This window comes from Bidens hawaiensis, unplaced genomic scaffold (genome assembly GCF_021521415.1).
Source record: "Bidens hawaiensis isolate Kalapana, Puna unplaced genomic scaffold, B.hawaiensis_p1.1 tig00005851_1, whole genome shotgun sequence".
NCBI classification, from domain to species: domain Eukaryota; kingdom Viridiplantae; phylum Streptophyta; class Magnoliopsida; order Asterales; family Asteraceae; genus Bidens; species Bidens hawaiensis.
Genome location: NW_027491385.1, coordinates 798,166 through 848,867, shown reverse-complemented (window position 1 = coordinate 848,867; position 50,702 = coordinate 798,166). Strand labels below are relative to the sequence as shown.

The 50,702-nt window shown below is 35.1% G+C and overlaps 5 protein-coding genes and 1 pseudogene across 6 annotated transcripts; 3 read left to right on the top strand and 3 right to left on the bottom strand.

Moving 5' to 3' along the window:
* The first annotated feature begins 12,786 nt into the window (after window positions 1–12,786).
* On the top strand, window positions 12,787–14,872 carry LOC143630854 (fatty-acid-binding protein 2-like; annotated as a pseudogene). Its single transcript, XR_013153251.1, has 8 exons — window positions 12,787–13,526; window positions 13,623–13,725; window positions 13,814–13,882; window positions 14,000–14,036; window positions 14,179–14,253; window positions 14,324–14,375; window positions 14,637–14,681; window positions 14,766–14,872. The product of XR_013153251.1 is annotated as a fatty-acid-binding protein 2-like (transcript).
* Window positions 14,873–17,266: 2,394 nt separating this feature from the next.
* Window positions 17,267–19,374, top strand: LOC143630853 (uncharacterized). Its single transcript, XM_077099753.1, has one exon. It carries the CDS (start codon window positions 17,609–17,611, stop codon window positions 19,235–19,237), a length of 1,629 nt encoding a protein of 542 aa, XP_076955868.1. The 5' UTR covers window positions 17,267–17,608; the 3' UTR covers window positions 19,238–19,374.
* A 1,730-nt stretch (window positions 19,375–21,104) lies between these two features.
* Window positions 21,105–22,131, top strand: LOC143630852 (uncharacterized). Its single transcript, XM_077099751.1, has 6 exons — window positions 21,105–21,178; window positions 21,307–21,343; window positions 21,424–21,497; window positions 21,581–21,674; window positions 21,742–21,824; window positions 21,904–22,131. Exons 1-6 carry the CDS (start codon window positions 21,107–21,109, stop codon window positions 22,078–22,080), a joined length of 537 nt encoding a protein of 178 aa, XP_076955866.1. The 5' UTR covers window positions 21,105–21,106; the 3' UTR covers window positions 22,081–22,131.
* A 5,832-nt stretch (window positions 22,132–27,963) lies between these two features.
* On the bottom strand, window positions 27,964–28,978 carry LOC143630851 (uncharacterized). Its single transcript, XM_077099750.1, has 2 exons — window positions 28,674–28,978; window positions 27,964–28,155 (listed from the first exon to the last, which is right to left on the bottom strand). The coding sequence occupies exons 1-2, from the start codon at window positions 28,928–28,930 to the stop codon at window positions 28,107–28,109; spliced, it is 306 nt and encodes a 101-aa protein (XP_076955865.1). The 5' UTR covers window positions 28,931–28,978; the 3' UTR covers window positions 27,964–28,106.
* Window positions 28,979–36,972: 7,994 nt separating this feature from the next.
* LOC143630912 (L-ascorbate oxidase homolog) lies at window positions 36,973–40,353 on the bottom strand. Its single transcript, XM_077099798.1, has 3 exons — window positions 40,316–40,353; window positions 37,796–38,066; window positions 36,973–37,710 (listed from the first exon to the last, which is right to left on the bottom strand). The coding sequence occupies exons 1-3, from the start codon at window positions 40,351–40,353 to the stop codon at window positions 36,973–36,975; spliced, it is 1,047 nt and encodes a 348-aa protein (XP_076955913.1).
* Window positions 40,354–42,243: 1,890 nt separating this feature from the next.
* On the bottom strand, window positions 42,244–44,168 carry LOC143630850 (uncharacterized). Its single transcript, XM_077099749.1, has 3 exons — window positions 44,082–44,168; window positions 42,734–42,947; window positions 42,244–42,638 (listed from the first exon to the last, which is right to left on the bottom strand). Exons 1-3 carry the CDS (start codon window positions 44,166–44,168, stop codon window positions 42,277–42,279), a joined length of 663 nt encoding a protein of 220 aa, XP_076955864.1. The 3' UTR covers window positions 42,244–42,276.
* Between the last annotated feature and the right edge of the window lie 6,534 nt (window positions 44,169–50,702).

The window sequence follows — 50,702 nt, the reverse complement described above, 5'->3', positions numbered from 1 at the left end:
TACTTAAGTTTAAATCGTTGGAAGCTTGAAGTGAGCCGTGCTTAAACAAGCTCGAGCTTATATTGGGCCCATTTAGTAAACAAGCTCAAGCCCAACCCTTAAATATCGAACTTAACTAGGCTCGTGAGTCTATTATCTATATAATTGTTATTTGATATAGTATATAAATATTTATATAGCAATAGTTATATATAAAATTACAATAAAATTGGTTAAATAGCATACATTATTTTATATATAAAGTTATATATCTAAATACATACAATAAAAGCTACAAATATAATTAAATAAATAAACAAATAAAATATAAGTTGAGTTTCTGTTTATTAGTGATAAAATATTATATAGAATATATATATGTATATATTTAATCAAATATATTACTTATAGTTTAGTGTAATTATCTTTACCGTAATTGGGATGTATGATTTAACCAGGTTCTTTTGTAATTATCCTTGTTGTGACCGTAGATTTAATTGATCAATAACGTATAACACATTATGGGGTTTTTGTTATTCAATTACGTTAAACCCACATGGAGTTTAAGTTGAAAAAAAATGTTTATGAGTCGAGTTTTAGCTTAAACAATCCACATCCAAGTTGAGCTCATTTGCATCCCTAATTATTAACCCATAAAAGATGACTCATCGATAATCATCCGGTCAAATTATATACTTATCAAACAAATACAAAATGACATGGTTTTTGACAACTTGGGCCAACATCATCAACAACTCTAGTTGCAACATGGGACCATCCAATTTTGTCGGAAGACTGATGTTTGCAAGCAACGTTGTTAACAATCCAAAGGGAAAAGCAACATAAATTTAATTATTGAATTTTGTTGTTTTCATTCGATATTCAATTAATTAGAATCATAGAGCTTTAATATAATTGAGATATGACTTAAAAACTAAACGTTCATGCTTGAATGTCTTAGTTAAACACGTGAAAACCAACAAAACCCGTAAAAATGTTTATGGATAAATATATAGGAATAAATACAAGGTCTACAAAAGCGGGCTTATAATAAATATAATAAAACATAAATACAATAAGCTAAATGCATGTAGTCTAATAAAAACATCTTATTGTTTATCATGTAAAATTATACATTTAAATCAAGAGAATGCTAATTTTACACTTTATTAGTTTTTTTATGACTAACACACGGTCCACAGCTCTAAAATCTACTGGCTTATTTTTTAAACTTTTTGCAAATAATTATATAGATAAGATAAAAATTGGATGGTCTAAGCCGCACACTTTTTTGAGTTTTTTAATTAACTATTTGGTTTGTTCACATGTTGGGTTTCCTTGATGGTTGGTGTTGAATTTTTAAAGATGGTTCCTTATGTGCACATGCAGTCTCGAAACCCCAGTACAACTTGTTTTTTTTTGTTGCTACTATCGCAAAATCCTTCATCTGAATTTTTGTTAGTCTTAATAACGTTTTAAGAGGCATCATACATTTTTTAAAGCAAATTATATGTACATATATTAGCTAGGCTAGCATTTGATTTGATGAACGAATTCATTTTACTGTTCTACTTTTGATATTGTACGAAATTAACCGAGATCGACCGAATTCACATTGTTTTTTTTTTAACGATGTTATTTTTGTTTTATAACTATGTTAGTCTTTATATTTGGGCCAACGTTGACGAATTTATATTTTGCGTTTTCCTTTCATTAATGTAACGAACCTAACCGACACTAATCGAATTTGTGTCACTTTAATAATAAGTTGCACATTTCGATACTGTTTTTGCCGTTTACAAATCTTTTATTTGGATTTATTCAAGTTGTCGTAGCTATGCGCGTTACCATTATGTCGTTTAGTAATTTATTTTTTGTTTTTAGTACCGGTACGTATAATGAACGAATTCGTGTCGCTTTGATAATAAGTTATACAAGTTATAAGTGTGTTGTCGATATTGTTTTGGTTATTTACGAATTTGATTTTTTGTTCGAGAGTCGGTGCCGTAACAAACCGACTTGATACCGACTGAATTCACGTTACTGCAACGCCACAACGCGACGGGTTCTACCTAGTTTTTATTAAAGTTAGTATGAGAAGCACCACGCTTGTATTTTAAAAAAATATACTATGACTCTAGGATATGTTAAAAAATAAGATGGAAAAAAAGTTTGCCAGAAAAATGTATAATGAACCTTTACATTTGGATCTTGTTTGTCTAGTTTGACCGGTTGTTGCTGTCTAATGCGTGTTTGGAGATGCAACTCGAATATAATTCGCGAGAAGGGGTCTCGCTTCTAGTGATCAAGTATGTGCAGATATATCTCAATGTCAATGATATGTGCATGCTAGAAAAAGAGTATGTAGAGGGAGAAAGAGACGTTATAGAGAAGAATCCCTCATTGAGTGAAAAGGGGGGGGGGGGGGGTGTCGGTTACATCATGCTAGTGGATTAAACCTTTTAAAGCCTAGCTGGGCTGTGTTCATATACTTTATACAATTTTATTATTTGCCCAATCTATTTCTCTACTTGTCATTTATCACATCAGTCATTTTTTATCTTTTTAAAAGCATTATACACTGATAAATCATTTTTACAACATGAATGTATTATATTTAAAAACTAATCGTTTAAATATCTAAATTTAGTTGTATAATTTGCATTTTTAATAAGAAAGTAATATTTTCAATTTTCAATCTTAGAAAAAAACTATTCTAATATATATACTACTAAAATAACTTTTAATACATCATCGTTACATCATCAACATGTACAACTCTACGTTTCTAAAAATGTTGTTTTTTGAGAATTTGACAGCAACCATCGAAAACAATATTTGGTAAAATCGATTATACTAACAAAAACCAAAAATGAATACATGGTTCATCCCCTCTATGTATCTAGCCAATATTATAATAAACATTCATGACCTCTTGACTATCTTTATAATGCCAAAACAATATTTTTGTAACCTTTTCGGTTTATGATTTTGGAACAACTATAAAGAATATTCTTTTTAAGAAAGCATATTATTGATTATCGGAGGTCAAATACGGATCATTATTATCGGACATGCTAGATACAGAAATGTACCGAATCATAATATCGGACTCACACCACATGCTGTGATGGGAGTTTGTCCATAGAATACCCTCCTCCACTACACATGCTTTCACGCCGGACTTCTTTGTAGGGGTAGACCCACATTATAGATATTAGGGTCACGAGAACCCATTGAATTTTAAAATAAAAGATACAATTTCATATATATACTTTTACTAACTTCAAATTACTAGTAGTTATCGATAAATAAAATGATCCAATTATAATAGAGAGACATGTAAGCAGGCAACAAGCTACGCTAATACCCTATTTTAAATAGCAAATCCGGTCCTACTGAAAACAAAGTATCATATATATACTAATGTAAACTAAAAATTATCATATATACAAATTATCATATAACTTCAAAATATCATATATATTAATGTAAATCATATATACAAATTATCATATAACTTCAAAATATCATATATACTAATGTAAACTAAAAATATCATATATGTCATTACAAATGATACATCATGTCAGGCCAGCGCTCAATGTCATCGGTCCAAGTGTATAATTTTTGTATCAACATTACACGTTATATGTAGAACTAGTTTTTCTACCCGGAAGTGTTGAAACCCGAGCGTTACAATGATGAGTCGGGGCGAATTTGGGCAATATCGGTTACGTTCGTTAGAGTACGGACATCGTTGGTAAAGTTTGAGCGTTAAACCCCAAAAATTTAATTCGGCAAATTAAGATATAGAAATACAAAATATTTAAAGGATGTCTCTTTGGTCGGCAAACCTAGGCGGTGGAAAATACAAGTGTTGTCAGTCTCGATCATTATGGCAGTAATTCGACACAAATTCGGTCGGTTTTGATTACGCTTGTTACGACACTGGAGCTAATGAAAAAGATATAAATATGAAGGTGGGCCAATGGCCAATATTGGGGGGGGGGGGGGGGGGGGTTCGGGCGGTAAACCTGCGCGTTGGTAAAACCCGAGCGTTGTTAGTCACATGCTTTGAAGAGGCGAGTCTACTCAAATTTGGTCGGTTTCTGCAGCTTTATTATGGTACCAGAACTAAAATAAAAAAAGTTTGATATTTGGTCGGTTTCCCTTACGGTCGTTATGTTAACTGAACTAAATAAACAAAAAAAGAACAAAATTCACAAACTAATACGGTGCCACCAAGTAACCCAATAGGACCCTTGCGCCACCAAAGTTAATTAATTTATATATAGTAGTATTGTAGTAATGTCCTTTGCTGAAATAATTTCTGAAAGAAAAAAAAACGTGACCGAACTATTAAAAAATAAAAACGTGATAAAATCTTTAGAGAAAAGAATGGGATTGAGTGTGCGGCAGCCTTTGACCATCTCTATGCAAGATTTGTCAAATAACTTTTTTTTTTAAATTATAAATGTATAACGAGATTTACTAAAATACGATGTTTGATTTTGAAATTTACATATCAATACTTTTTTCAGTTTTTGTATTTATAAAAAGGTTAACTTCATTGATGTTTTCAAAAAGTTGACTACACGAGCAAAACCGTTGGTGATGGTTCAATATGGGTATTCGTTGAACCAACTTATTCACGTTTGACATTTTTGAAACTGAATTCGAATTCAAACCGATCCAAATTCAATTAGTTTGAAACTGATTAGAATTCAATCCCAATTTAGCCAATTCGAATTCAACATATTATGAAAAACATAAGAAAATAAATATATTAAATATAATAAATAAAAAAACATTAACTTTTTATAAAAAGATAAACCAATATATAATTTGAATTCGAATGATCAGATCAGTATAGTTCTTAACTCATAGATTAGAATTCGACATTTAGTTCGAATAAATAAAGATAAATTCAAATACTCAAACCCTAATTCCAAATCCTTATTCGAAATAGAGTCAAGTTGAGTGTCATAATTATCGAATTTAATTCACATTGGATATCAAATATGTTACTCATGTTATCTTCATAGTTCGTTTATACAACAATTTGGTAGACATCTATAGAAAGCATAAACACACGAAATCAGCAAAAATGTGTGGTCCCACAAAAGCGTGTCGGTATGCACGTTCCTTGGTTCCTTCACCACCTTTATAAGTTCACATATTTTGTAGACAGAATTACAAATTTTGTCCTTTAAAATAAAACGAATTATGGTTCGTGTCATTTTCTTAGTTTCCTTGCAGGCGGTGTACTTTAAAATTTTTTTTCCTACAAGTTTTATCCTTTACGCTAACTGGGTTAGAAAAAGTCAGTTAAATCCCATCACGTGAGGCGCATGTGAGGGTAGTTTTGTCCTTTCATATATCTCTGCAACTAACCACATCTTCTTCAATCACCATCATCAATCTCACCAACCAATTACCCATCACAGAATCCACCCTAAACACCCCCGCCGGACTCACCACCACCACCACCGGAATCACAACCTCGCCATCATCAATCTCACCAACCAATCTACCGCCCACAGCCTCGCCGGAGCCACCGTAGCTGCTGCCGTAATGGTGGTCGAAAAACCGACTGTGACGGCGATGGTGATTCTAGGGAAGTAGAAGCTGTCGTAATGGTGGCCGGAAACCCTCATATCGGCGACTGTGACGGCGATGGTGAGTCTAGGGATCGATGGTGATTCCGGCGATGGCGATGGTGGCCGGAAAACCGACTGCCGTAATGGTGGCCGTAGCTGCTGCCGTAATGGTGGCCGGAAACCCGTCCAGTCTGCGATTTCGATTTTTCAGATCTGCGAAGTGGTGGTGGAGAGATTGCAGTTAGAGTTTAGGGTTTGTGAGAGGTGAGTGGTGACGTGGGTGGCGATGGAACCGGTGGCGGAGAGGCAGGCAGTACGGACGACGGTCTCTGGGTCGTGGGTTAGATGGCGATTGTTTGTCGGTGGGCGATTTTTGTGTGTTGTTGCTGGGTTCCATTTATGAACCCTAGGCGGCATCGCAAGACAGTGGACAACTAATCACACATTCACTGCACAATTGATTTGGGGATAATAATCCAAAACATATGTTTGTGTGTGTATGATCTCCAATTGCATATTAGAAATTAAGTTGAAAAATGTTGGGATTGCAGCTGTGTAGAGTTGTTGTGGCCTATGGTTGTTAACAAGTGGCTCAATATTCCAACTAATAGTTTGATTATAATGTTGATTTTGCTGATAGCTTCCATGATCCCAGTTGAGATTCACCGGTTAATTCAAGTGGGTGTTTGGTTGGTGGTGACATTGTGGTGGTTTATTGTGGTGGTGGTTTGTTTGTGGATTCCGGTAGCATTGCCGGCGGAGTAAGATGGAGTAAGAAGAAGACTGATAAAGGGTTTAGTTGCAGAGATATATGAAAGGACAAAACTACCCTCACATGCGCCTCACGTGATGGGATTTAACTGACTTTTTCTAACCCAGTTAGCGTAAAGGACAAAACTTGTAGGAAAAAAAAGTTTAAAGTACACCGCCTGCAAGGAAACTAAGAAAAGGACACGAACCGTAATTCGTCTTATTTTAAAGGAAAAAATTTGTTATTCTGTCTATTTTGTATTTAAGGCCCTATAATAAATATCAAATTCAAAAGTGATCCCATAACTTTAGTATAATTTGTATTAGGCGGAGTAACCTTGTGATACTTGTATCAATTTGTATTAGGTGTGTCATCTCTCTTCTCATAACAATATTTGGACATATAAATTGTGTATTTTTCGGGTTATATTTAGTGACGGATCCAGAAAATTAGTCAGTGGGTGTCAAAAAAGGTCAACCTAGAATATGCCAAGTCAAAATGGGTCAAACTAAAATGGGTCAAACCAAAATGGGTCGAGTAAAAGAATTACATTAAATAAACATGTATAGAAATGTAAGCAACAAATTTCATCATAACATAATAAACAAAATATATATTACAGTTGACGAAAACCTTTTCATAGTTATCATAGCTTAAAGCTATTACTATACCATTAAAAAAAACAACAAAGTTAAATAGTGTAAAATTACAAAAAGGAAATGGCATTCTGAATATCTTAATAACCAATTAATGAAGTGGTTAGAAGATTAAATAATCTTGGCTTAATTGTTATTTTGTGAAAGCAAAATTAAAATTGCGTTTTGATAAGTTGGGCGCCGAAATTTGGGTTGGGGGCACTAAAAAAAGATGAATGAGACATCTGGGTCTTTGAACCTAATATATTAAAAGTTTATTGAAGAAAATACAAATTTAAGGGGGTGCCTACGCTCCCCCTGAACCAACACTAAATCCGCCCCTGGTTATATTTGACTTTGACCCGTTAGCGTGTCAATGCATTATGGTATTACTAGACTTGAAATGTAAGCAAAGATTTCTTGAAGAGCAAGGTTTTCAGGGTTGTGTTGGCGTCTATAACGATAATGTGATGTATCTGTTAATGAACTAATGTGTTATATATATTAAGATGCTATTATCAAGAATTTAGGTTGTCCGTTGTCAAGATTCGTAAGGATTGAATTAAAGATTTTGCCTTTAATTCAAGAATTCAGAAATATGATATAGTGTGATGATTCAACACTTATAAGTGAAAGCACACCAACAATTAAATCAAAGCTAAAACATGAAAAACAATGTGGTGTTAATAGTTTATTGTTACTCTACACAAAGACATCGAATGCAGACAATGATTTATTTATTTTAATAACAAGTAGACTGTATTAAACTATTATTAACATTTCGATGCTTTTTTTTTAAGATTCGTTTTCTTTAATTTCTATAAATGGTAATATGCAAGGCAGCGATTACATCGAAACAGAAGGCAAACGGGCAACAAGCTGCGCCGCTATCCCTTTTTGATACATACCCATATTTCATAAAGATTACACTCAAAAGTTTAGTATAATCCACTCTTAACTAACCATCTTATAAATATGCTTGCTTTATTTTTATTTTATTTTTTAAATAGTTCTATTATATATCGTATTTAAAACAATAAATGAAAACATTTATATTCTTTTCACAAGTATATAATTGTTTACTTATTGAGGATTTCATATTGAACTTTTGTGTTCGTAATCAATGGGGACGAAACGACTCATCAGGCTCTCATTTTAATAAATCAAAGTTAAATAATTAATAAATAAAAACACATACTTATCCATTAAAAAAATACTTAACCCTTTGAATTTATAAAAATACGAGGTTGAATAGGGAAGGTAATATAGTTTAATGTGATTGCATATAAAATAAATAAAGAATGATTATATTAATATACATTAAAGGACTGTTTTTTTAATTAAATAACAATCACAAGACACTTGAACAGCCACATCCCTTTAAACCCACCGCAAGTCCACCACCCGCTGACAATACTTGGAAGAGTCGGTGTGCTAGACCAAGTCGTATGAGCTCGGGTAGAGGTGGACAAATAAACCGGTTAACTGAACCAACCCGAAAATCGAGCTGAAATGTAGAAACCGGTTTGGAATCGATTGAAACTATAGGCTCGGAACCAGTTTGTAATTTTCTCCAAAAAACTAGTTAATCGAACCAAAACTGGGCAAAAACCTTCAAAACCCGAACCGAAACCGATCAAAACCCGAATAGAAATCGATTGTGACCTGATCAAGAAACCGGTTTCAACCTGAATTAAAACAAACCATAAACCAGTTTTGATTTTTATTGACCAAACCAAAATGGTTTCAACCCACCTCTAAGCTCGGGTGGCCCGCCCACCTTTAACCAAAGAGAAACTTATTGTAATTCTGTGTTGTATAAAGGATGATTTCTGAAAAACAATACAAACCTTGAAGGTAGGTTTCATAATAATAATAATAATAATAATAATAATAATAATAATAATATAGTTTTAGTTTGTTAAGAAAGAAAGAGAGAAAGACTCCTTTGCACGGGATCAGAATCTTCCTTCAATTCCAGAAACAAAACCCCAATTTATTTTCGGGAAAAAATATATAAACGAGATCAATTGATTAGGGTTTAGCCAATTTCTTTCTTTTTTAACCAAAAGTTTATTGATTTTTCATTGAATTAAATCCAATTTCTTCATATTCTTTAATAAAAATGAAACCCTAGGAAAGCCGTCCTCCTTGGACTCGAAACCGCGATCCATCATCTCCATCTCTTGCATTGTTATTTCAGGTTCGTTTCCCTTATTTTTGTGCTTAATTTGATATGATTTTTATATTACATTGCAGAGTTTGTTCATATTAATATTATTGTTCAATTTTCACTGGAAACTAATGATTAGCTTAAAAACTTATTCCAGGCACTCCATTTAATGTTCATCCGGGTCTGGGAGTTCGTTTATTTAATAACACCCGTTTTGTTCGTTCATCTATGTTCGCTTATTATATTTGTATAAATATAATCATAAAAGGGGCATAAACTATATGTATGTATACACACATGTTTATTTGCTCAATTATGTTCACTAGCATTTGTTTAAGTTCATTTATGTTTGTTTGCGTCCCTGAACTGTGTTGGGTTCGTAGGCCTTGTTGGCCCGGTTTATTATATGAAGTCAAAAGAGGAGACGGGTGTGGGCGGTCGGGCCCAAGCCCGGCCCGGTTTAGATTTCTTGCATAATAATTTACTAACCCTAGTTCAGACTCTATATAAACAACATTATGTACTTGTAATATTGGTCACTCAATAAAGATATACCTAGTTGCCACCCGTGGACGTAGGTCAGTTTAGACCGAACCACGTTAAATCCTCGTGTTCGTTTATTGCTTTCGTGTCGTGTTCAGTTTCGTGTGTGCGTTTAATCCTAACAAGTGGTATCTAGAGCTTAGGTTCAGATCACGCGAAGAACACGTTGAACCAGCCGAGTCGCCGCCAAACCATCCAGCCGCCGCCACCCTACTGCGCTAGGGTTCCGCCGCCGCCTACGGTTTTCCGATCGCCGTTAGGGTTTCCGCCGTCGTTTCGCCGCTACTAAACCCAGCCCGCGCGATCTGCGTTTTTTTGTTGGTTCCGTTTGAAAGCTGTAAGCATCGTATTGTTCGATTCCAGGTTGTCTCTTTTGTTTCCGCTAGTGGCGTTTGAACAGAGAAGAAAAGAAGGGTTTGTATTATTATTTTTCTCTTGAGATTCATGCCAGACTAGGAAAAGACAAGGAAAAACAATATTATTTTGTTGACAAGGGAGTTCAATGGCCACCAACTTTATCCAGATTGTTTAATTTTTTGAGAGGGTCTAGCTTGTTTATTTTGTTGGGCCCGAGATCCATTTAAGCAAGGGTCGAGATTCTATTTTGCAAAGTACGAGTCAAGAATAGTTGAATCAAGATCCTATTTTTCGTTGAAGAACAGTTTTAAGTCAGAAGAAGCGTTAAAGAAACGGAGAACCAGTGCCAACCGCGTTTGTCAGGTTTTATCGTTTCAGTTTCTGATTTTCAGTTCGATATTCCGCTGCTTATAAATAGGTTGATTTTTTAACAGAGTTCAGTAGAACAATCGTTAAGTTCAGGCTCGTGTTGCTGTGTCTGTCTCTGCTTTATCCAGTTTTTCGTTTTAGTCATTGCCATGGCAGAAGACGGAAAGGTTTCGATACAGAAGTTTGACGGACAGAAGTTCAGTTGGTGGAAGATGCAGATTGAGGCACTACTTTGTCAGAAAGACTTGGATGTAGTGCTTGAGGATGAAAAACCAGAAAAGATGTCAGAAGTAGATTGGAATAAGTTCGACAAGAAAGCTAGGGCTTGTATTACTTTGTCGTTGTCGGAAGATGTGGCGTTTAACATCATGAAAGAAACCACAGCACGTGGTGTGATGGAGGCGCTATCCAACATGTATGAGAAGCCTTCGGCAGCGAATAAGGTCTATCTTATCCGAGAGCTAGTGACAACAAGAATGAAAGAGGGTGGGTCAGTTACAACTCATATCAATAATCTTAATTCGATCTTGTCCCGCTTAGTGTCAGTTGACATTAAGTTTGATGATGAAGTTCAAGGCCTCTTGTTATTATCCTCTTTGCCCGACAGTTGGTCGCAAACAGTGACTGCAGTTTGTAGTTCGTCTACAAATATTACTTTCGACGGGATTCGAGATCTGATTCTGGGAGAAGATTCAAGACGCAGAAGTTCAGGTGAATCATCAGACAATATGCTAGTCACAGAAGGTAGAGGTAGGGGAAAACAGCGAGGCAGTGGGAGCAGGAAGAGGAGTCAGTCTAAGACTCGTAAGGATATTGAATGTTGGGGTTGTAAAGAGAAAGGACACTTCAGGAATCAGTGTCCGAATGGTAAGAAAGAGGTGAACGTTACAGAAGACGACACAGATGACGGGGTCAGTAGTGATGAGGCTTTGGTTTGTAGTGTTGAGAGTAGCGTTGATGCTTGGGTGATGGATTCTGGTGCATCGTTTCATGCCACTCACTGTAGTGAAACGATGAAGAATCTTAAATTTGGGGATTTTGGAAAGGTTCGACTAGCGAATGATGATATTTTAGAGGTTACGGGTATGGGAGACGTTGATTTGATAACTTCAGCCGGTACTTCTTGGACTTTGAAAGACGTGAGGGTTATTCCAAGTTTGAAGAAACGTTTGATATCAGTTGGACAGTTGGATGACCAGGGGCACGATGTTAAGTTCGGGAATGGGCAGTGGAAAGTAGTCAAAGGGAATCTCGTGGTTGCTCGTGGCAAGAAAATGGGTTCGTTGTATATGGTCGGCATGTCATCAAAAGGAGTGGATCCAGTTTTGGTGAAAGACAAAATCCGGTTCACAGAATCTCGTGGGCAGAAGAAGGTTCGTTTTGCAAGTAACAAACCCAGAGCCAAAGTGAAGATTCAGGATGAACGAGCTAGGAAGGTTAAATCAGTTGGGGGACATCGTGACAGTGGGAGCACAGGTCGTGTTTCAGTTACAGTTCCAGGTCGACAATGGATTAAGAAAACCAGTATTCCAGCTGTAAAAGTCTCTCCAATGAATTACTTGCTGAATATGGAGAGTGTTTGTTCTCAGGTTATCTCAGGATCCGGTAGTTCGTTACAGTGGGAGCCGGTAGGGACAGAGAATGGGTCAGGGGCAGTTTCATCCGTGACTGACGTGTTGGAGCTCCGGGGAGCTTCAACGGGCCTTCAGGTTAATTGATGAGAAGGCGGTGGCAACTAGAAGAAGTTTAATGTTCAGATTACAGAAGTACAATCAGGAGTGCAGACGAGAGTACTCAAGGCCTCCGAGTGGGAGATTGTTGGGTTCGTAGGCCTTGTTGGCCCGGTTTATTATATGAAGTCAAAAGAGGAGACGGGTGTGGGCGGTCGGGCCCAAGCCCGGCCCGGTTTAGATTTCTTGCATAATAATTTACTAACCCTAGTTCAGTCTCTATATAAACAACATTATGTACTTGTAATATTGGTCACTCAATAAAGATATACCTAGTTGCCACCCGTGGACGTAGGTCAGTTTAGACCGAACCACATTAAATCCTCGTTTTCGTTTATTGCTTTCGTGTCGTGTTCAGTTTCGTGTGTGCGTTTAATCCTAACATGTTCGTTTAGGATTTCAACAGACGAACATGAACAAACACAAACACAAACACAAACACGCCTGTTTTCTTAATAACAGACATGAAACACAAAAAGTTAAATGAACGTGAACATAACTTGAATATGCCCCTGTTCGTGTTCGTTCAGTTTGGTTACAGGACTATAATATTTCATCTACATTTTACACAAATATTTACAATCTGATTGATTTAATTGCAGGTATATTGTTAACTTGTAGGTGTTTCATCATTAGAAACTATCATATTTCTGAGTTCTTGAATTAAAGGCGAAAACTTTAATTCCATTCTTATGGATCTCGACAATGGGCAGCCAAAATTCTTTCCAGTAGCATCTCAATATCTATACCATATAAATTCATTAATAGACACATCACATTATCATTCTCGACACCATCACAACCCTGGAAGCCTTGCACTACAAGAAACCTTTATTTTCATCTCAAAGTTTACCGATAATGTTCTCTTTTGGCGCGGTAACGGGTCAAAGTTAAGCATGATCCCAAAAAGACGCGATTTTTCTGTCCATTTTAATAATGTTGCTGGTAATAATAATCATAATCATGGTCTTCCAAGATTTTTCATCAATTATAGAAGAAAAGCACTTGAGATTCCAGAACTTTTCAATAAGTTCTCGCGATTTGCGATAAACCAGTTATTGGGAAAGGCGAAAGATCTTCAATTTATTTCTGCAATATCGTTAGCTGGTAATTTGGTTCCGCCACTTGCAATTGAAAATGTGAATGAAGTTGTTGGGAGATCCGCGAATTGCGGTCTGTGTGAGATTCAGCAACGAAGATGTGGTGATTTTGAAGGGAATATTAATGCAGTCGAGCCAAGAACCGGCATTGAGTTCCCGACTATATTGGATAATATTTTTGGAGCGAGTAATTCAAGTTTAAATACAGAGGTTCTTGTTGGAACTGGATCGAAATCGATGAAGATTATCAAAATAAAGTCATTGAAGCTCTATGCTTTTGGATTTTGTAAGTGAACTTAAAAGCTAAGCTGAAGTTTAAAAGTTTAAAATTCATGATATTAGTTTGTATTGTTTTCTAACTGATGTTACTTGAATTGTTTAGATGTGCATCGTTATGATGTTTGTAACAAGTTGGGTTCAAAGTATGCTTCTCTACCGGAGAATGAAGTGACAAAGCATCATAGCTTTTATAAAGATCTTTTAAGGTATGCCATAATAGCATCTCCGTAAAGTCGCATGACTTTTCTATTTCTTTTAAAAAATAAAAATTCAGTGTTTGATGTGGTGCTGCAGGGAGGATATAAGCATGACGGTTAGGCTTGTGGTCAGCTGCAATGGGATTAAAATCAGTACAGTTAGAGAGTGAGTCCACTTTCTATCACATATATAAAATGAAAAAGGGTTATTTAATTATGAGAACACGTATATGTAATGTTTCACCATATTAATTTTTTTGATTTTTTACTCTATGTCTTGCATTGCTTTTGAGAAATCACTTCGTAACTGATTAATTAAGGTGAAATTGCGTTAAGAGATTTTCAGTTTGATAATATGAAAGTTAATCTGTTATATTCATCTGTTTTTTTTTATTTTTTTACTTTTATTTATTTTTTATGCATGTTTAAATTTTTTTGTCTTTACATGTGTGCGTGTTGCAGATGAATCCGGACACTGATTATGACTGCGTAAAAAGTTTTGGTTCCCTTTTCTCATATGATATTCAAATACGAGCGGTAATAATTCGTTATATATGTTTGTGTGTTTGTTTTACATATTCCTATAATTAACGCTAGCAATCTTCAGGGAACAACGATAAAATTTCAAAGGACATCTGATGGACATTTTGTTACTGAAAGTGAGTCTCACTGTAATCAATGTTTTACATTTATTCGTCTATGTTAATTAGAGGTGCAACATCGACTGGTCGGGCGCGTTTGATTACTAGTCAAAAGTCGATTTATTTCAAAATGTGTTTTTTTTATGGGTTGAGTTTGACCCGAAGCACTTTTTTGTCCAAAATCTTTGAACTCTATTATAGATTATCATACATGAATACAAAAATAAATATGATTAATATCAGTTTTTTTGGTTAACCCTTTTCTTTATTTATATGCAGTTGAAGGCAATCGTATCGGTGCGGTTCATAGCAGGGACTTGTGCAGTAAGTCTCTTATTTATTTCCGACTCACTCATTTTATCATTGTCAGCTGGATAATGAATTTGACTGTTGCTTGTATCAATTCAGGGGCTTTCTTTGACATGTACATCGGCGATGGGCCCATTTCGGAGGAGACAAAAACAGAGATAGGAGAAAATGTGACCAATATAATGAGAAGATGCTAATTAATGCATCCTGCTTGCATTTTGTATTGAACAAACCTGTAACTTTGTCTATTTACCCCATTTGTTGAATGATTTTTTCAAATAGATCGTTATTTCGTAGCGACATTATACTTATATGCAATAGTTGACATTAACATCAAAGTGTTTCGATCATGAACCAAAGTATTATCCTTACCCTGATGTAACCTGAATACGACTTGTATAACCTGTTTATATACAAATTGTATTAAGTTATAAATGAGCTATGCGGGTCGTAAGCAGATTATATATTAATTAGTTTATTTAGTTTTAAGCAGGTTGACTGGTCAGTCCGTTTAGTTTAGTTTTAGGGCGAGTGTACAGCCCAAATTAGACTTGTTTATTCAATGGGTTAAACACATTTACTTGAGTACGACTTGTTTATTAAATGAGTTAGACTGACCAACTCAAAACCTAGTTATTTTCGTGTTGGATAGTTGTGCTAAAAGAATTTGTACCCTAATAAAACAAGTTAAGACTTTAGAATCATGTTTATTTACACCAATATGGTTAAATAAGCAATCTGTTTGAATAAAAGAAGTAAATATTATATACCCAAAACGATAATATGATAAAAAGTTAAAAACGTATTTTAATGTCATGTACGATAATTAATATACTGATATTTTTAATGAAATTAATTATAGCAATTTTGTATAATATAAGCGTATGCAAGTGTGCTACCAGTCTATAATGATTGTTTGAATTTAAATTAATTCAGATTATTAACAATAATCATCATAAATCATAATACCCTATACTGTAGTTTTATTTTGTGAAAGCACATACTAGGTGATTTTATTATAAAATTTCCAAAGTACCAATAGCAACCAACCTTAGCCCACTGCCTTCGGCCCATCATTCATGATCCATGGATCACATTCACAAACATCATACATTGAGTTTTTTTTATCTGTTTAGCTCAAATTAGTAAAATTTCCGTCATTTTGTATGTTTAAAGAGCCCATTAACAACTTGTAATAATGTTTTAGCTTAACTGATATTACAGGACCGAACACTGCGAAGTCTCAACCCTCAATTGAGATGTTTTCCAATTCAAAATCCTTTATTGACCAACCAAACACAATTTTGTATAGAATATTTTTCAATTTCAATTCAATTTTCTTGAATTCCAGGAATCAAACGCGACTTTACACTTTTCTAACAAACTCTTTTTAATATATTAATTATTATTCAATCATCAAATACAAATTTTTAGCTCAAACTATTAGGACTTTCGTTATTTCTATGTTTAAAGAGCCGTTTAACAACTTGTAATAATTGCCTATAAGCTTTTAGCTCAACTTGTAATAATTGCCTATAAGCTTTTAGCTCAACAACTTGAAGGCTACAAGGAAGGTCTCAAATTCGAATATGAACTCAGCCGGGTTTTATTACAGTGGGCCTTCGGGTGACAAGTTTTCCCCGAAACTAGAGATGGCGAGCTCTGTCTGCGACTGCGGACCTATGGATCACCTCTTACCATTGAGTTACCGTCGCTTGATAGGAATTGTACTTCAAGGCGGCCCGCACGAGCTTAGCCAACGACACGTGCCTGGTCGGCAAACATGCGACAGACATACGCGTCACTTCTAGCCCAGATTCTTTGACTTAGAGATGTTTAGTCATAATCCAGCGCACGGTAGCTTCGCGCCACCAGCTTTTCAACAAATCACGATAACCCCTCATTTTAGGCTAAATTACAAGTTTTGCCATCTCATTTCTCATTAAAAAAAAAAAAAATCCTGCCAAAAGCACTCTCATTTTCTTTCTAGGGTTTCGGCGATATCGTATTCCAATTCAGGTCAGTTACTTGTTTGAGACGCTGTTCGTTCGTGTCTGATTTGCTTGTTTATGCGTTCAATTTCTAATCTATATAATAATATTTTGTGCGTTTAACTCGAATATTATGACTAGTTCTTCTGCCATTCAATTTCACTACAAATCTATTGGTATTGACAACACTACAAGCAATGCTGCACATAATTAGTTAATTCTGCGATGCAAATTGAACGTCTGTAAGATTTAAACTGAAATTAAAAGCCAAACAGCAAAAGTCTAAATTTAACACTTGCTGAATAGTAAATAAATTAGTAATATTATGATAATTATCATAAATGAGAAGTTTGTATCTATTGGTTTTCACAATTGTTTACTTGCAACAGCCATGTTTTAAAAAACGCTAGGTGCACCGAGGTGATATTGTCCACGTAGCCAATGCTTGTTGCTTTTTTTTTTTTCGTGCGTTGAGCTTTTCTGGAACTGTTTTATATTACGTTTTTTAGGACCTTTTATATGTTGCTAGGGCTTGTTATTCGGTGTGGAATTAATGCAGTATACAGCTAGTTATATAAGATATTCTTTAATATGATGATTGGTGATTTACATTTTGTTTAAAATTTTAATATGAATTGGGTGTTATAATTGTTGATGATATTAGGTTTTCGATTATATTTGGGAGCAGTATTAGTTTTTATATCTATTATATTAACTTCTTTTATGGTCCTGCACTAGGCAGCATGCGAGTCCTTTGTGCCTTTGACTGTCTTATATGATCATTATCTGTTCTATGCTAGTTTAATTATGTTGATTATTGAATATCTGGATGTAATCAGGATGCTGAGTTTTGATGAAGTTATAATGTATAGTTTTATAGTGGACTTTAATCCGCTGTTCCTACTGTTTTTGCAGTCAAACAGGTGTCCTAGCCCCTTTGATACATGAAAAATGGGCAAGATAGAGACAGAAGGTGATTCCGTGCCTTTGGAGACGGGAAAGAATTCCAAGAAGAGCAAGAAAAATAAAACCAGTAATGTGCAAGATATTGACAATGGAGACAGTTGCCTAAACACAGCTAGTGTTATTTTAAAAGATAATAAGTTAAAATCTGTCTTAAAATCAGATGAAGCTGAGAAGGGTAACACAGATGGTAATTTAGCAAAAAAGATTAAGAAAAAGAGGAAGCACAAGATCACGGAAAACGAATCTAAGTTAAAAGTCAAATCTCAGGAAGTCAAGTTTTCAAGTAATGTAGAAACTTTTGTAGACAGTCGCCTAAACGAAGCTGATGAATTGGCAAACGATAATAAGTTAAAGTCAGTATTAAATGAAGATGATGTTGAGAATGGTCAGGGAGATGATGGTAGTTTAGCAAAGGTCAATGAAATTGAATCTAAATTAAAAGTCGAATTGAAGAAAGTCAGCTTACCGAGTCAAGCAGAAACTTTTGAAGGCAGTTGCATAAACGTAGCTGGTGATTCTTCAAAGGATAGTAAGTTAAAATCAGTCTTAATTGAAGATAGAGATGCAAGCGAGAAGGTAAAAGAAAATGATGATAATTTAGCAAAGAAGACCAAGAAGAAAAGAAAGCATGTGGCCACTGAAAACGAACCAAATTCAAAAGTCAAAGCCAAAAAAGTCAGCTTTTCGAGTCACGTAGAAATTTTCCCATCACCCGACACTGAAAAGAAGAAGCTGAAAACCGAAGAAGACAAATTAGTGCGAGGCAAAAGGTTCACTCCAGAAGAAGACGCAATAGTAAAAGATGCTGTTTTAAGTTTTATAAAATCACGTAACTTAGGAGAAGAAGGTTTAAGCATGGTTTTGAACTCTATGTCTTACCCCGAGTTAAGAAACTGTTGGAAAACTATCGGGACGTGTATACCATACCGCCCATATCTCGCCGTCTATTACCGGGCCCACTCTTTATTTGAACGAGGCGAAAAACGCAAGTGGACCAAGGAAGAAACCGAGCTTTTACTTGAATCTTATGAGAAACGCGGTAAGAGCTGGAAAATTGTGGCGGAAGAACTTGGTAAAAACCGAGTGCATGTGAAGGATAAATGGCGAAGAATAAAACTTAAAAACAAAAAGGCAGGAAAATGGAGTCAAGAAGAGTACCAAACTTTATATGATTTGGTCAACTTAGATTTACAAACGAAAGCGGTTTCACAAGAGAAAAAGTCAAAGCATGGGATGTTGAGAGATAATATTTCTTGGGGTGAGATCAGTGACAAACTTTCAACCCGAACCGATGACAGTTGTTGTGTGAAGTGGTACAAACAGTTGACATCTTCACTTGTGCAAGAAGGTAAATGGTCTAATGCTGATGATTATAGGCTAATTAAAGCTCTCTATGATTTGGATGCTGCTTGCATTGAAGACGTAGATTGGGACTGTGTTCTTGAGCATAGGCCCGGTGATATTTGTAGAAAGCGTTGGGATCAAATGGTTAAGCACATTGGTCATCACGGGAGTAAGCCGTTTATCGATCAAGTGGAGATTTTGTCACAACGGTATTGCCCGGATTTAGCAGAAACAAGGGAGATTTGGGACAGTGTACCTTTGACAGAATGATGCTGTCTGATGGTATGATTTTAGTTTCCATTATTTTGGATTTTTGTTTTGTTGGTTTCCTGGGATTTTGAGACATATGTATCATGTTTCTTTTTGCATCCTTTGGTTTCATTTTTTACAAACTAGTAAATGGAAGGTGTTGAAGGTCAAAATGGTTTTGGTTAAAGTTGCATTATAATGCCTTTAGTATATGAGATTTGTTAGAACTTAAGATCAAATATTTTGTAAGTTTGGAGATTTTTAATTTTGTCATAATGCCTTTCGGATTCTCCTAGCCATATCCTTCTACAATAATTCTTGCTAACATCGCCCATGTTGTGGCAATTCGAAAGAGATGGGTTTGACCCGACACACACCTACCATAAACGCCACTCACAAATAGCATCATCAACTATCTAAGCATGAGGTGACGTTAACGGTTAGAGTTGGCCAATTATTATGATTATGAAATTGTCTACATGCTAATGTGGTAACCGATGCGCTCACTAGGAAGATCATACATGGTGCAGATTGAAACCTTATAGATGCTATAAACGATGTCTTTACTTATTTAGGGAGATAATACGATAACTAATGAATGAGTAGTGATTTTAGATGAATTAATTAACGATCTTTCATTACTATCTTTGTGTATATGTCATATGTGACATCTTCTCAGTCCAATGTCTTTACTTGCTAGTCAAAACGAATCAACTTTTTCACTAGAAATGCCTTTCTATAAACAAAATAATATTTATTAAATACCATTAGATAAAAATAACATATCTACCAAATTTTTATTTGAAAAGATGTCACTAATTTTTCTTTTTTTCTTTTTTAATAAAATACGAATATTAAAAACAAAGTTCATTAGAACAGGCGCCTAACTAATATAATAACATGTTTAATATCTAACTTTAATAAATAACAAATCTGACACGCGTAGTTAACATCTACAATAAACAACCATAAAAACGCGCCTCGTTAGTTACGATATCATAAAAACATAATTTTTTAAAAACAATCAAACCCTATCTAACAAGGAATCTTAAAAAAAAAAAAAAACAAAAAACAAAACTAGCCCCATCACATGCTAGTTGTAAGAAGCATGGGTTTTTCAATAGAGATCCAAGTTCAATCCTCGTTTATAACACTTTGAAGGGGACATGGGTGACTCAATGAATGAAGACTGAGATCTTTGGGAGTTTCAGTTCGATCTTAAGGGCGTCCGGGTTTTACCACCAGTAGGTCTTTGGGCATGTGAGTTTTCCCGGAATTGGAGATAACTTGGAGGCGCTTAACGGCTCCGTACGGCTGGGTTGGGCCAGCTGTCAGTGGTCTTTTGCTATTGAGTCACTCCGTACGAAATACCTAGGCATTCTATATTTGTTGGCAAATCAGTTAATTTTGTGCAAACAAAATATATGTTTACTCATCTACAAACAAAGCACAGGGACTAATCTTGTAATTTACTCATACTAAAATTACATATATAAAGAAAATGATTATAAGACCACCAGTCACCACCGCAGTTAACTCTCCGGCGAGCTTTATATTCCACAGTTTCCGGTGACGCCTGAACCACCACCGTCGCAGATCTCACTTCTCGATTCCACTTGTTACGTCGATTGAAGCTTTGGTAAGCTAGCCCTAATTTCCGAATTTGAACCCTAGGGTTATGTGCATATTAAGTATTTGATGTTACAATATTATTATTATTATTATTATTATTATTATTATTATTATTGAGCTATGCCACTGCAACCAATTTGTAGGCGAAAAAAATATGTTTTTCTTTTTTAATCATTTTGCTTATTAATGTTATAGAAAATGTTTATCAGTTGCTTTAAGACATTATTATGTATTTAACATGTCACAGATTGATTACATATGTTTACTAATAATAAAAGACAAGAAGAACGTACCGGGAAATATGGCACTCCAAGGGTACAATATCTTCAGGTGTGATTCATAAATCTGTAAATTTCATTTCATTTTTTCATCAAAGTAGTGATTACATCGAAACAAAAGCAACAAGCTGCGCTGCTACCCCTTTTATTATTGTATTCGTAACGTTTATATGTTTGTAGGAACTCGTGAGCCAGTTTCAAAACGCGTCCACTGAAGGTACGTTCTAGACTTGTCAAGTTGTCGAGTGATTGTCTTTTTGTCGCAACATTTTGTTTCATGATTCTTTGTAAATGCAGAGTCGAAGGAGAAAATTGCTGCTAATTTAGCAAACTTTGCATATGATCCCTACAATTATACGTTTCTGCGCCAGGTTAATTATCTTTCTTTTATTTGTTTCGTACTTTGTAAATTCAATATTTACTTTATTTAACAACCGTATTCAACCATTTACAGCTTAATGTTTTGGACCTTTTCCTCGACTGCATAACCGAGCCCAATGAGAAACTTATAGAGTTTGGTGCCGGAGGGATCTGCAAGTCGTGTGTTGGTATGTTAAAAACTTAAAACTAAATTACAATAATATCTAATATTTCTAACCTTTTTTTATGCTACAGATCCTGCAAATGCTGCGGTAATAATTAAATGTGACGGGATACCTCTTCTCATACAGTGTTTATCAAGTCCTGTTAAAAATACGGTAACACTTGCAAATAATATCAGTTATATCTTTTATCATCCACAAATATTATTATTTTTAAGGTTTTTGGTGCTTGTAGGTGAATTATGCTCTCGGGGCTTTATATTATCTGTGTAATGCGTCTACTAAGGAAGCGATTTTAAGACCAGAAGTGGTGGATATAATTAAAAGGTATGCAGCTGCAGGTGCAGTTAGTGTTAGCTTCAGGAATCTTGCTCAAGCTTTTATAGATAAGCATGCTACAGGAAACCATTGACTGTTACGTTGACTTTTTTTTGTCGGTCAATATATGTTATTGTGTTTGTTTTGAGAGTTTTGGTTTTTTTACTGTATCGTACCAAAGCTGAGTTTTTGTTACATTTTATATTGCCTAGGTTGGTTTTCACTAACATTGACGGTGTCGTAAACTTTTAAGTGATGGTGAAAACAGACCGGTTTGGATTGAGTTGACTTGTAAAAACACTCTACTTGGGTTGAATCGGTTAAGCTGCAGATTTTAATAAAGAGGAAATGGATCTAATCAAACAGGTCAAACTGGACCCTTTTAATTTTGTAGCTTAACCGGTTCAACCCGACTGAAGTGTTTTTATGAGTCAACTCAATCCGAACCGGTCTGAATGTCTGATTTAAGAGTAGGGAGATTAAGTGGATCTTGGCTTATGGGCTAATTAGTTGGGCCAAAGAAAAGTTGGGCTATTGGTTTAACAGCTGCTGGTCTTGAAAAGACAAGACACAAGCAGTGGCCCATTTGGTTCAATTAACCTATTTAATTAAGTCTTTACTAATTTAAAAGGTGATACTAACAAGAGCATTTATTTATCTTTCAAGTCATTATTTAGAGAAATTTACTTTTTGCATCCCTGTGGTTTGAAGGGGGACGCACATTGAGTCCTTTGAATAAAAAATGAATAGGTTGAGTCCTTGGGTTTCAAAAGTAACCCGAATGAGTCCCTCAATCATCTTTCTATTATTAACACCGTTAAAATGAGGGGCAAAGTTGTCTTTTCACACAAAAAAATTAAATTTACATAAATCCTAAAATTACAATTTTCTTTAAAAAAACATATTCTGATTATAGAAAAATAAAAAAATATGTCACGTTAAGTATTAATAGTGTTGTTTTATATTGATTATTATTATAATAACACTGATAACAACAACCATCCATCTGAACTCAATCATCGTTCACTTTCCCCAAATCAATTATAATCAAAACCCTATCACTCACCATTTATCATTTTCATCCCCAAATTAATCAATCCACACCCTGATTTCAACATCTCTACTCCACACTCTATATTATATCTATTGATTGTGGTTGTTGGAATGGTGTGGGTGTTCTCCGGCGAGCCTTCCCGATGGTACCTTATGTAAGGCCCCAAACCGGTAGCCCTACTTTAACGTCGGATTTACTCATAAACACAGTTCTTGCAATCAGAGTTAATTAAAACTTTCGCGGAAACGTTTACTTGAAGCATTCGTTACAAAACATTCAATCTCTTCTCTGATACTATAAAACAAATCATTATATTTAAAACATCTTTTCTTCCATCTTAAGATGCCAGCCGTTCAATCCATGCCATGTGTCATCCTCATGCTAGTTCTTTGGTCTGATCACCTGCGTGCATACTAAAAGTCAGCTACGCTGAGTGAGTTCTAGTTAATCAAGCAACTTATCATACAACCACTACATGCATCATATACGTATCCGCAGACACGTAGTCCACTATCTAACCTGCTTACCTTACCACTTAGCCTCTTATTTACACCTACCACTTTGCCACTTTGCCACTTTAATAACGTATAACGTTATGCCACTTTGCCACTTTAATAACGTATAACGTTATGCCACTTTGCCACTTTAATAACGTAGTCACGTATAGGCTTACCCTACCACGTACTATCGTCGTGCCACTAACACTCTTACTACACTCTTGCCACTTCTAACACGCTCTACCTCTACTTGTCTACAACATGCTTCATATCATTTACATAATAAGCAAGTCATATCATAGCATTCATACACACTAATAACCACTTGGCAATCACTATCATTGGCGATGCGTGCAATATCCGAAGATCGTTCACGCACCAACAAGTATTATATAATAGCTACCTCGTATAACATCTATAGCATACACTTACCACTTAAGGTAAGTGTATTCACACTTCACATCGAGTATGCACACAGCCCCGAAAACATAACAAGGAAATGGGGCTAGAAACTCACCTGAACTCTGCTTCTTCCTCCGATAGTTGTAAATCCCTTCTTTAACTGAGCTCGGCTGACTGTATAAGTTACACGTATCAATACTCGCCTGATTTAATCTGGTGGCCTAGTATTAGCTTACTTTTACTTATCGTTTTTAATTTATTTTCTAATCGAACTTGACTTTAGGAGAAATAAAACCTTAAGCGAACTTAGCTTTAGGCGAAGTTAAACCTCAGGCGAACTTAGCTTTAGGCGAAGTTAAACCTCAGGCGAACTTAGCTTTATGCGAAGTTAAACCTCAGGCGAACTTAGCTTTAGGCGAAGTTAAACCTCAGGCGAACTTAGCTTTAGGCGAAGTTGTCATCAGGTGAACTTAGCTTTGCAGGCGAAGTTCATCAGGCGAACTTAGCTTGCAGGCGAAGTTGTCGGCTGCAGCTACTGTTCGTCCTTAATCGTCTTCGTTTCTTAACCAAATAACTCGATTTAGGTATCCACGGAATCGTCTGACCAGCGCCTACAAACCCCAACCATCAAATCGACCTAACATCGATGTTTAAAGGGTGCGATTTAGGCATATAGGTTATGGGTTCTTTTATCAATCGATTAACCCATCAAATCGTAACCATTTTCAGTAAGTTTAGCTTTGTTGGATTCGTTTTTACCATACAAACACAGATCTATCATTTCTATACTAATCCAAACCTAAACGAACAAGTTCTCGATATAAACGTACCGTAAATGAGTCGAACTACGAACACGAGCTGGTTTTGTTGCTTTGGTTCGTCACGACGATCTAGCACCAACGAGCTCGGGTCCTCGCCTTTGGATCTTGGTTCGGGTTGTGTGTTTTGGGGTGTGTAGAGATTAGGATGGATAAATGGATGGAATGGAAATGATTGGGGTTTAAGGGGGTATTTATACTCCCTTATGTGACATTTGCCCTATCCGACCCGACCCAGGTACCCGTTTTCGAATCCAATTCTTTTTATAATTTAAATTTGATTATTAATCTTTGTAAATTTAACATTAAATAAATTATATATATATATTTTTATATTACTTACTAATAATAATTTCCTTTCCGCCGTCTCGCCCTTTCTCTCTTGTCGCCATCCCGCTTCCTTCTCTTTCTTGTCGCCGTCCCGCCTTTTTCTCTCTTGTCGCCGTCCTGCCCCTTTGCTTAACCTTTTACGCCTGAAACCCCTTTTTCTCTTAACTCTTTGCTGTCCTTTGGTTCTTCCCGCCTAAGGATGTCTGCGCAGCTCCACGCGCCAGACTCCTTACAAGGAAGCCTGCGCGAAGACCAACTGTTCCCGCAGCGCGCTAAGAATGGTAGTTCTTCCCGCGGCGCGCTAAGGATTATAGTTCTTCCCGCGGCGCGCTAAGGATTGTAGTTCTTCCCGCGACGCGCTAAGGATTGTAGTTCTTCCCGCGGCGCGCTAAGGATTGTTCTGTCTGCCTTCGCTCTCGCGCTCGAGCCTTCTCGCGCTAGACCTTAAGTCTTTTCTTCAGTTTAGGTCAGCCTGTATGCTTTTGAAATATCTTATCTTTTGTTTGAGCACTTTAGGTCAGTTCCGACATCTGTCCGAAAAGCCACTTTCGGCGCAGCATGCGCACCAATCCTATTGGTTGACAGAAAAAGTGACTGACATAATCTTTTGAAATCTTCTTTTGCATGTCTTGAACAGTGCTTTATCTGACACCTCCCATGCTTTGATCTGTAACCTGTCAGCTTTCCCCCATCCCCTGCAGCTGCCGGCATATCTTTTGATATCTTTTGCTTGATTTGATAAGATCTTTTCCCCTTTTTAAGGGATTGTGTTCCCTTGGGTTTTCCTATAAATTAAGCTAATTTCTTAACACTACACACACTACACTTAATCTCTCTCCCGTTTGCTCTCTGCCGTAGTTCCTCAGCAGCGCCTCCAACTCTTCTCCTTGCCTCCGTCTTCTCTTCTGCTCTGCCCTGATCTAGGTAAATAATTAATATATAATTTTTTCCTTTTAAATAATTTGTTTAAGTGACTTACATATATTCAAGACATAAAAAAAACAAATCGTTAAATCAATAACCTCTTATTTATAGGTTAACTTTCGCTTGTTTAAAAGTGGTTCTTGCATTATCTTTCAACACACCTTTTTCAGGTGAGTAATCTCGTACTTAATCCCCTTTTTATTTTTAACGTTTTGGGATGTTCATGTGTTCGTACAACTTGAGTCTTAAACTTGTTTATGAAATTTATGTGCGCAAAACCCCATGTGTTATGGACGTTTACTTGGCTGTTTATTTGTATGTGTGAATCATTAACCGCTTTGTTCGGCCTATTCCGAAGTTTTCATGGATCCATTAGATGAACACGGGAGACCTATCGTTTACGGTTTTCTTGTTTTGTTTACACATGCACGTATTTATTCGTTTTTGTGCTCGATTGGGAGCACGGATTGAACTATGAGCTATGATCTATTTAGGCTTGATCACAATCTGATTACACCCTATGTTAAACCCCAGTTATGCACATGTTGCGCGCAGTGTTTATTATTATCTATTTATATCTATTAAACTTGATTTCTCACCGACACGCAAGTGTTGACGTTTTATTTTAACACATGTTCTGGTTTGCTGTAGCTGCTTTTGGAAATCTCAAGGACACGTAGGATGTTTTCTTTTCTTTGGACCTAGATTTAAAATGTAACAAGACAAATTATGTTATTTGAATATTTTGAGTTATGATATGATTTATGTTACTTTACGATTTGTGTTCTGCGCGTGCGCAATGAAAATGTATTTATTAAATATTGACACCCAAATAGTGTCACGAGTAATGAAACAATACGTCCCCGATGTATAATCCGCCATCGGTCGGGGTGTTACACCTTAAGCCCATGGACCGAAGGCCCATATTTCCTTTTGGTCCCTATCTAATCCCATCTAACTATCCTACTAAGTCTTCATATTTTGCTATTATTATTATCGTTCCACTAACTCGTTTATTTCACCCGACAAAATAATATATTAAATATTAACTATCCTACTCCACACTCTATATTATATCTATTGATTGTGGTTGTTGGAATGGTGTGGGTGTTCTCCGGCGAGCCTTCCCGATGGTACCTTAGCAGCAGCGGTAGCCATAACGACCTGTAACAAAGACGATAAAGCCACAGGTGAACAGTGGCGATGGCGCAAAAGATAGGGTTTCACCGATCTATGTCGATTACGGTGGCTTATGGAGGAAGTACCGGTGCTAGATGGCGAGACTAGACGAAATAGCTGGTGGTTCAGTGGTTTGAACTTCGATTCAGGTAACTGAAAGGGTTTCGATAAACCTCGATTTTCCGACAAGCTCTCCGGCGAACCCAACAGATTCTGATCATGTTTGAAGCATAGAGTCATGAGAGGAGACAGGAATTAGATGAAACATGAAAGAATAAACCTGTTCATAGTGTTTGACCGGTGAGTTTGGAGATTAAACCCTAGTCTCTTCTTTGTTTGATGATGCAAAACTTAGCAATGGCCACCGTATACTTGAGGAAGAAGAGACTCTGAATTAGGGCTCCAATTGTGTTTATTCACCACTTATAATGAATGAGGGGTATAGTAGTAATTTCAATTTTTTTTTTTGCAGAAAACTAACGCCCATCTAACTGAGGGACGCAACATGTTTATTTTTTAAACCTCAAGGATTCAAGCAGTTCAATTTTTTTTTCAAGGACTCAACATGACTCCGTTCTAAAAACACAGGAACTCAAACAGTAATTTTCTCCATTATTTATAAAAGAATATAAATGGAGTGTAACATTTGTGAAAACACATTCTATATAGTTGAATAATAGAATTGTCAAAAAAGATAAAAAGTAATATGATATGGAATTCCAAGTTTACGTTTTTGTTCGGTTCGGTTTGATAATAGGTTTTTAATGGCCGAAACAAATATTATTTTCAGAAATTACTTTCTGTTGACATAGATACATAGTCTACAACTCTTATTTTCCAACAAACAAAATTGCAACCTTGATATTACAAAAATATTATCACAAATTGATTACTAAAAAAACAAATCAATCTTGTTTCAGGCTAACCATTCCCCATTCATTCCTTCAATTTCACCAACGTCCATGCTGCATACATTAAAAAATACTTTACCACATAATAAAATTATAAAACTATTAAATGATACATGAATCAAATTCGAGTCATATTCAAATATTTGTCGTTTAGATTCACACATCCTAAAAAAGATGTTTTCCCGTCTTTTATATTAAATGATACATGAATCAAATTCGAGTTTATGTTTTTTTACACTTGTAGAACTCATGATACAAGAAAGTAAAAGCAAGTAATGTGTGATAAATCTTATGTGTATGAAATTATGGTTGTGAAGCAGACATGGTGGTGGGGTCTCATTGCCATTGCTTTAAATTCACAGACTGCAAATATTCAGAAGCAAGCAGAGTGCTGCACCCCCTTATTACTAGCCCAACAGAATGGACATTAACATCAATGGCTAAACAAGGTCTATAATAAATAAATAAACAAATATATAAAAAAAATTTAATTTCAAATTTTTGTTAGTCCTAGGAACGGAAAACATCTCTAGATACTTAAAGATCCAGTTTAATAAAGAACAGAATCTTACCAAGGATGAAACTCATTAATCCGATTAACCTCGTTCTTGCCTTCTTGTTCGGTCTCAATCGTTTTCAAAAACGTGAACCATTGCGCATACGTTAACATGTTCACGGCATCGTTCCACTCCATCTGGTGCTGCTCACCCAACGATTTAATCTCTTCCATCCCCTCATCATCTAAGGCGCAGTGAAGCCCTTCAGATGATGAGGTGATGGAGGAAGTGGTGGCAACCACCGCTTCCTCTGTAATCCCCTCATCATCCATGGCATGATGTACGCCTCTGGATGATGAGGTTACAGAGTAAGTGGTGGGCGTCTGTGCCACCACTTTCTCTGCAACCGGTACAACAGCCGAAGAGGAAGTGGACGGTGACGAAGACGAAGATGATGACGTGGAGTAATAATTGGGTTGCGGGTTTCGATAAAGATTGGTATCCAAGGTTTTAAAATCTTGTAAATTGAGATTCAAACCCAAGGTTTGATTAGGAAGTGCGAAATTGATGGTTTGTGTTGGCAAGGGGGGAGGATTATTATTATTATTATTGGATATATTGGATACATGCCAATAATAAGGAATAGCAGCCGCAGTGTTTGACACTGCGGCTGCTGCTGAAGCTTCTGGTGAACGGTTTTCACCAGAAGCTCGTCGTTGTTTACTAGCTCTATGAAACCTTAGAGCGGTAACAATCTCTCTTCTAGCTTCAGCCATATTAAGAAGCCTTTCTTGATAAGGTTTAGTGGTGTGTTGTCTTCTTCTAGCTTGTTTTTTATACAGCTGCGGCTGCGGTGGAGGCGGTGCTGGTGAAGATTCTTGGTGCATAATATCTTCATTTGGCAACTTGGGATATTCTTCATTGAAGGTGTCTTTGGATTTGACAGAAGTGGTTAAGTGTTTGACAAGGCTGCGTATGTAAGCACCAGAAAGACGAGGTTGTTCTTGTTGTTTAACCTTATGGTGTTCCATTGATGCACCTAGTGATCTGCTAGCCTGTGTTTGCTTTGATGATGATGATGGTTTTCCCATTAAGGTTGAAGAAAGCTGGTTTCCTTTTGTGTAAGCAAAAAATGGCAGAGGTTGCAGGTCTCATGAATGTTATAAATACTTGCCCAGTAATTTGTTTTTCTATTTTTATTTTTGTTATATTTTTGTTATAATTATATGATGACTAGTTAGACTAGAGGTGCGCACACCGGTTTAAAACTTAAAATAGGTTTGGGTTGAAACCAGTTCGGTTTGGTCAAAAAAAGTCAAAATCGGTTTATAATTGGTTTCGGTTCGAGTTAAAACCGGTTTTTTATCAAGTTACGATCGGTTTCGGTTCGGGTTTTGGCTGGTTTCGGTTCAGTTAACTGGTTTGGATGGAGAAAATTACAAACCGGTTCCTACATAATTGGTTTCAAACTGGTTCGATTTTCGGGTTGGTTTGGTTAAGTGGTTTATTTGCCCACCTCTAAGTTAGACCGCCTGCAAAAAGTTTTTTGCTTTCTTTACTCGTGATGCATTGGATTTATACAAGTTTACATTACTTACAAAACAGAAAGTAAATGTGTTTCAAGTAATATGTCTTACCACGATTTGGTGTGTTTGGAGGGCCCGTAACGCGGCGATGTTGAATTGAAACCGACTCATTTAAATAGTGTGATTGGCGAGATCAAAGCTTTGGGGTTCTTATGGGTTCACAAAAGGTCTAAGAACCCGGGTTTGACTATGGATAAGTGGTGCTTGTTTGACTTGTGATATGGGTGGCTGTTGGGTTGTTTTTGTTTTTGTTGGGTGGCTTGTTGCATAATATGGTGTGACTAGCATCTTCCTTAGTTCGCTTGCTGTTTTTCTTTAATAAATTGACTTTCATTAGTTGTTCAAAAATAAAGTTAGACTATCCGTAACACTACATTCATTTATGTCACATCAGCTTTTTATTCATTATTCACAAACAAATTTTTAACCAACGCTATTATATTTATCTTTTTCACATACAAACCTACTTTTTAATATTAAATAACATTTTTGTAAGAGAAAAAAAACTTACGGAAGCGACACCTACCCTGAGGGAGCTCCAAGGGTAGCCCACCCTCAACGTTGCACGTCTCACAGACGAGTTGCACATCTCCCAATTATAAAGTGTTAATTTTTTTATAATCTTAAATATATATAAACGAAACCTTCTTAAATTTTCTCAAGCTACCAGATTGTTTTATTTGTAAATGAAAGCTTTTCATGCATTTGACCCGAATTTACGGGTATGAGTATCACCAAACCAGATAGCCCTTAAACGGGTTATAGTGTCTCATTATATTAAAAATTAATCCCATCAAATATTTGATATGAAAATCTTATAAAATAAGGATATATTAAAAATTAATATCCGATTTTTTTAAAGATATTATTTATAATTAAGAAACGTTTTTACAATAAAAAAAAGCGGGTCATGGGTCTCATCAAACCCAAATAGTTTTTAAACCGGGTTATAACATCTCATTTATTTATGAAACCATTTCATCATCAAATTCTAAGTATATTATTAACTTTTTGCAATAAATTAAATTAAAATCCTAAAAAAAATATAAATATTAGAAACAAATAATGTAAAACAACATTGTAATACGAATGATAAAAATTGGTATATTATAATTACCAATCGAATATCTTAGCGTGATATAAATAACAGGCTTTTAATACACAAAGATAACTATTTCTATTTTCATAAATAAAACTAAATATCTTGTAGGAATTTTCCTATTTTGGAAAACTACTAGGTTGTGACATTTTTGACTTGATAGAAATAATTTATGCCCTTCCACTTCAAGTGTAATTACAAGTAGTACCATAACGATAATGTGTGTATTATTTTGTTTGTGTACAACCAATTAATATTTTGTAAGGAAAGAAGATCATGACATATATATCCTATCCGGCCACTAGATAAATACGGCGCCAACAAATAAATAGTTATATCACTATATCTTCTTACGTCACAAAACAATAATAATGATAGGAATCTTAATAAAAACATTTTCTTTTTTTTGTTCATTTATATATCTAGTACACCTTTGTTAATTTAAGGGCATCATGATCCGTCACAAAATAAATAATAAATTTATAAATATTCGAGTTGTAAAAATAATAGTTATTTCAAGGATTACTCTATAGAATAGTAACCAAGTTTTTTTGTAATTTTTCATAATTTAAAAATTATTTTTCTCAATTTTTACTAATTTTTTCAATTTTAACAAAAAAAATTGCCATGTCAAACTATTTAAAAATTAAAAGATACTAGATAACATGCTATACATGTAAAGTACTTAGAATTGGAACATAAAGAAAACTTTAGTGACCTGATTAGAATTCAAAATATTTTTTGAATGAATTGATTAGAACAATTTCAAAAAGTATTTCAACTATAAATAGTGATGTATAAATAATAACTTGGTATTAAAATGCAGCGACCACATAGAAATATAAAACTGTTTGTAAAACATAATAGACATGAAAGAAATTTAGTTTTTGAAAACTAATTCGCCTTTTTATGTGAGAGTTAATTGAGCGTGCTTTCTTTTTTTGAACATTTCTAACATCTTAATTAGATGTTTTTAAGAGTAAAATTCAACTTTAAACAATACTATTCACCATTAATCTTTTAAGACGCATGAGTTTAACAGTGAAGTTGTAACTACAAGTTAGTGTTACACTCACTCACACCACCTAAAGACTCTTATAAGCTCAATGATGAAAAGTTCGTTGATGAATCCATTTGGACAATTGCTGAGTGTAAATGATTAAAAGGGTAAATGAAAATGACGTGAGAAAGATGAAATTTGATTGGCTTTATTGGTTTTTATTATTTTAAAAAATAATATAATTAACCAAAAGAACCGTTGGCAAAATGGGATCATCGGTGCCCCAATGTCCCCATCCTTCAACCGTCTTGGTAACGCGCTTGTGGGGCAAGGCTCCCTCTGGTAGCACGTTGCGACATCCTTCATCCACTTTCATCCTTTGAACACTCCTCTTCCTCGAGCAATTTGCTAGTGGAATCTATATGAGTCGTGCCAACAGATTCAATGCAATTATTAAAAGAAACAATTTCAATGTAGTGGGTTAGCTTGGCCTATTTCTTGTCTTATGTTTTCGTATGTTGTATGCAACTTAGTTTAACATTAGTGTAATTTCAAATCAACCAAATCTATGAATTTTATTTTCATAATAAAATAAAACATGTAATACTAACACAACGATAATCATCAATACAATACCAGGTTTCCCTATCAATAGAGGTTAATTGGCATTTAATGATTTAACCATGGTTACCACAAGCTCATATAGATTAAAAGTTTGAGTAAGTGGCAAAATGAAGTACCTTAAAAGAGTTAAAAGTCCATTAACTTGTACATTAAACATTGAGAATAATATTAACACTTTCATCTAACTTTTATGTTCTTAACACATAAGAAATGTGACACCTCATGCTATATACCTATAGGATCATCAAAAGTTGCCATACTAAAAGAAGCAATAAGCCAATAATATTAAAAGCAGTTTTCTAAAAGTAGTAAAAGACACGTCATTAACCGGCACAACAGTTTCTGTGTGTAATGTGTTGTGATGATGCCAATTATTGGAAAACAATTTTTTATTCCAAGATAATATCACATACAAGTATGTCTCTATGTGCTTGGTGTTTATTATAGTATATTCAAGTCTAGATATGTAGATGTATAATTTAGTTTTTACATTTTAATTTCAACAATAACGGTAAAACATTTAACAGGATAACTGAATACCTACCCAACCTTGACAATTGACCCAAAAGTATAAGTAAAAGCAAAATACAATATGTTCACCGGAGCAACTAGCATTATGGCTGTCATTTTTACCCTCAATCTAAAACCCGACCTGGAAAACTATTAACCCTAACATGAACCTGAAAGTACCAGTACTCATGAAACCCGAACCTGAATATGACAAACCCAAACCCGACCCGTAATTATTTGAGTCGAGTACCAAGTACTTTTTGGGTAAACCCCGAATAACCCGTTTGGCCTAGTCGTCTGTAATAAAGGCTATGATATCGCTGTTTCATATTCTTCTCCGCTCTATGTTGTATCGCCGATTCCAATAGCATCGGTAAGATATTCTCCTCCGATTCCAGCGTTCCAACCCTATTGAATCGATTACGATTCCAATCTACTTTAAATCCATCGATTACTCAAGAGATATGGCTATCTATTCAATCTAATTTATAATCTATATTGTTTTTAATTTTCTTGGTCAAATACTCGAACCCTAATTAACTCGTACTCATAAACCTGGACCCGAAGAATCTAGGGGAGATTAAGGTCAGGTATAAGTACTAGAAATAAATTTCTCAAACTCAAGGAATCTAACCCAAGATACTTAAAACCCAAAAATACAACCGAACTAGCACACCGCCCAATATGTCTTATGTAACAACATAATAAAAAATGAAATCATAGGGAATTGAAGCTATGATAAATAAATAAAGAATAAGATGATTGAATAGATTTAGATGTGAACTCGTGTCTTGATTTCTGTTCGTACAATTATATACCCCATGTGTGGGAGTAAAACACACATGCTTATAAGCTGTCTAAACATGTTTTTTTATGAATGATAAAACCAAAAGTAGCTTTCTTCATCTTATTATTTTATATGGGATAATCTTTTTTATACTAGATAGTAGACACTAGACACATTCATGTCTATGAACATGTTTTGGACTGAATTCTACATTAAATGATTGAATCATATTATTTTGGATTTGGATCAAGAATTCTGCTAGCATCCCCCATAATATGATTAAATAGTATATTTTTTTAAGCTAGAGAAATATATATAAACTAAAACGTCTAGATTATAAAACCATAGATGAAAAAACAGATGGAATAACATGACCAATAGAGGGGTTTAAAGTCACTTGACCCAGCTAATCTTCACCTTTCGGTTTCTATTTACAATACCACAAAAAGAAACTGAAGTATACGGAATAAAAAAATGAGATCATTCTTCACACCAGTCACCCAAGAAATAGATCTAGTCCTAAATCATTCCAGCATTTGATTGAATGGTATTATTTTTTATTTTGGTTTCGGCCCTTATTTGTTAGTGAAGATACCAACCATCAGTGAAGTTTGATTGTGAAAAATGCATTCACCCCCGGATCAATAGCGGGATATGGTCACTAGTAACCCCCCCCCCCCCCCCCCCCCCTTTTTTGACTGATAATGAGAAAACCTGGTTGTATAAAATAATCATGAAAACTTAGTACATCAGAAATTAACAAACCACACTATGTATCTATAATATATATAAACGAAAACCTTAAGATCCTATGTGTCACGATGTGGTTGCTCTCCCTTTTTATGGAAGCCACCAAATTTCTTGATTTTTAAATGGAGGCGTCTCATTGATTTAACCCAAATTTATGGGTACGGGTCTTACCAAAACCAGATAGCTCTTAAACGGGTTATAACTTCTCATTAAATTAAAAATTAATCTTACCAATTATAATCTATAAAATAGGGATATACTAAAATTTAATATCCAATTTAAAAAGAAAAAGATATTATTTATAATTAATAAACAATTTTATGGTAAAAAACATAAGTGGGTCATGGGCACCAAATCCAGATAGCTTTTAAACGGGTTATAACATATCATTTATTTATGAAACCCTTTCATCATCAAATTCTAAGTGTATTATTTATAAATGAAGGCTTCTCACGCATTTGACCAGAATTCACGGGTAAAGGTCTCACCAAACCTATATAGCTCTTAAACGGGTTATAACATCTGATTATATTAAAAAATAATCTCATCAAATATTTGATATGAATATCCTATAAAATAGGAATATACTAAAAATTAATATCCTATTTTATTTTAAAAAAAGATATTATTTATAATTAAGAAACAATTTTATAATAAAGAAAATAAACGGGTAATGAGTATCACCAAACCCAGATAGCTTTTAAACAAGATTATAACATATCATTTATTTGTGAATCCATTTTATAATCAAACCTCAAGTATATTAATTATTAACTTTCTTGCAATAAATAAAATTAAAATCCAAATATACATATATAAATATTAAAAACGAATAATATAAAACAACCCTGTAATACGGGGATAAAACCTAGTTCACCATATTGAAAGTGCATGAATCCACATTATTGTCTAAACCAAATGGACCGATGTTGACTTTAAGGACACTGTGAAAGAGGTAAAAACACAAACACCTTCAACTTACATGAATCTGAATCTGAACAATTAAAATATTAGGGATGACCCATATTTCAAATTCAAAGAAAATAATGATATATAAATTCTCCAATCAAAGAATGGGATGATGGCTCATGACCCTCTTTACATCAGAAATGCAACATATATTTAAATCATAATATGAGCATCTAATTCTAGGATTACAAAAACAATAATTATAACATAGCTATGGCAAACTGGTTTAGTTTAAATTTGTAACACATCTAATGTAATGCTATAATTTATATCATTATATGTCATATCATATTTCACTCATATTCTTTTGAAATTGATAAACAACAAATACAAATTACCTATAAAAATAAGATAACGTTGAATTCGACCAAACTTTGGTGAGCGGCCACAGATAAATGTTTCACTTTCTACATATGAAAAAAGGGCGTACCTCGTTTGCACAGCCGCACAGGGTCTGGGGAGGGGCCTTTCGCGATCTGATGTACGCATACTTTCTACATATATAATTTTTTTTAAAAATCTAACCTGAAAGTATATAATTTATACCATATACGTGACACCATTGTGCATAAAAAAAGTTGAAGTTTTTAAATTTATCAATCATTTCTACTAAAAGTATAAAAGTTCTATGATTTTGTTGGTAATATTCATCTGTTTTTCTTTTAAGAGGGTGTTTGGTAGAGGGAATTGAGGGGTGAGAAATGAAATTGGAAAGAATTCTCTTGTTTGTTTATGAGAGAAAGAGGTGAGAAATGGAAATAAACCATTTCCATTTCTCTGATTTTGTTTCTCTAAAAAAAGCGGAGAATTGGATTTCTAGGGTTTCATTTCTCCCATTTTCCTCCTTTTCCTTTCAAACTCTTTCTTTTCTCTCCGTGTATAGAACTCAGGAACACAGCGGCAGTCACCTGACATCCATCAGCATCGTCGCCGTACCTGGAATCAGCTTCTATCAATCATTTAATCATCACCAAACCTAACCTGTGAGTTCTCCTTTAATCCAACACTTTGTTTTCATTATACATCTTATTCTATTAGCTTTGTACAAATCAATAATTATTAAGTGGTAGAACATGAATTAGGTTTATGTTGTTGATTAAATTAGCAACTGCTTCAATATTCTTAGCTAAATGAAGTTTAGATTTAACAGACACAAAGCAAACTGATTCCAACAATTCAATTCTCTGACCGTATGTTCCACATCCCCACGTTGTCCAGCGCGATATAGATTGTTGTCCATGCCTTCGGGTACACCTATAAAAACACATCATCTCGGTTTTAGTGTAATGATACGAGCCTTGCGGGTTCGGTCTAGGCCCGCTTGTAGTAAGGTTCCATCTCAATGTTCGAGCCTGCATCAGGGACCAGGCAATATGTGTGGTGGGGCCACTAGGGGGAGGGCCCGAGACCCCAATTCTAGAGTTCTTGTAGTGGAGAACAGCGGTGGTTGTGAGCACATGACGGGTGAAGCGTGAAGACACGACAACGTAGTAATCTTTGACTTGCTGGTTGGCAGTGACCAACACGGAAGCCGACTGTCCAACGTGGAGATCAAGCGAATCGTAGGTGTTCTGGACCGTGTGTGATCCTTCCACTTCCACAAGTTTCATTTTATGTCCTTGAATCCTAAAGTTGATAGATGTCTGCAACCCGACGTTTGATATTCTGAACCGGTATGTTTTCCCTTGTTCGACATCAAAGGTGTAACCGTTCCAGCCACGCCCGTTGATGATAAGTCCATCAGGATTAGAAATGCTCTTGCCCATGTCCAATATGTGTCTTAATCTCTACAAACACCAAACACATTAATTAATCAGTCAAACTAATTCAATTTCAAATATTATGCAAAGCTAATTAAACTAGCTAACCAACCTGGTGGCCTTTTTTGTACCAATCCCCGGCAAGAACCGTGTGATCTCCAGCAGGGAAAGGAAACGGGACTGGAATGCGTGGGCGGCTGTAGATTTTAATGCCACCGTAGCCTCCAGCCGCCTTCTGCACGCCAAGTGAAGGGAAGTAAAAGAAGCTACCAATCTGATCATTGGCTTGAAGCATGTATGTGAAATTCTTGCCAGGTGGGATTGGACAAGTTGTACCATAAGTACCATCTTGCCATGAGTTTCTTCTGTGTTGTAGTCCATTCCTGAAAAAATAAGTTTAGTGACTTATTATTATTATTATTATTATTATTATTATTATTATTATTATTATTATAGCATGAAATCTAACATAATAATGTCACATGAGCATTCACATATATTGTCCCTACAAAATATGCAAGTATTTAATACTCCTCTATTAAAAGGGGTGACCTTTTGAAAACAAAAAACATTCAGCAAGTCAGTGAATAAAGTAGCCTGTAATCATTTTTCTTGCTTTCATGATCACTTTGTTGCTAATATTTGGATTATATTTTGGAGTTATTTGTTTTTCTTGAATTTTCTTATATTTTTATGTGTAGATGGCAAGATCACCTTCCAGACAAAGAATAGTTGCCATAGGTGCATTTTATGTCATTTATGTTACGATTCGTTGGTGGATGTTGTGTACTTATCATTTGCGTCGGTCGATTGAGTCAATGACTTTACGTACAAAATATTTAATGAGTTACCATAATAGGCGTGAAAACATGGTGAGGATGGTTTATGAAAGTGATGTTACGAGTGTTGTTAACATAAGAATGAATATACATGCATTTACAACACTTTGTGATATGCTAGAAACTAGAGGGGGACTAAAGAATAGTAAAAACATGCTAGTCGATGAGCAAGTTGCTATGTTTTTACATACCCTTGCTCATAATGCAAAGAATATGATACTAGTCAACAGATTTCATCGGTCCGGGGAAACTGTAAGTCGGTATTTCAAGTTAGTCTTAAATGCTATATGTCGATTACACAAAGAACTCTACAAGTCACCCGTGCCAGTGCCAGATAATGAAACTGATGAAAGATGAAAATGGTTTAAGGTTAGTCAAACACATTTTTTATTAAAGATATTTTTTGCTAACATAAATTAGTAAGTAATGTTTTCTTTTAACTCAGGGTTGCTTAGGAGCATTAGATGGAACATACATTAAAGTTAAAGTCCCTGCTATTGATAGAAAACCTTATAGGACAAGAAAAGGGCAGATTTGTACTAACGTACTCGGAGTATGTACGAGAGACCTTTTATTTACGTATGTCTTAGCGGGATGGGAGGGTTCTGCAGCTGATAGTAGAGTTTTGCGCGATGCAATCAGTAGACCCAATGGTCTTAAAATAACTCCGGGTATGTGATAGACAATTTTCAAAGAATATACATAGATTTAAGTATGGTTGGGATGAACAAAAATGTTGTATTATTGCCGATGATAGTGTTTGGAATGAATACGTGAAGGTATATTCTAAAAAATATATTTTTTAGATTTTAAAATTTTAGTCTAATTTATTTGTAATTGTCTTGTAGTCTCACAAAGGTGCTGTGAATTTTCGTGACAAGTCATTTCCTTTCTATGACAAATTGTGTACCATATTCGGTAAGGATAGAGCTACTGGTAGTAAAGCAGTTGACCTTGGAGAAGAAGATGTTGTTCAAGAGACGCAAAAAAGCTCACCTGTTGATATTGAAGACTTTGATTTTGTTGATGAAGCCGTTCCAAATGTTGATAGATCTGAAGGACAAACAGGAAGTGTAACAAGCAAGCGCAAAAGAGGTAGAAGCACGGATGCAGATGAGATATATCGAGAGTCTTGCAAAGATATCAAGGAAGTTTTGCTTCGATTTGGGGAGATGGTGGGTGAACAACTTAGCAAAGAAGGTATGGAGGCTCGTGAAATCTATGAAAAGGTTAGTGATGAGTTGAAAGCTTTACCAGGTATCACTACGAAAAAACGGTTCAACGCAGCTCATTTGATTGGTAAAGATGTGGATCTAGGACGTTCTTTTCTTACGTTGACAATAGAAGAGAAAATTGAGATGGTCGAGTTGTATACCGATGGTTCAATGGGATAGTTGTGTATGGTTGAAGTATGTTTTGTATGTGAATTAGTTTTAACTATGGTTGATGTTTTTTGCTTAAAAACTATGTTTTGTATGTGAATTGGTTTGATCGCATATTTTGGTTGGAATTTATGCATCTTTTTATATGTTTTTTTTATTTTTTAATAAATATTTGTTATGAATAAAATACTTGTGCTAATGATAAAGTTGATATAATTCTCTGTTTATTTTCTATGTACCAAACAAGAGAAATGATTCTCAGCTATATTTCTCTACTGAAATCTCTGTACTACCAAACAGAACAGTCAATTCTCATTCTCCAGACCAATTCCCTTTCTCTGCAATTCCATTTCTCTATTCCATTTCTCTACAATGCCATTCTCTGTACCAAACACTCCCTTAAGTCCAGACCTCTTTATTTTTATATCAGCATTCACAATCTCAATCATTATCCATACAATTTTCCTTTTTCTTTATTTTTATAACTATTTATTTATTTATTCTTGAATATATTTATCAATTGTTTTATTTGTTGTCAATCTCCTTTGTAACGAGATGGCAAAGTAAGATCCTAGTTTTATAGTTGGGAAAACTCCCAAAATAGTCCCTTTTAGAGAGAAGATTTCCAAAATAGTCCTTTTTTCCTCAAAATAATTTAAGATTTGGACTGGCAAGACGCATTGGGAAAAGATAAAAATAATGAGGAAGCAGTCCAAATTTTGAAGGAAAGTAAGGTAGGAGACGGGATTTGGAAAAATAATGAAGGTAAAGTCCAAATTATTTTGTAATCTTGGAGCAAAAGTCCAAATTTTTTCAAAACTTTTTCTTTCAAAAAACCGTCTTGAGAGACTGTTTTTTTATGTTTCCTACCTTTCCCGTCCATATTTTCAAATTTTTTGGAAAAATATATTTTTTACAATTATACCCCTGAACCACCTTGAACCACCACCATCACCGACGCCGTCGGCCCCACCCCATCACCACCACCGTCACTATCACCATAGCCGCCTCCACCGTCAATTTCCGTCGCCGGAGAAAACGTTGATGAACTATGGCTTTAACGTCAAAGACGGGTATGGTGGTGGTGGTTTTCTCGATGGAGGCGACTATGGTGATAGTGACGGTGGTGGTGATGGGGTGGGGCCGACAGCGTCGGTGATGGTGGTGGTTCAAGGTGGTTCAGGGGTATAATTGTAAAAAATATATTTTTTCAAAAATTTAAAAATATGGACAAGAAAGGTAGGAAACATAAAAAACAGTCTCTCAAGACGGTTTTTTGAAAGAAAAAGTTTTGAAAAAATTTGGGCTTTTGCTCCAAGATTACAAAATAATTTGGACTTTACTTCATTATTTTTCCAAATCCCGTCTCCTACCTTACTTTCCTTCAAGATTTGGACTGCTCCCTCATTATTTTTATCTTTTCCCAATGCGTCTTGCCAGTCCAAATCTTAAATTATTTTGAAGAAAAAATGGCTATTTTGGGAATCTTCTCTCTAAAAGGGGCTATTTTAGGAATTTTCCCTTTATATTTAGCTTTAATAAAACAAGCCAAACAAGCGAAATGTTAGCTAACGAACAAGCTTACATTGGGGGCTTGGGCACAAACTCGTCTCATTTAGAAAAAAACCAATTTCAAGCGAGGTTTGAGCCACGGGCTTTTAGAAAGATCGTAATTTGATCATCAAAATGTTACACTTATAAAAAAAAAGAAAAGAGGTTTTTATTATGAAGTTAAGAAGTATTTCATTTGAAATATATTTACAAGAGCTTGTAAATATATTGAATCCAAATAGCCCAACTGGGTGATGTAGACGTACTTAACTTTTTTTAGCCCAGAGGGTACATAGGTTTATAAGTTTAAATACATGCAATCTATGTTAATCAATATTTATTAATAGCCCACATTAATCAATGTTGATGGTTGGTCTGTCATGTTTACGTTAACTAGTCGTGTGAGTAGCTATCGGTTAAGTTTACAACTTACCTTTATGTTGCTAGGCAGGTTACAATTGCTCTTTTAAACACCTAAAGGTCCTGGTTTCAAGTACCGAAAGTTAAAAAGGAATTTGCCTTTAAAAATTATATATTAACACATCTAGGGACGAACATGCCCTTGTGGTATGGAGGTCGGCTGTCCCTGTGAACTGAGTAAACTTCCGACCCATGTGAGAGAACTTTATAGATCCGCCACTGATTACACTTCACCACATAAGAACATAAGATTCATCTTTCTATTTCTACAACCAAACAACTGGCAACAGTCTGCTTCTCAAAACAACTTTAGCATTTAAACTAAAGGAAAAACCTTCAAAACACCAAAACACTCATATCTACTGCTTGTGTAACTAGATCATAAAGCATTACTTTAAAATCTAACCTAACCAAGTGACCGGAGTCACGAAGTTGCTAGGAGGATGTTGAATCATGCAGTGTTGCTGCCATTGTTTCCACTCTTGGCTTCCACTTGCTGCAACATTATTATGATTATATTGTTTTAGCATCTGCTGAGTGCTGCAGTTATCTTCCACATCCATAGCATCCGAATCCATCATATCGGGAACTTGCGCATCACGAGCCTCAAATTCAGGAGCCGGAAGGTGTTGGGACTGGCTCGGTACCCAGGGTACGACTGCCAAACATCCATTAGTCATCCCTGAATCATCATCATCAAGCTTCTGTGTTTCATCTGCTAACGGTTCAGGTGTATCCGATCGGTTTGACCAAATAACAGGATCTGCATAATATTCAACAAGTATTTAGATTTAACATTTATCAGCGAAACTCTTTTGGTTGTGAAAACGAAGGAAGGTTTGTGAAGTAGTAACTTACTTTTAAACCTTGAAAGGAAGTTTGAATCAGGTGATATAGAGAACGGAATCGGAGAGTGTATCAAATGCATATTGTTGTTCGGGTTGAACAGAACAATAGCTCTCTCTTCATTCACAGGCACATCAATTGCTATGGGACAACTTTCACCTGATTGTCCAAATTCAACAGAATTTGAAATGTCTTGTTCATTGATTATTGGTGCCAATTCAGTATCCTAAACACAACATAGCAAGTTATCAGTGCATGTTATGACGAATGCACATCGGCCGAAAAACAAGGGAGAATTTGAAACCCTAGAATCAATAGCAATTATGTCCTACATTTTTTAAGTGCTCAATAAAGACCTAGGACCTAGAGTTAGCAGGTAGATCAACTTCGAGGCAAATCGCCAGCGAGCTAGTTGAGCTCGGATGGATAAACAGCTCGAAACGAGCTGAGCTTTATCGAGTCCGATCCATGTCTCAAATAAAGCTCGTTTAGTTATTGAGCCTGAGCTTCAGCCTTGTGTATTTATTTTACATTGCAAAGTCGAGCTCGAGCCGAGCTTCATCGAGCACTATCCAAGCCACAAATAGAGCTGTTTAGTTATAGAGCTCGTTTAGTTATCGAGCTCGAGCCAAGCTTCATCGAGTACGATACAAGCCTTAGATAAATCTTGTTTACTTATCAAGCCCGAGCTTCAGCCTTGTGTATTAATTTTACATTGCACAGTCGAGCTCGAGCCAAGCTTCATCGAGCTCAATCCAAGCCTCAAATAGAGCTTGTTTAGTTATCGAGCCCGAGCTGAAGCCTTATATATTAATTTTACATTGCACGGTCGAGCTCGACCCATGCTTTGACTCGTCTAAGGTCCTACACGAGCTAAATTTTTCTTAAAATATACTCCCTCCGTCCGGATCAAAGTGACTTTGTTTGAAAAACACAAAGTTTAATGGTTTTTTTCTTCTAATCAAATGACAATAATACCCTTGGAAAATGGGTCCACCATATTGTTTATTAATACTAGTTGTGTGTGCTTAAGGGTAAAATTAAAAATAGACTAATCAATTTAAAAATAGACTAATCAATTTTGAGAGTGAACATTTATAATGGGACAAATAAAAAATTAAATATAAACGCTTTTAATGGGACGGAAGGATAATATAATAATATCTAAACCGAGCTTAAAAAAACAACTCATGAACCAAACTCGGAGGTTTCATGAGTCAAAACTAGCCGAGCTCGAGCCTGATCGTTGCACAATTTATAATTAGTTGGAAAGAGAGCAAATGAAACGGAATTAGACCATACGAACTCTATTAGCGAATGCAAGTTACAAATTAATTTATATATATACACACACACTTACCAAACGACGGATTTTGAGAGCCGGAGAAGAGAGAGTGAAATCGTAGTAGAATTCATCGTTAACTTCACCTGCATCTTTCCTCTTCATCTTTATAATAATAATCTTCTTCGTAGAGTTATATTATATAAGAAGAAACTTGTATTATATTATTGTGTGATATTTTTTATTTGTAAATCGTAATTAATATAGAAAGTGCAGATAGTGGTTAGTTGGTTCTTGAAGTGTCCCGAAGGTACATGAGAGGTCCACTGGATCCTTCTCTTTTACAACTTGCCCCCCTTGAGAATGATGTATGTTTTATTATGGCTGTCTATATTCTTTTGACATTTCGTGCCGTAAAGTCCCTCCTTGTTGGACTGTTTTGCTGCAGGGCTGTCACTTTTATTCGAAATCCGAGAAAACCCGTATCCGAATAAATTTTTAGTTTTAAAACCATATGTATTTTTAGGTATTATAGGCTAAGCTTTAGCGACTAATGTTATCAAAATTTAGTCAAAATCGATTGTTCTCGTTCCACCTATTATGAATCAGTTGTTTAATGTTTATTAATGTTTCAATTTATAACTAAAAGCAACTATAATCCAATACCCTAATTACGACATACTAAAGATGATTATGTCGATCTTGTTTATTATGTTTGAACTTTGATAAATTTTACCCTTTTTAAGATGTTTTTTTTATTTTTGTTTCATTATTGGTTTATTTACATTAATGAGTAAAGAAGAATATGTTACATTTAAACTTAGCAATGCAGTATTTTTATAGGATACTCGAACCCGATTAACACAACATGAAAAACCCGAACCCGAAGAAACCGTGATAGATTTGGGTTGGGTTGCAGGTCTGGATTTAAAACATAAACCCGAAGAGGAAGACCTGACCCGAAAAAACCGAAACCCAAAAAACTAATCCGAAGAACACCCCTACTTTGCGACACCCTATTGGTCTAGGCTTTTTTATTTTTTGTTTATTCATTTTGTTTGTCTTGGTTTTGGTCCATAATGAAAACTGACCGAATGCCAATATTGTAATTTTTTTTTGCTTTGTGTTGTTTAGTTCCGGTACCGTAACGAACGTGAAAGAAACCGACGTGTAGACTTACCGTGTTTTTGTTTTTGTTTTAGTTTCAGTACCGTAGCAAATGTAACGAAAGCTGACCGAATGTCAATTTTGTATTTGTTTTAGTTCCCGTACCGTAACAAACGTGATATAAACCGACCGAATTTACAATTCACCGCCTCAACGCCCGAGATTGACAACGGTTGGGTTTTACCCCAATCTTTATAATCTTTTTGTTTTGATTCCGGTACAATAACACATGTAACCGAAACCAATTGAATTCGCGTCAACTTATCTACTCAACGTTTGAGACTGACAATGTTTACGTTTTACCACCGGCTGGGTTTTACCGAGTTGCCCGATGCTAAAACACTAGTTTTATATGTTTTAGAACCAAGTTTTCTAAGTGTCATATTACATTCATGATTTTCTTTTCTTATTCTCAAGTAACTCAACTTTAAGTATATATTTTATTTCAGTTTATTTTTTATAATTATTAAAACTTTTAGAACTATGGTTATTGTTAATGCATGATTAATTTTAGTTTGACTTAACTTTACAGGTTTTGACTCAAGAGCTTGTTGTTTATATGTTTGAGATTCCTAACGGAAACAACGTTGTTGGCTATTTATAGAGTTAGTTTTTAGAAACAAATAAGATTGGTATTAATAGAGAACACTACTGACATAATGTTTGACGGAATTATGTTGAAATGTTATATTTTGGAAAGTTAAATATTTACAAGTACAACGTTTTTTTAAAATGTCTGATTTCAACGGATGTATCATCGAAAACATTTACCAGACAATTGATCAAGAGTCAAACCTGGAGAAGGTTAACGGAGACAGTTATTTTTTATAGGTTTTTGACGGATCACCAACGAATATATAACTTAAAAAGAAATTAGTTAAATGGGATATCCTGATATCCCTCTATAATATTCCAATGACATGTCTGGCAGGAAAATGTCATAAGCCATAATTCGGTTTTTTTAGTGTTTTCTCTTACTTTTAAGTTTTATAACGAAAATTAGTTATACATAACCTGTACAAGACTTGTTTGTGGGTGAGTGAAACTTTAAATTATAATAATAAGTTTAAGTAATCGACATACTTTTAAAATTTTGAATACATAATACTATAATAGAAAATGATAACCGAACGTTTCAACATGATTAAAATATTGAGTTGGATTGGCTTGAGATACATGAGATGTTTAATTTGAGAGTGAGAAAAATAAGCAATATTAATAATATTACAGTCAAAATAAGACACCAAAGGCATTCATGGAGTTAACCACTTAACCTTATAATATAGAAAAAAAATGCAAGACAATAACTCAATACGTGTATTTTTATTTGCCCTAATATCACATATTCTAGTTTTTAAATTAAACGGTTTAGATTTCATCTTGTCATGTTTATATGTGTTCTTTTAATTCATAACTTATATCACTAGCCTTATCATAAATCTAAACTAAATGAACCTTTTTATTTGTTATAAATAAAAACTAGTGGCTACAAAAACAAGATTCATTTTCTATATTCATATACCCATACCCATATCTAACATGTTTTTGTGATGTTAGTAACTTGACTTACGACATCGTTGCAACGAGAAACGACTCAATATGACCCTAAAGAGCATTCTTAAACAGAAGAGCAAACCTCGAAGCACTGTTAAACATGGCTCAAATGTCAACTAAGTTCAACTTCGTAGCACCATCTAGCATTATCCAGAGTACTACAAACAACTAAGCATGATTTGTTTGAGTCAATTTTCGTTTGTAATAATAATATGTTTGATCGATTATGTATTTTGACCTAAGCTTTATAAAAATAATATACGGAGTTAATCAGCTGAATTTCAAAAAAAAAAAAAATATTTAAACAAAAGTGTGTAGTTATATATTTTATCTTTTCAAGTAAAGACAAATTCCAACCACATAAATTATGTAATACATGCTGGATTGTTGACTATCATACCCTCTATACTCATTACTTGTTGACAACCCATATACGAGGAATATTTTTCTTTAACGGAATGAAAGCATTAAGAATTAACACAAAAACTTACAAAATTAATTTCACTTTTTTTTTTAATTTGAACTAGTTTCTTTAGCCTTAAAAAAATATGCTCTTGTTCAAAGTCTAAACACAATTGTAAAACCAGCAAATGAAATGCTAATTCGATTTGAGGTTGACATCCCGTCTCAGGAATGTTCACTCGGGTATTGAGTGGTTCTAGACGTTGTTAAAAAAGAGCAAATCAAATGCTAACTCGATTATGTTTTTAAGAAATATTTTAATCCTAAAGCTATGTGTTCTATATTGAAAGTTAATCATGATTGGTCAATGTGTGAAAGTCAAAGATGGTGAACCGTAAAAGAGTCAATAGATAGGTTTAATTGATCAGCAATAATTATCGGCTTAATAGTTGATGTAATTGCATGTTTATCTATTAGAAGTTCAAGTCATCATATGTATTATTTAATACTAGCATGAGAGCCCGCGCTTTGCGACGGATATTTAAATTTCACATCAAAACAAGTCCGCTTGAACAGGCTCACTAACACTTTTGCACCCTTTTCGTAGTTTGTAACTTGTAAATTTGAGTAATAATAAGATATAGTAGGGCATTGGCATTATATTTTTTATCAACCAAATAGACTTTTCTTTAGAAACCAACAATTACAATACCAAACCCAGCAACGGATTGGCTTCAGAACTACCAGCAAAATTCATAGCAATACGCCATAATGCATCTCCGTGTGGGAACTTTTCCAGCAACCAAAAAGCAATACGCCACCAATGAATATTAATAGAGCACCATGTGAATGAGGCTGCATTTAACCAGCCTTACAAAAAAGAGTGACAATTTCTAAGATTTTTATTATCAAGAAACGCATATATATGCATTTAATATACGAAAGCATGACACAAATTTGCCTTTTGGCAGCCAAAGTGACAGGCAAGAAGCTTGCCACAACCTGCAAACTATAAAATCATTGGCAAGAAAAAGTTAAGAAAAACAATAATGGTTACACAAATCTAGTCATCTTACCGGGTTTATTATATGTGCTGATCAATTGATTATTTGGAAACTGGAAAGGCAGAGAAACTTAACGAAAGCATTAATGGCTAGACAGATGTTTGGTCTAGTATAAAACAAGCCATGTTCAATCTGGTTTGTTTTAAAACAAGCCGGACGTTTCAAAAACAACACTTGCTATTGATTCTTTTATATATACAACGGCCTTTCAATTTCAATCCTATCCAGTTTGACAAAAACCATTCTGACACAGACCAAAATGAGCCATACCCCATTCTCGATTATATTTTAATTTTGGTCATTTGTGTTTTTCAGATTAAACCATTTTGGGTCGAACCTATATTGGTCAAAAGTCGCTTTGACCCAAACCATATTGGACTTGTTTTGAAAGCATCAGATTTGAGTTCATATATTACATCTTCGTATACAAAATTTAGTTGCCTAAACCAAAATTGTTTTCCATTAAGTTTCCAAATTTTCCATTTCATTTTTTTCTTAGAAATGTACATTGATCTTTATATACTCTTTTTAGAATGCAGTCTAAAATGCTTTTAAAATATTAATTTCTAAAATGAAAATTTGTGTTTAGCAACAAGGGTAAAATGGTCAATTCCGAATATAACACATGCATACACATATCCTTGAGAATCAAAAAACATGGTAATATAGGCATAACAGGAACAAATTATAAGAATCCGCATGAGATATTTTGTATGAATCTAACCTTTGTTTGATGATGAAGACCCGGATTGCATACAAATTAAGATTTATAATATTTTAGCCACTATGCTTTTAATATTCTTTGCTAATATAATCATTGCTACAACTCTTAGAAACGACCCTAACCTGGTTTTAACCATCACGGAAGCCGCTTCAATCAGCAGCCTTGCTCGAGGTTGAGATAACATAAGTTGACCCCCCATCAACACTCTTAGAACCAACCGAATAAAACCAGCAATAGGAATTATCTCCTTTCTATCCAAAAATGGACCATGTATCGTTTCCAACATATTCGATGTACAAACAAACAAACAAAACCTGCACACAAATATGTTTAACATTCAATATAATTCCTAACAAAACAGAAAATGTAGAACATAACTACATTGTTACTGACCGTAGCTCAAATTAAGAATTTACCAAAAGGTCTCTTCATTCTTCTTCTACCAGAAGATGAATTAATAACCACAAATTCATCTATACAAACAAGTCACATTCATCAATAAATAAAAATACAAATGTTTCGATTTAAAAGAGCAGATATTGTAAAAGTAAAATACAACATAAATACCATAAAATCGAACAAATTAACCAAAACACCCAAACGCATATTACCTAAAGAAATAGATGTGAACCCTAATAGTCGCCCCGGTGCAATCAATATCCACCATCAACACCGTCAAAGACCCCATGTCGATGAACAATTGCAATTTCGTGTCCCTATGATCGCAGTTCATAACGTTGAAGAAATAACAATGAAATAAGACAAAATTCATATAAAATTGCAAGAATAACAATGTAATGCAATATCTCCTTGAAATCCACATTCCACTGCAAAATCGCATAGCAGAGTCGGTTCGGAACAATTATTAGGTGATAATTTAAGGGATAATTCGGAACAATGTCGAAGCATGAAATGAATCTGACCTGATCCATGACGATGTTTCCACGGATTTCGAGATTAACGAACCACGCCTTTATCTTCTTCTCCGGTTGCTTGAGATCTGCAATGGCTTTTTGGGGGTGTGGAGGTGACTGCTAAGAAATCTCAAGGATCTCTTGTTTACAGACACAAAAATATATGATGGCAGCTCTTACTGAGCATCCTCATTAATAAGGAGGTGAAGACCTCCTTATATAGAGAGCCTCATGGCCACCATCATGGTACCCTAATGGGCCTAGCCCAGTTAGGGTTACCTCCACAAAACCCCCTCAGCCCAATAACATTGTATTAGTCCGAATAATAAAATAAGCCAAACATAATAAATTTAGGGTCGTAAAACCGGGTTTAGTACCATACCCCTACAAGCCCCCCAAGTCCAGTGTTGCTCCTAGGCGTGCAAGCGTTTAGGTGGAGCGCTGGACTTTATAAGGTGTGTTAGGACGTGAGGCGGTGTTTTCCCTTTTCTTCGGCATTGTCTTTATTGTCTTTGAGTTTTGGGAGGTTTTCTCCATGATGGTGACATGTTGTGGTCCTTATGATAATGATGGTGCACTAGCATGAATAAGATATAGCACGCATCATAACAATAGTGGCACGGGGCCTGATAAAAGATAGAGTGCGCGTCTCGATAATAATGTAATGTAACTTGCGCGCGAGGCAGCTTACGAGTTATAAAAATAATTAAGCTTGCGCGTGAGGCGACTTACGAGCTATAAAATAATAAAGCTTGCGCGCGAGGCGACTTACGAGATATAAGAATAATTAAGCTTGCGCGTGAGGCGACTTACGAGCTATAAAATAATAAAGCTTGCGCGCGAGGCGACTTACGAGCTATAAGAATAATTAAGC

Excerpts from the sequence above, each read along its gene's own strand:
- LOC143630853 (XM_077099753.1), top strand. The coding sequence starts at position 17,609 with ATGGGCAAGATAGAGACAGAAGGTGATTCCGTGCCTTTGGAGACGGGA.
- LOC143630852 (XM_077099751.1), top strand. The coding sequence starts at position 21,107 with ATGTTTACTAATAATAAAAGACAAGAAGAACGTACCGGGAAATATGGC. Across the intron at positions 21,344-21,423 it reads TCAAAACGCGTCCACTGAAG|AGTCGAAGGAGAAAATTGCT; the intron begins GTACGTTCTAGA and ends TTGTAAATGCAG. Across the intron at positions 21,675-21,741 it reads GATCTGCAAGTCGTGTGTTG|ATCCTGCAAATGCTGCGGTA; the intron begins GTATGTTAAAAA and ends TTTATGCTACAG.
- LOC143630851 (XM_077099750.1), bottom strand. The coding sequence starts at position 28,930 with ATGGATGATGAGGGGATTACAGAGGAAGCGGTGGTTGCCACCACTTCC. Across the intron at positions 28,156-28,673 it reads ATTAATGAGTTTCATCCTTG|CATGGACGTTGGTGAAATTG; the intron begins GTAAGATTCTGT and ends TAATGTATGCAG.
- LOC143630912 (XM_077099798.1), bottom strand. The coding sequence starts at position 40,353 with ATGATTGAGATTGTGAATGCTGATATAAAAATAAAGAG. Across the intron at positions 38,067-40,315 it reads GCTGATATAAAAATAAAGAG|GAATGGACTACAACACAGAA; the intron begins GTCTGGACTTAA and ends TTATTTTTTCAG. Across the intron at positions 37,711-37,795 it reads GGTACAAAAAAGGCCACCAG|AGATTAAGACACATATTGGA; the intron begins GTTGGTTAGCTA and ends TGGTGTTTGTAG.
- LOC143630850 (XM_077099749.1), bottom strand. The coding sequence starts at position 44,168 with ATGAAGAGGAAAGATGCAGGTGAAGTTAACGATGAATTCTACTACGAT. Across the intron at positions 42,948-44,081 it reads CTCTCAAAATCCGTCGTTTG|GATACTGAATTGGCACCAAT; the intron begins GTAAGTGTGTGT and ends TGTTGTGTTTAG. Across the intron at positions 42,639-42,733 it reads CTTCCTTTCAAGGTTTAAAA|ATCCTGTTATTTGGTCAAAC; the intron begins GTAAGTTACTAC and ends AATATTATGCAG.